The 53,415-nt window shown below is 41.9% G+C and overlaps 4 protein-coding genes across 8 annotated transcripts in view; 2 read left to right on the top strand and 2 right to left on the bottom strand.

Moving 5' to 3' along the window:
* Positions 1-14,909: 14,909 nt before the first annotated feature.
* cers3a (ceramide synthase 3a) lies at positions 14,910-25,616 on the bottom strand. 4 transcript variants are annotated; one of them, XM_028956751.1, is made up of 11 exons: positions 25,328-25,616; positions 23,655-23,837; positions 23,389-23,506; positions 22,577-22,695; positions 22,430-22,487; positions 20,540-20,590; positions 19,496-19,588; positions 19,292-19,420; positions 19,109-19,215; positions 18,751-18,904; positions 14,910-16,042 (listed from the first exon to the last, which is right to left on the bottom strand). In XM_028956751.1, the coding sequence occupies exons 2-11, from the start codon at positions 23,825-23,827 to the stop codon at positions 15,929-15,931; spliced, it is 1,116 nt and encodes a 371-aa protein (XP_028812584.1). In that variant the 5' UTR covers positions 23,828-23,837; positions 25,328-25,616; the 3' UTR covers positions 14,910-15,928. The 4 variants fall into 4 exon arrangements, with proteins under 4 accessions (XP_028812584.1, XP_028812585.1, XP_028812583.1 ...); XM_028956752.1 differs by lacking the exon at positions 25,328-25,616 and adding an exon at positions 25,097-25,231; XM_028956750.1 differs by lacking the exon at positions 25,328-25,616 and adding an exon at positions 25,212-25,228.
* A 1,432-nt stretch (positions 25,617-27,048) lies between these two features.
* Positions 27,049-30,290, bottom strand: lins1 (lines homolog 1). 2 transcript variants are annotated; one of them, XM_028956791.1, is made up of 6 exons: positions 29,988-30,290; positions 29,811-29,906; positions 28,966-29,107; positions 28,327-28,893; positions 28,056-28,233; positions 27,049-27,905 (listed from the first exon to the last, which is right to left on the bottom strand). In XM_028956791.1, exons 1-6 carry the CDS (start codon positions 30,261-30,263, stop codon positions 27,179-27,181), a joined length of 1,986 nt encoding a protein of 661 aa, XP_028812624.1. In that variant the 5' UTR covers positions 30,264-30,290; the 3' UTR covers positions 27,049-27,178. The 2 variants fall into 2 exon arrangements, with proteins under 2 accessions (XP_028812624.1, XP_028812623.1); XM_028956790.1 differs by having other exon boundaries at positions 28,327-29,107.
* A 799-nt stretch (positions 30,291-31,089) lies between these two features.
* Positions 31,090-37,311, top strand: asb7 (ankyrin repeat and SOCS box containing 7). The gene is made up of 5 exons (XM_028956585.1): positions 31,090-31,213; positions 31,936-32,000; positions 32,108-32,360; positions 33,668-34,273; positions 35,363-37,311. The coding sequence occupies exons 3-5, from the start codon at positions 32,150-32,152 to the stop codon at positions 35,500-35,502; spliced, it is 957 nt and encodes a 318-aa protein (XP_028812418.1). The 5' UTR covers positions 31,090-31,213; positions 31,936-32,000; positions 32,108-32,149; the 3' UTR covers positions 35,503-37,311.
* Positions 37,312-45,992: 8,681 nt separating this feature from the next.
* Positions 45,993-53,415, top strand: part of aldh1a3 (aldehyde dehydrogenase 1 family, member A3) — a 9,901-nt gene continuing 2,478 nt past the window's right edge. The window contains exons 1-8 of the mRNA XM_028955968.1: positions 45,993-46,189; positions 46,446-46,550; positions 46,633-46,773; positions 47,603-47,732; positions 50,831-50,892; positions 52,306-52,434; positions 52,836-52,949; positions 53,168-53,270. Of these exons, the coding sequence (XP_028811801.1) occupies positions 46,091-46,189; positions 46,446-46,550; positions 46,633-46,773; positions 47,603-47,732; positions 50,831-50,892; positions 52,306-52,434; positions 52,836-52,949; positions 53,168-53,270 (883 nt within the window). The 5' untranslated portion in view covers positions 45,993-46,090. The remainder of the gene's footprint in view (positions 46,190-46,445; positions 46,551-46,632; positions 46,774-47,602; positions 47,733-50,830; positions 50,893-52,305; positions 52,435-52,835; positions 52,950-53,167; positions 53,271-53,415) is intronic.

The following is a 53,415-nucleotide window of genomic DNA, read 5'->3' as shown; positions in this document are numbered from 1 at the left end:
ATAGGAGCTCAACCCTGAGCTTTTCTGCCTTAAGAAAGTTGTCCAACACATCGTGTAATGGGGAGAACCTTTACACAGGACGTAGTTGCGTAGGTCTGGAGGAGAAGAAGAGACGCCTCCCAGTTATTTGGAAGACGTAGGAGTAGGTATAGCCACCTACTGGCTTCTGTTCAATAAAAAGCCTTATTCCGAAAACCCTCGTGATTGAGCCGATTTCTCCTTTCCTGACCTCGCAGCGACGGCTCGTCACAATAGTATATAGTATGCGATTACGGACGCAGCATAAAATTCATTTATCGCAACTCTTTGCGATACAGATATCGTATATACTATTATCGCGATAACGATCATTTTTCAATATATCTTGCAGCCCTACTAACAACGCTAACAGAGCAGGGCTAAGATGTGTCAGGTCAAATTTAGTGATGTTTGGGACATGTTGAAAATGTATCATGTTAATGCTAGCATGCTAACTTTAACAATGTAAACGGGTGGGGGGTAAAATCAATGTGTCGTGAAATTTAGTAACGTTTGCATACTAATGGGTATGGTGTTAGGACAGGGTTGTCAAACTCGCTGCCCATGGACCACATCCCGCGAGACCACTTTATATAGATCTATTATTATGGCCCGATGATATGAATTGCTGGTAACACTGGAATTGCTACATATCCCATAATGCAGTGCTTTAATTGCCTTGCTGAACATGATCTTTACACTGGAGCTGAATCTGTATAGGAACAGTTTCCACGTCGACATCTAGCAGAACGGCAGTCAATTTTGACCAAGCCGATTCTTGCTTAAAAACATCACATTTTTAAAGGACTGTGAAGTTGTTAAAGTAGCATTTGTGGAGTCTGCAGGTGCATTGTTCACTGGGTATAAAATAAAGCAGAGACCATTCATGAACATGCTGTTATCTCAGAGCCCAGATACACGCCAACGTGAGGGAATGGCAGATGACATTGACACATGTGAGTGTTTCTCTCCAGTTTTTATGTGTTGACTGATCTGATGAATGTGGCACAGCTTTGTGTGTTTATCAGAATGGTATTTGGAGATATGAGTGCCAAAGAAGAGCTGCTAACCATTTTACAATTTAAAAACACACCAGCTGCCTAACTTAAAAGATTTTCTTGAAACTTTCCAACATGAATATGAACAGCTACAGAACAACCTTTTGGGATGCAAAGTCAGCAAATCGGTCATAGTGTTGCAGCCTCCAAACCAGGCAGTAATTGTAGTTGCTTTTAAATGCCTTCACAGAACAGACCATGTTGATTATATGCTTATCCTTCCCCTGCAGCTCCTAATTAAGCTCAGTGAGAAGTTTAGTCAGGTACCTAACCATTGGTGCCAGTATTGTTGTTCTACTTGGATAGCTCTGCTGTTGAGAATGAGATTATCACACTGCAAAATGACATTGAAATGTAATCAAGAGCAACAACTAGCATGAATGTAGATTTCTGGAACCTACTGCTGGAACAAAAGTATCCCAACCTCAGAAAGTGTGGCGTGAACTGATCCGCAATAAGAGATGAGCATCAGCCATTACAAAGTAAAGAAAAGTAAAGAAACACACTTCAAATAAATGTAAATTATTGGCATATAGAGATTCTGTGCACACTGTGGTTAAAGATAAAGAACTGGTTAAAGAACTGAGATGCATTACCGCACCAACGGTAGAAAAAAAGCATTGAATCGGCTCTGAACCAAAGATGGAAGAGGTTGATTTTAGCAGTGATTATACTTGATTAAACAAGTTGATTATAGAGATTAAATTAACCATATCATCTTAACACGACACCGTGAGCAAGGTGGTATGCTAGAGATACTACAGACAGGCCTGTATGTTACAGACCTGCCAGGTGTCTTTTGACAGTGAGCGGATGCTGGTTTACTGGAACAGAGAGGTGAGATGGCAGAGGAACCCCAACCAACCAAGTGTCACATTATTTTATGCTCTTGAATGTTAAATATTTGAATACGTTTTTGGTCTTTTGGCTTCTGAAATGTTTGCCTGAAAAATGTGCACATGCGCAAGTGCACTAAAATTGTAATCATGAATATTTTAATAAGTAACTGTAATTACACATTTTCCAACAGTATTTACAATTTTCATTTTATTTGTAACGTTGTTACATGTACCTCTTTACTCCCCAATCCTCATGTGTTTTGATAAACAGTAAGTATTTGTCTTGATTGGAAGGCTGAAAGTAAGTTTGTAAAAATGAATGGGCTTCAATGGAAGGATGGACAGACGAAAAAAAATTTAAGGTGGAGTCGGTTGAGATGGTGGAAGAGAAAATTAAGTTGACCTAAAATGAAAAGATGCACCATGTGTCATGTCAATATGTTGCCGTCCTGGTGGGAGAAGCTCTGGATGCAGTGAAAACAAAGTTGTTAAAGAAGCATTAAAATCTGGAAGAAACTATTTCAATTTTCTTTATTTTTAGCAATTCTTTATTTTTAACACTTCTTTATTTTTAGCATATAGCTATTTAAAGAACACATTTGAAAAATATTTGAGATAAAATGAGCTTTCAATATACAGAGTTTGATAGTGTTCGCCAGCCAAGAAAATTCTTTAGAAAAATGAAAAAAAAATGTAAGAGTGTGGCCAAGAGCACTTTCACAATAATGAAAAAGATTGCAAGTAACATTGGTGATTTGTGCAGTGACGAAATTTTGATGGATTTTTATGTCTATCCAACCAATTATCACTCATATATGGCTGATTATGGATTTGCACAATATGACCATTATTCTGTTCTGCCATTGGATGAGGATGTTGCAGATCCACAGAACACAGGAAAATCTGCACCAGGAGAGCAAATGAAAGCAATCACCCCTCTCAGCATGTCGAGGAAGTGCCTTGGGAACAGTTCAACTATACCAGACCTTAGCGAAGACAACAATCAGGAGAACAGAACACCAGACACCAACACCTGCTGAAACTGCTGAAATAAGTGAAACCTGTAAATAAATGCATAAATTTCACATTCAAATTGTCGTTTTAATATTGTTTAGATAACATTTTTTTCAATGTAGCAAAGTAACACACTTTGTAAAAATGCATTTGAGTAAAAGTAAAATTACCTATTTAAAAATTTACAAATTACTCACAAAAAACACTCAGTTACAGTAATGTGAGTAAATGTAATTTGATACTTTCCACAACTGGTTAAGTCAGTGTGCAAAGCTATCCAATCTGAGCTCCTTCTATCACTTGGCAAAATAGCTTTACGATCATATAGGAGCTCAACCCTGAGCTTTTCTGCCTTAAGAAAGTTGTCCAACACATCGCGTAATGGGGAGAAACTTTACACAGGGACGTAGTTGCGTAGGTCTGGAGGAGAAGAAGAGACGCCTCCCAGTTATTTGGAAGACGTAGGAGTAGGTATAGCCACCTACTGGCTTCTGTTCAATAAAAAGCCTTATTCCGAAAACCCTCGTGATTGAGCCGATTTCTCCTTTCCTGACCTCGCAGCGACGGCTCGTCACAATAGTATATAGTATGCGATTACGGACGCAGCATAAAATTCATTTATCGCAACTCTTTGCGATACAGATATCGTATATACTATTATCGCGATAACGATCATTTTTCAATATATCTTGCAGCCCTACTAACAACGCTAACAGAGCAGGGCTAAGATGTGTCAGGTCAAATTTAGTGATGTTTGGGACATGTTGAAAATGTATCATGTTAATGCTAGCATGCTAACTTTAACAATGTAAACGGGTGGGGGGTAAAATCAATGTGTCGTGAAATTTAGTAACGTTTGCATACTAATGGGTATGGTGTTAGGACAGGGTTGTCAAACTCGCTGCCCATGGACCACATCCCGCGAGACCACTTTATATAGATCTATTATTATGGCCCGATGATATGAATTGCTGGTAACACTGGAATTGCTACATATCCCATAATACAGTGCTTTAATTGCCTTGCTGAACATGATCTTTACACTGGAGCTGAATCTGTATAGGAACAGTTTCCACGTCGACATCTAGCAGAACGGCAGTCAATTTTGACCAAGCCGATTCTTGCTTAAAAACATCACATTTTTAAAGGACTGTGAAGTTGTTAAAGTAGCATTTGTGGAGTCTGCAGGTGCATTGTTCACTGGGTATAAAATAAAGCAGAGACCATTCATGAACATGCTGTTATCTCAGAGCCCAGATACACGCCAACGTGAGGGAATGGCAGATGACATTGACACATGTGAGTGTTTCTCTCCAGTTTTTATGTGTTGACTGATCTGATGAATGTGGCACAGCTTTGTGTGTTTATCAGAATGGTATTTGGAGATATGAGTGCCAAAGAAGAGCTGCTAACCATTTTACAATTTAAAAACACACCAGCTGCCTAACTTAAAAGATTTTCTTGAAACTTTCCAACATGAATATGAACAGCTACAGAACAACCTTTTGGGATGCAAAGTCAGCAAATCGGTCATAGTGTTGCAGCCTCCAAACCAGGCAGTAATTGTAGTTGCTTTTAAATGCCTTCACAGAACAGACCATGTTGATTATATGCTTATCCTTCCCCTGCAGCTCCTAATTAAGCTCAGTGAGAAGTTTAGTCAGGTACCTAACCATTGGTGCCAGTATTGTTGTTCTACTTGGATAGCTCTGCTGTTGAGAATGAGATTATCACACTGCAAAATGACATTGAAATGTAATCAAGAGCAACAACTAGCATGAATGTAGATTTCTGGAACCTACTGCTGGAACAAAAGTATCCCAACCTCAGAAAGTGTGGCGTGAACTGATCCGCAATAAGAGATGAGCATCAGCCATTACAAAGTAAAGAAAAGTAAAGAAACACACTTCAAATAAATGTAAATTATTGGCATATAGAGATTCTGTGCACACTGTGGTTAAAGATAAAGAACTGGTTAAAGAACTGAGATGCATTACCGCACCAACGGTAGAAAAAAAGCATTGAATCGGCTCTGAACCAAAGATGGAAGAGGTTGATTTTAGCAGTGATTATACTTGATTAAACAAGTTGATTATAGAGATTAAATTAACCATATCATCTTAACACGACACCGTGAGCAAGGTGGTATGCTAGAGATACTACAGACAGGCCTGTATGTTACAGACCTGCCAGGTGTCTTTTGACAGTGAGCGGATGCTGGTTTACTGGAACAGAGAGGTGAGATGGCAGAGGAACCCCAACCAACCAAGTGTCACATTATTTTATGCTCTTGAATGTTAAATATTTGAATACGTTTTTGGTCTTTTGGCTTCTGAAATGTTTGCCTGAAAAATGTGCACATGCGCAAGTGCACTAAAATTGTAATCATGAATATTTTAATAAGTAACTGTAATTACACATTTTCCAACAGTATTTACAATTACATTTTATTTGTAACATTGTTACATGTACCTCTTTACTCCCCAATCCTGATGTGTTGGGATATACAGTAAGTATTTGTCTTGGTTGGAAGGCTGAAAGTAAGTTTGTAAAAATGAATGGGCTTCAATGGAAGGATGGACAGACGAAAAAAAATTTAAGGTGGAGTCGGTTGAGATGGTGGAAGAGAAAATTAAGTTGACCTAAAATGAAAAGATGCACCATGTGTCATGTCAATATGTTGCCGTCCTGGTGGGAGAAGCTCTGGATGCAGTGAAAACAAAGTTGTTAAAGAAGCATTAAAATCTGGAAGAAACTATTTCAATTTTCTTTATTTTTAGCAATTCTTTATTTTTAACACTTCTTTATTTTTAGCATATAGCTATTTAAAGAACACATTTGAAAAATATTTTAGATAAAATGAGCTTTCAATACACAGAGTTTGATAGTGTTCTTTATTTGAACACTAAAAGACATCGCCAGCCAAGAAAGTTCTTTAGAAAAATGAAAAAAAAATTTAAGAGTGTGGCCAAGAGCACTTTCACAATAATGAAAAAGATTGCAAGAAACATTGGTGATTTGTGCAGTGACGAAATTTTGATGGATTTTTATGTCTATCCAACCAATTATCACTCATATATGTATATGGCTGATTATCGATTTGCACAATATGGCCATTATTCTGTTCTGCCATTGGATGAGGATGTTGCAGATCCACAGAACACAGGAAAATCTGCACCAGGAGAGCAAATGAAAGCAATCACCCCTCTCAGCATGTCGAGGAAGTGCCTTGGGAACAGTTCAACTATACCAGACCTTAGCGAAGACAACAATCAGGAGAACAGAACACCAGACACCAACACCTGCTGAAACTGCTGAAATAAGTGACACCTGTAAATAAATGCATAAATTACACATTCAAATTGTCGTTTTAATATTGTTTAGATAACATTTTTTTCAATGTAGCAAAGTAAAACACTTTGTAAAAATGCATTTGAGTAAAAGTAAAATTACCTATTTAAAAATTTACAAATTACTCACAAAAAACACTCAGTTACAGTAATGTGAGTAAATGTAATTTGATACTTTCCACAACTGGTTAAGTCCGTGTACAAAGCTATCCAATTTGAGCTCCTTCTATCACTTGGCAAAATAGCTTTACGATCATATAGGAGCTCAACCCTGAGCTTTTCTGCCTTAAGAAAGTTGTCCAACACATCGTGTAATGGGGAGAAACTTTACACAGGGACGTAGTTGCGTAGGTCTGGAGGAGAAGAAGAGACGCCTCCCAGTTATTTGGAAGACGTAGGAGTAGGTATAGCCACCTACTGGCTTCTGTTCAATAAAAAGCCTTATTCCGAAAACCCTCGTGATTGAGCCGATTTCTCCTTTCCTGACCTCGCAGCGACGGCTCGTCACAATAGTATATAGTATGCGATTACGGACGCAGCATAAAATTCATTTATCGCAACTCTTTGCGATACAGATATCGTATATACTTTTATCGCGATAACGATCATTTTTCAATATATCTTGCAGCCCTACTAACAACGCTAACAGAGCAGGGCTAAGATGTGTCAGGTCAAATTTAGTGATGTTTGGGACATGTTGAAAATGTATCATGTTAATGCTAGCATGCTAACTTTAACAATGTAAACGGGTGGGGGGTAAAATCAATGTGTCGTGAAATTTAGTAACGTTTGCATACTAATGGGTATGGTGTTAGGACAAGGTTGTCAAACTCGCTGCCCATGGACCACATCCCGCGAGACCACTTTATATAGATCTATTATTATGGCCCGATGATATGAATTGCTGGTAACACTGGAATTGCTACATATCCCATAATGCAGTGCTTTAATTGCCTTGCTGAACATGATCTTTACACTGGAGCTGAATCTGTATAGGAACAGTTTCCACGTCAACATCTAGCAGAACGGCAGTCAATTTTGACCAAGCCGATTCTTGCTTAAAAACATCACATTTTTAAAGGACTGTGAAGTTGTTAAAGTAGCATTTGTGGAGTCTGCAGGTGCATTGTTCACTGGGTATAAAATAAAGCAGAGACCATTCATGAACATGCTGTTATCTCAGAGCCCAGATACACGCCAACGTGAGGGAATGGCAGATGACATTGACACATGTGAGTGTTTCTCTCCAGTTTTTATGTGTTGACTGATCTGATGAATGTGGCACAGCTTTGTGTGTTTATCAGAATGGTATTTGGAGATATGAGTGCCAAAGAAGAGCTGCTAACCATTTTACAATTTAAAAACACACCAGCTGCCTAACTTAAAAGATTTTCTTGAAACTTTCCAACATGAATATGAACAGCTACAGAACAACCTTTTGGGATGCAAAGTCAGCAAATCGGTCATAGTGTTGCAGCCTCCAAACCAGGCAGTAATTGTAGTTGCTTTTAAATGCCTTCACAGAACAGACCATGTTGATTATATGCTTATCCTTCCCCTGCAGCTCCTAATTAAGCTCAGTGAGAAGTTTAGTCAGGTACCTAACCATTGGTGCCAGTATTGTTGTTCTACTTGGATAGCTCTGCTGTTGAGAATGAGATTATCACACTGCAAAATGACATTGAAATGTAATCAAGAGCAACAACTAGCATGAATGTAGATTTCTGGAACCTACTGCTGGAACAAAAGTATCCCAACCTCAGAAAGTGTGGCGTGAACTGATCCGCAATAAGAGATGAGCATCAGCCATTACAAAGTAAAGAAAAGTAAAGAAACACACTTCAAATAAATGTAAATTATTGGCATATAGAGATTCTGTGCACACTGTGGTTAAAGATAAAGAACTGGTTAAAGAACTGAGATGCATTACCGCACCAACGGTAGAAAAAAAGCATTGAATCGGCTCTGAACCAAAGATGGAAGAGGCTGATTTTAGCAGTGATTATACTTGATTAAACAAGTTGATTATAGAGATTAAATTAACCATATCATCTTAACACGACACCGTGAGCAAGGTGGTATGCTAGAGATACTACAGACAGGCCTGTATGTTACAGACCTGCCAGGTGTCTTTTGACAGTGAGCGGATGCTGGTTTACTGGAACAGAGAGGTGAGATGGCAGAGGAACCCCAACCAACCAAGTGTCACATTATTTTATGCTCTTGAATGTTAAATATTTGAATACGTTTTGGTCTTTTGGCTTCTGAAATGTTTGCCTGAAAAATGTGCACATGCGCAAGTGCACTAAAATTGTAATCATGAATATTTTAATAAGTAACTGTAATTACACATTTTCCAACAGTATTTACAATTACATTTTATTTGTAACGTTGTTACATGTACCTATTTACTCCCCAATCCTCATGTGTTTTGATAAACAGTAAGTATTTGTCTTGATTGGAAGGCTGAAAGTAAGTTTGTAAAAATGAATGGGCTTCAATGGAAGGATGGACAGACGAAAAAAAATTTAAGGTGGAGTCGGTTGAGATGGTGGAAGAGAAAATTAAGTTGACCTAAAATGAAAAGATGCACCATGTGTCATGTCAATATGTTGCCGTCCTGGTGGGAGAAGCTCTGGATGCAGTGAAAACAAAGTTGTTAAAGAAGCATTAAAATCTGGAAGAAACTATTTCAATTTTCTTTATTTTTAGCAATTCTTTATTTTTAACACTTCTTTATTTTTAGCATATAGCTATTTAAAGAACACATTTGAAAAATATTTGAGATAAAATGAGCTTTCAATATACAGAGTTTGATAGTGTTCGCCAGCCAAGAAAATTCTTTAGAAAAATGAAAAAAAAATGTAAGAGTGTGGCCAAGAGCACTTTCACAATAATGAAAAAGATTGCAAGTAACATTGGTGATTTGTGCAGTGACGAAATTTTGATGGATTTTTATGTCTATCCAACCAATTATCACTCATATATGGCTGATTATGGATTTGCACAATATGACCATTATTCTGTTCTGCCATTGGATGAGGATGTTGCAGATCCACAGAACACAGGAAAATCTGCACCAGGAGAGCAAATGAAAGCAATCACCCCTCTCAGCATGTCGAGGAAGTGCCTTGGGAACAGTTCAACTATACCAGACCTTAGCGAAGACAACAATCAGGAGGACAGAACACCAGACACCAACACCTGCTGAAACTGCTGAAATAAGTGAAACCTGTAAATAAATGCATAAATTTCACATTCAAATTGTCGTTTTAATATTGTTTAGATAACATTTTTTTCAATGTAGCAAAGTAAAACACTTTGTAAAAATGCATTTGAGTAAAAGTAAAATTACCTATTTAAAAATTTACAAATTACTCACAAAAAACACTCAGTTACAGTAATGTGAGTAAATGTAATTTGATACTTTCCACAACTGGTTAAGTCAGTGTGCAAAGCTATCCAATCTGAGCTCCTTCTATCACTTGGCAAAATAGCTTTACGATCATATAGGAGCTCAACCCTGAGCTTTTCTGCCTTAAGAAAGTTGTCCAACACATGTGCACAAATGTGCAGAATCTGGGAACATAGAGGTCCTAAACTTCTTGTCCAGCCAGGTTAATCTGGACATGTGATGGCACCAACGACCCAGTAGATAAGAACAGATAGGAGGATCATCACTAACCCAGGGTGAGAAATCTGTCTAAATGCTGCTTGAGAATGTAGTTGATTTTAATTTAGCCAAGAATGTCATCATATTGAGGTTGGTGGGAATGGCAAAGTGCTTGACATTCTGGAGTGAGTAGGTGGTTCTTCAATGCAGCATTAGCATTAGTCGGGATTCCCTGTGATGTGCCATTATATGCTTCTTTAATTTAGGGTTACGGTAACTTTTATTAACAAGCTAAAAATTCTTTAGTTGGATGATAAGTATTAATATTAAAGAATAACAATTTCCAATACACTAACAATAAACAATTTCCACAATACTTGTAACACAATAAAATAAAGTCTTATTGATCTTGTTCTGTTTCTTCAGTTCAGAGGAATTTAATATCAAAGTAAGAGAAAGGAAACTGTAGGATTCCGATGCTTGGAAACTGTAACACTCCTACCAGCCTGGTAGATATGAACTGATATAAACCTAGATATTATTAATCATGCTAGCGAGGATCGTTAGCATTTGGCTAACGTTATTAGCACTACTTGCTTTTACTTTGAAAAACACACTCACCAAAAACGAAAGTGAGATCTGGTGCATGTACGTTTAGCTCATTTGTGCGCTATCGGCAAGGGATGCAGATCTTTTTTTAAAAGAGCCATTTGCAGGCTTTTCACGGCTCTTGTTTGGGGGGTGTCACAGCTTGACAAAAATAAAGGCAGGGACTTTCATGCTAGACAAAAAACAAAAATGCCATGGACCTGGGGATTTCCCATCTTACAAGGGCATCTGCCAAATGCCATAAATGTGAATTTAATGTAAAGAAAACTTGCTTGACGTTCTGCAGTGAGTCTACGGTTCTTTAAGTTGGTATTCTCTCTGATGTGCCACTATATGCGTCTTTAATGTGGGGTTAGGGTAACTTCATTAAAAAGCTAAAAATTATTCAGTTGGATATTGAATATTAATATTAAAGAATATTCTTACCAGAGAAATGCGTAGAGAAATGTAAAATAAATCCGTGGATGGCCTGATCTACATAGAACAGTTGTTCGTGCAGGAGGTCTCAAAGTGTGAATTTGTGTTTACAAACAGTGACAACACTCATCTAAATCTCGGTGTAGACTGATCTTTGGCCACAGAAAAAAACTCCTGTTAACATTTGCTTGGTCTTTCAACTCATGCAGATTCCTGTTTGGAACTCACTCATAACCTACTTCAGTGGACTTCAAAAATGAACTTGGACCTGACGTGAACAACCCAGGGTAATAATGCAGTGCTGGCATTGCTCGGTTTGTCTCAAGGTTTCTTCTTCACTTTCCTTTATGAAGTTTAGAGAACACTTAGACTACCTTGTAATTTTCTTATAGTCTGACTTATGCAAGGAAAAACTACAACAGAGTGAATAAAATGATTGTATTCATGGTTTGAGTCATAGTGAACCAGAACTTATTACTTCATTGATAGTAACATGAAAGCACGTTTGTTGTAAGTCGCTCTGGATAAGGGCGTCTGCCAAATGCCGTAAATGTAATGTAAAAAAAAATGTAATATACATAAAGTTTATACATACATATACATTAATATTCATTAAAATTCTTGGCAAAAAGTTGTGCAGGTTGTGCCTGTCACTGTCAGATCTGTGTACAGTACTGAGTACAGAGTTTCACGCTGCGCAGCACACCACCTGGCAGCCTTGTTTCCAGATGTACTGTAGTAATTTGTTGAACACTGTGTGCCGTGATCTTTCTTTGAGTGTCCGGAGAAACACACGAAACCACGCATATTTTTTTGCGCTGACCCATGCTGAAAGCGGCTTTAGATTTTCTCCAACGAGCAGAAAGACGGTCTGTGTTTAGTTTGCTCTCACGGACGTCGGAACCAGGCGTATTTCTGGCGTTTGTGGCTTCAGGTTGTAACGGGTTTGGGCCGGTGTGTAGTGATGGTGAATTTTATCAGACATATTTTGAGCTGATGACAGTGCACATAGTAGGAGACCAACTGTGTACCCTTTTTATTGTTGTTCAAGTTAAAACTAAATTAATATACTGTATTGTACTATCCTAAAACAACATGCATGATGTGAATGTTACGTGTCAGATACTCAGATGTACTCCCAAAGCAGTCAGGTTTTGAATTTTCACTCCGACACCTCTTCCTTCACCACCCAGACCGGCCCCATACAATTCCATATTTATTTATAAAGCACTTTAACGCAACAAAGGAGATGGCTAAAGTGCTGTGCATTAAAATAAATAAATAAATAATGTGAAATTAAATTGCCAGGAACAGGACAGACAGAACAAAAAGATAACAGAATAAAATAAAATAAGAGAGAATGTGCAGCAATTTGAATTAAACAGAAAACATTTAAGACAACATAGTAAAAAAGTTAAGAAAGGACTGCATAAGAAACCACATAAAACACTGCATAAGAACACCATATAAGAACCACATCACACTGGGTCAAAAGCCAGGGTGTAAAAGTCAGTTTTTAAACGAGATTTAAACACAGTGATTGAACACTATTGTTAATAGTTCTCACTCTGTTGTTTATTGAATAACCCAGACTGCTGTTATTGTTCTATTGTGTATTCTAATTATATTGTTCATATAACTGAGTGATAGGTCATTCCATAGACATGGGGCGGCCACTGCAAAGGCCCTGTCGCCTCTGTGCTTGTAATGTGACCAAGGAACAGACAATAGTCTCTGGACTGAAGACCTGGGAGAACAGGGTGGAGTGTAAGAATGAAGTAGGTCGGCTAAAGCCGAGCCATTCAGTGATTTAAAAACAAATATAAAAAAAAACGACTCTACAACAGACAGGGAGCCAGAAAACCACTGAGAAAACATACAGTTGCATTTTGTACTAATCGACGGCTAGCTAGAGATGTCTGGCTGATCCCAAAAAGCAGTCAATTATAAAAGTCAAGGCGGGATGTAATGAAAGCGTGAATCACTATTTCCAGATTTCGTTTGGAAAGGACTGGCTTGAGTGGTAGCACAATTTTCCAACATTGTTAGCCTGTGCGTCCATTTTCAGAGCTGAGTCCATTTAACACCAAGGTTTGTAATCCATGATTTTTCACAAGGGGCTAAGGAAGCGAGGCCAATACTGGGGTCACCTAAGCATACATTCTGTCTTGCTCTCATTTAGTTCCAGAAAAGCGGCCCCATAATCAGAAGGTTGCCGGTTCAAATCCCGATCCGTCAGGGTGCAACTAAGGTGCCACTGAGCAAGGTCCACACAAACTGCTCCCCAGGCACCTATCATGGCTGCCCACTGCTCACCCAGGGTGAGGATTAAAAACAGAGGACACATTTCGTTGTGTCACCTTGTGCTGTGCTGCTGTGTATCACAATGACAATCACTTCACTTTAACACCTGGGTGGCCCTAAATCATCCACTTCAGGTGCACATAGGTTCAGGAGTGAGAGCAGTACAACAACAGCAGCATAAACAAAGCTTTTAAGTTGATGAATGATTTAATTAAACAGAGAGGAAAAAAGAACACAATTAAGAAATGTAGAAATAAAAATCATTTCCCTTATTTGCCACTGATATTGATTGTTGATATTTGGTGCTAATCACTTCTTTAATGTTTTGTCCTATTTATATAGTTCAATTGATTTATATTTTAGTTTGTCTAAATCTAACTTATTAAACCTCATTTAACTCAGTCCAAACGATATGTAGCCAATAAACATACAACTATATTTCCCCAGAATTTGGTGAGTTCATACATCCAGGTTGACTCGGATTGTGTTCTGGTTTCTTTTCTCTTTCTTTTTCGTTGCGTCTCTTCTCTATCACGCTACGCTACAGGCACTGTGGCTACACGATTTGGACCAGAAACCCGATGTGGACTGTGCATGCGTGGGGTTTAGGAGTAGGGTTAGATTTAGGCAGTACCACGGTGGCTTTCAGAGTACGCACATGCATGCATGCGCTGTCCAAATTGGGTTTCTGGTCCAAATCGGGGAACAACAGGCACGTTTTTTCTTTCTCTTTAACTATTTTTCTTTTTTTCTAGTAATTAAACGTCTCCCCATTTACCCACTAGGTGGCGGTAATTTGCTTGTTTTGGTCCCATTAAATGACTTTCCATTTATTATTGAATAATTATTATTAATACTTATTTAGTTTAAATTATTATACTTCAACCATGGGTTACACCTGCATTGACTACCGTGGCCTCGAAAAAATCACTGTCAAGAACCGGACACCACTACCCCTCACCAACACCGCCCTCAACACCCCCTCGGGTGCTGCATACTTCTCCAAGCTGGGTCTACGCTCGTTTGGAGTTTGCTGACAATCAGGTATTTCTACAAACTTAACACCATACACTCATGAACATTTTAATAATAATATTCAAAAATATATCTGATCTGTGTTTTAATCAGTCAGTGCCTTGATGTAGTGGAACTAATTATCTTTTTATTCCGATGTACCGCCCAGCCTCATACACACCTGATGTCTTTTCTGCATGAGGAGTTAATGTGGTGCGTTCTGCACTATATCATCCAAATGACAGAAGTCGGAAACAATCGCTTCATGTTACATTTAGATGCCTTTCACAAGCCTGTGCACATCATGTCTTGAAATAATTTTGGCAGTAGCCTTGAATAAGCATTTTACACCGAGTTAAATGAAATTATTTACCCAGCTGGCTGAGAACAAACACAGTGAATCCAGATGTATTTATGCATTTTGGCAACAACAACATGCTGTTCATCTCTTCATTGGAAAGCATCCCGGAGACTACAGAGAGATTCTGAGCCAGCTTTGCTTTGTCTAGTAGCGGATGGACACGCCTAGAACAAATTGGACAAGTGTGTGTCATGGTGAAGTCCGTCCATATATATATACAGAGAGAAGGGAAGGACTTTACCACGACATATAATATCCATACCAATCATTATTACACATAATACCAAAATAACAGAAATGACCAAAAGAGGGTTTTGCCAAACTTCTTTTTATTTCAACTCAGCACAGTCAGAGGGAAAGTAGTATTGTCATAAATTATGGGAAACAGCTGCCTTAAATATCTGATATCTGAACCTTCCTAGTTGGTCACAGTGTCGACGCTAACACAGATAGACCATTAAGAAATTGTTTTTTTTTTTTTAAACTATTCCATTCATTTGTCTACATTAAGAATGCCTTCAACACCTTCATTAGTAAAGTTAAAGTTCACACTGGGAATCAGACCTGAGGGCACGTGTGCCCATTCGAAAATATTTCACATGATCGTCAGGAGCGCATTGTTGCTACGTGCTCAGTGCTTCACTAGTAAATCAGCCGGTATTGCGAGGAGGAGATGGCCTTTGTTCGCTCCACTGGACTCCCTGCAAGTTCTCTAATCCTAATTTCACAACACATCGTCACACTATGCATGAAGCCATGCATAGATGCTATTCATCAAGGTGTTTCACAGTGTTTCACAGAAATGCAAGGGTTCAGCATCACAGCTCTCAATTTTCAAACAAAATATCATCTGGAAAAAAAGAAAAAAAAAATGTTTTCCTCCATTTTTATCTGTTCTCCTCTTACCTGCAGAGGAAAAATGTGGAATGTTCTTTAAGCATGAAGATCTCACCACGATGTACAGCACAGCAGTAATCTCAGTGCGACAGAGCGAGACAACAATGTTTATTGGTTGCCTGATCTCTCAGCCCCTTCATGCGATGCTGTGCTTTAACCAACACTTTTTATATTAACAAATAAGTGTTGCAGCTCAGACCATGCCAAGAACCACAAAGTCTCTGCTGACACAGTACAGCATTGTTTGCATTAATGAAAGATGTCGAATGGGCTCAGGTCCATTTTCTATAGTAATAAATCAAAGCCTTTGTTTTCTCGCCTGCAATGGTTGTTTGTGTTTTTCCTCCTCTGTAGCACAAACCCACGGCTGGTCCAAAGCTCCACGCTACTCCAGACAGGAACGTGGCACCCTGTGCTCAGAGTGGTGCCAGGCATCAGTGGTGGTTAACACCACTGCCATTAGTGACCTTCTGATGTCCTTCACATTCTTCTGTCATGCTGTTCTCGCTTTCCTCCTCTTCATTGTCACTTCTTTCATCTTTGGTCAACTGTGAGAAAAAGTCAAACAAGACGTTAAATAAGAAGGCTATGCACCTTCCTTCATGTCTAGTATTTACCAGACATACTGGGGTTTGTTGTATAACTGCATGTATTGTCTGTAGCCCCTGCAGTTTTGTTTTATATGTAGCATCTTGCTTTAGTGCAACGACAGTAAAGGCATAACTAATAACTAACATACATTAACAACTGCATTAATTAAGATGGAACATAATGTTGTGGGCAAAGGTGACAGGCATTTTACAGGTCAGTATTGAAGCATTGTACATAGTTGAGATTACTGCACATAGCTCTGAGATTGTGGGAAGAAACTGTCTCTGAGCCTGTTGGTCCTACTGCTGAGAGACCTATAGCTCTTCCCAGAGGGCAGGAGGTTGAACGGGCCGGGTCTCTGAAGATTCCCTCAGCTCTGTTGAGGGCAGCGGGATGAGTAAATGCAGTCTTGACTACCCTCTGGAGTGGTAGAAGGTCACCAGCAGCTTCTCACTTATGTTAATTCTTCTGAGCCCTCTCAGGACGTGCAGACGCTGCTGTGCCTTCTTAATGACCGCTCTGGTGTTAGCATTCTAGGAGAGGTCGGCAGAGATTGTGGTGCCCAGGAAGGTGAGGGTGTGCACCCTCCCCACACAGTCACTCTTGGTGTAGAGTAGGACTTGATCTACCCTGTATCTTCTTTAGTCCAGGATGATCTCTTTTGTTTTGTTAGTGTTCAGAGCCAGGTAATTTGCCAGCCACAACTCAGACAGCCTCAGGCCCTTATCCCTATAGACAGGATAATTCCCACCGAAGATCAGCCCCACCAGTGATGTAACATGATTATTGTGTTGCTGATGTGGGTAGGTCTCCAGTCCGCAGTGTACAGCAATGTACAACTTCCTGGTAGAGGATAGATGGGGTCCCAGTCTTACTGTCGGGGCAGGCGTTTTTGAGAAAGTCAAAAACGCCTCGATTCAGGAGCAGGTGAGTGGTTGTATTCCCAGATCAGACAGTTTTCTGATGTTGGGGATGATGGTATTAAAGCCGAGCTGAAGTCAATGAAGAGCATTCTGATGTAGCTTTCCTTATTCCTCCAGGTAGCTCAATGGCGACCTCTGTTGAGCTGTTCGCTTTGTAGCAAATTAGTGGCGGTCAAAGGGGAGGGAGACTTGCCCCTCAAAGCACTATGTAGTGTAACTCTCACATTCCCGGTTCATCAGCTACTGTCAGTCTGCAACTGAGTCCGGTTCCGACCACCTGCACCTGTCCAATGCTACAAAAAATCCATGATTGCAGCACACCTGAGAAAATGTTTGTAATGAAATGTATTATGGTACGACTTGACTGCTTGTCCAAGGACAGCAAAGATGATAACATAATCACTAATCAAAAACTGAGGGATAAGTGTGCATTGATTTGATTGTCGCTGAGGACAAAAACAGTGGTGGCCTAGCGGTTAATGAAGTGGCCACGTAATCAGAAGGTTGCTGGTTCAAATTCCAAGGTGCCCCTGAGGTGCCACTGAGCAAAGCACCGTCCCCACACACTGCTCTCCGGGCGCCCCAAGGGTGATGGTTAAAAGCAGAGGACACATTTTGTTGTGTCACTGTGTGCTGTGTTGCAGTGTTTCACTATATATCTGCTTTTTTGGTTTTACATTTCTAATTGACTGAGGTGATGTCACACCCCGATTCAATTAAGAATATGGATGTGACATTGCCAGCATATTAAAAAGTTTAATATTCTTTAAATATTGCAATTTCATGACCTATGGTTATAGTATAATATCACATATCATATGAACATAAAAATAATAATAAAAGTGTCACATTTCATGATAGGCCTGCTTAATGATATTTTAAAAACATTGAAACATATGAGCAGTGCTAATGTAAAATAATAAAAAAAAAGAATTCTATATACTATAGTCATTTGAACAGTCATTTTGAACACCCAATGTAAAATAATAAGTGATCTATTAATGGTACATTATTAGTACAAAAGTCCAAAGTTTGTATGACACAGTAAGATAGGTGTGTCTATCAATGTATAACTACTGCTAATGATGCTGGAATTCTGGCCTATGCTGCATAACAGTAACTGGCATGTCTGAAAAATGACATCTTTTAGCACAGATAGGCGTGTAATGTAGAGCGATTCATGAAAAAATATGAGGAATGTGGAAGGAACGCTTCCTCCTCAGGGCCCATCATGCACATTGTGCTCAAAGTTTACACCGTGTCAAGCCCCCAGGTAGAGCTTTCTTAACACAAGGATTTATCTCTTTTATCTGCGGAGAACAAAGAGTTCATTTAGCTAGTCTCAGAAAAGCTTAGTGGCTCTCTCTCTCATATCAAATGATAAAAGTATACCCTGGGGACGTCTCTATTTGGGTCTGAAGGCACACTTTCTCAGTGTCTTCAACTACTGCGGTCTACCTCACTGACCTACAAGCACATTTGCAGAATGAACATATTTGACTTGCAGTTTAATCAGCTTGCTGGGGTTTTCAAACACAAGTCTCTCACTATAACCTCTTTAACTTGAGATTAGCTCAAGTTCAATAAGCCCAACATTGGCATCTACACTTCTTCAGTCGTTTAATGATAAGACCTTGATGAACTTCCATCACCACATATCTTCTGATCATATAAACAAAAAGACAGAATTCAATTGATCTTAATTGTTTGTCTGGTTTGATGAGAACCGTGGATTTACTTACGCTGCCAAACAGAAACTTCTTCACCATCCGCAGAATGAGGTACGCCCAGAATATGTGCAAAAGTAACAGGATCACAAGCATGACGTTGAAGAAGTAATATCCAAAGAAAGGTGGATAGTAGTATGGAGGATATACCCAAGTGCAGTGAATAATCCTGAAAGAGATTCAGAGCCATTCAAGGGGCATACATAATAAAGAAAACATACATAAAAAGAAAAATAACTGAAAAGTGCAGCCAGAGTTAGAATATAAACAAATGTTTTTGAATTAATATCTGAGCAAACTAAACTAATAGCATTTTTGATATAACTTTAATCAGTTTCTTAATATGCACGTACCACCAACTCCAAATACTCACCAAAATGGGAATATCACAAGACGAGTCACCATGAACACAATGGCAAACACTACGAAGAGGGAATTGCACGTTCGCTCCCATTTAGCGTAATTGAACAACTTGGCAGACTGCAACAAGAGAGAAGAGGTTTGTGGTAAACTGACATAAATTGGAAGCAGGAAAAACAATGAAATGTGAACACACCTCAAGTAAAATGTCTGAAGCGTCGTGAGTGAGCAAAACTAAAGTTCCTATACGAATGTAGTTTGCACACCAGGAGAACGCCAGTAGAGTTAATGTTGCCAAATGGTGGATGATCTGCTCATTGAAATCCTGCAATTTGATTGCACAGAGGGAAAAACATGTAAAATGTAAATTGAAACATCTGGATGAATGAATGGAACTTACTTTTCTTTTGACATCAAATGTAATGCTGAACAGGAGAGACCAGTAGAAACTCATCTCCAGTACATAGTACCAGTACTGGGAATTAAGCATTGACTGGAGAAACAACAAAAAAATATGTGTATAAAATAAGGAGTGGCTTAACATTTAAGAACAAAAAAAATCATTGTCATTGACAGAACAGAACAGTCAAAGCAGATTTTTTGTGCCCTGATGGAATTACAAAATGCCCCATAACATGTACAGATGTAAAACCCTTTCAGTCACACAGGTTATTATTTGTAAGCAGAGAACTGAATGAGATTTTTAAAAAGCATTGTTTTCGTCAGCAGAGTGACTGCATTAGGCCCGGCACCCTGGGTGGGAAAAATTCATTTATTTCCTGGAACATTGCTTCATTCCAGTGAATTGCATATGGATCTGGACCAGCTTGAGACTTATCAGACATTTTTTTTTGGATGAAACCAATCAGAACCTGATTACAGCTCACACTCTAAAAATTATTCACAGGGTTAGTAAGTAAAACTTAGTCAAGCATAATATAAGTTTTATATTAATGAGTTGGTCAAACTTTAATTGAACTTAATGGAATGGATAAATGGATATCGAACATTTTCTTCTTTTGTGAAGTTCCAAACAGTATTGAGTTAGTTGAACTTGAACTTTTACCAAGCATTTTCAAAAGCAGAATTCAACACTGCCAGGTTATCGCCTATCTACGATATACATTAAATAATTTATCTTGAAATAAAACTGCCGTTGTTTTGTATTTCAATTTAATCTGACTGAGGTTAAGACATTTCTTAATGTTGTGTATGTAAAAAATAAATACATTCGAATATTTTAGAGAAGTAATTAACTTATTATTGCAAATACTTTTTCATGAAAATGAAGTTGGCTGACCTTTAATAGTACATAGTAAAATTTAATATTTAGCTAAATAAACTTGTTAATAACACTAATTTTAAGTAAGTCATATGTATTTTGCAACATAAAAGTTGCAAGTAAATGAATGTCCGTTAGCTGAATTTTAAGTTCAGTACTCACCTGCTTTGGGTAGCCGACCCACACCTCCCAAGTATCATAAAACCATTCTTTCTGCAAGAAAAACAATACAGCAGATTAAGCAGATAGCTAAATATGTTAATAATCATAAAACAATATGACCACAATGTATCAGTGCATGGATAAGTATTACATGCAATTAAATTTTATTTACGTGCAGTGGAATGTTTGGTTGTCTTTTATATCAATTATGGCAATCAGATTTTGCACTTGCTGAACAGTGTCTCCAGTGCCCATCCAGGTTCCCCCAGACTTGGGGGATTCCCACAGTTATCGGTAACCACTGTGCTCAGCTCAGATGCCCCTCCTCAGGCCCAGACTAATAGAGGAGATCAGTTTCATCCCTGCGAACACAAGACCTCCTGTCCAGTCCACTAGACTCAGACAAAACCGTACGCTAGCAACGGTGACAACAGCTCTGTGCCCCAAACTGATCAGCAAAGGTCTGCAGACACAGCTTTGATAAAAGAAGGAAACGAAGAAGGAAATTAGCAATTAGGCCTGTCACAATAAACAATAAATCAATTCATTGTACAATAATTGAAATGAGGTCAATAATTTTAACAGGCGCAATACTTTTCATTGGCATGCTTGTTCGATTTTCTACCAAATGATTGTCACAGCACTCTGTTTTTAATCCACCACCCTTGGTGAGCAGTGGGCAGCCGTGACAGGTGTCCGGGGAGCAGTGTGTGGGGACGGGGCTTTGCTCAGTGGCACCTCAGTGGCACCTTGGTGGATCGAGATTCGAACCGACAGCATTCTGATTACGGGGCCACTTCCTTAACCGCTAGGCCACTACTGCCCCAAATATCGGCTCTTTTTAGCAAACCGGCTCTTTCCAGTGCTTTTTATTTATTTATTTAACCAAGCTCTTCTCAAATAGTGGTGCACAAGCGATGCCAGAGGGGGAACATGCTTTTTGTGAACAAACCCTTAAGAGATACCATACAAAAATATTTAACATGAATTTAAAGAAAGACAGAGCAAGATAGAGATAAAGAGACAAGCGTAAGTCTCCCGAAAGCTAAAGTCGGTGTCAGACCGAACACGCTATGTGCTGCACTATGTTCTGGAACCCATAATTGAACCTACACCCAAATGTAAAGACCAGGAATGATGATTTAATATACATTAATATAGTGCCTTTCAGCTTGGGGTCATACTGCATTTGGAAATCCACCTACATTGTGCACTTTCACCCTTGTGAAAGTCGTACATTATAGGGTTTGGCTTGGGGTTATATTTTAGGGATTTTATTTTGAAACATTGCATACCATCACAAGTGCTGAAGAGCGGCTGTATTATTTAGCATTTTCACAATTTATCGGCTGCATCTGCTTTTATCCTGTTTCTGTTGCTCACTTTCTGTTTGGTCCTAACTGGCAGTTTTGACTGTTTTCCTTGTCTGAGCCTAATGTTTAATATTTTTATGCTGGTTTTGTTTAGAAACTTCACAATCCATTTTATTAATAGTTTTTGGTTATTTTGTTTTGGGTTTTTTTTTGGATATTAAAATGTCTTCTAGTCCCAGTGTTAAATGTTCTTTAGAAATTAAAATGTATTGATTGACATCAGTTGAAAATGGTCTCACAACAACAATATTATTGTTTATCACAATAACTCCTGGGACAATTTATCGTCCAGCAAAATTTGTTATCATTACAGGCCTATTAGCAATTAAAGCATGTGCAGTTTAACCCCTTAACACTCCAGGAATCTTTGCTATAGAAAACTGTTCCTGACATCCTTGCATGTTATTAGTGCACTAATTACATGGAATAACCACATGAAATGGGTTTTAAAACCATTTGGGGGAAAAGGCTTGGTATGTTTATGATGCAGGTTTTCCATGCTGACATCCATACTCACATCATGAAGAGCTACAAGTCCACCAATGAATGCGGACAGGTAGAAGAAAAATCTCCAACTGCAAGTGGCAGACAGAAGCAACAGTAAAAAAATGAATTTACTGGAAGTGAGCACTGAAAGATGACTGCATGCAGAGTTTCTCAGTACCTAGCTTCCCTGAACTTCTTGAGGACCCCGGGCCTCTCCTGGTTGCGCCTCTTCCTGAACCAGCGTTCCACCTGTCTGGCTGTCCAGCTGCATTTTTTGGAAAGTCCTTCAATATCTGCCTGAGAAACAATGGGCGGGTTGGATTTCTGTGTACTGTGTTTCTCGGTGCATCACGCATATGTGACCCACTGTTACGTCCTTTGGGCTGTATAGTGGTTTGGGGTGCTCTGTGTTTGTTTCCCTTTCAGGCTGTTTGCTGGGTGGAGTTTGGGATTGATTGTTCTGCCTACCTCATCATCAGTCTACCAATCAACTCATCTACCTCATCAACTCATCAGATAGAGAGGAGAGTTTGGGAGTGTTGGAGAAAAGCTGCAGAAAAGCCTGTGTTAAGTGGTGTGTCGTGTAAACTGTATATAGGCTCTCCGTTTGTGTGTGTTTTCTTCCTCCTGTCGGTTGTTGTTGTTGTTGTTGATGTACAGCACTCTAGGTTTTGGTTGGTTGTTCACTTCTCACTGTAAATAAATGCGAATAATTTCACTTTGGCCTGGTACGTGTGTATTCCCCCTCCTTCGTTGTCACACGCATGTTACATCCAAACACAGCTCCCCCAAATATAAGTACAATAATTTACTGTAAATTAGCATAATGTCCCCAGACGTCCCAGAGTTCCCACCAAATCGATATTAACAGCAATTGACACCTCTGCTCCATTGTAATGTATTCCGCACGGTGAAAAGTCAGTTTCAATCATAAGATTTAAACAGTCTAATCTGAATAAAAAATCGTGTAAGGTGGTGACTGTACTGTACCTGTCCAGGGTTTTTGGAGTGGGTAACAAAATAATGCTCAAGGACTGAGTTGCTTATTACTTTATATCGGTTCTCTTCTTTTATGCCAAGGCAGCCAGCCAATGGTGTGGCTACAAACCTAAAAACGTGCATGAAACAGTTAATAGTTTAGAACACAAATGACACCTATTTTGTCGATCTTCCAAAGTAGTTCACGCGGAGAGCACTACAAAAAAATCATTACTTTTCATAGAATTCCCCCAGGAAGTCAACACATTCAGGCTTACCTTTCAAACAGGTATCTGATTACAAGGAAAGCGAAGGACAGCGGGACAGTCACATAGAGGTGAGAAACCTTGGCGTAGGCACGCCCTTCCTTGTCCTCCAGGTCGGACCATGTGAGATTGTAAGGAAGCCATAAGCGGTCCCACCAGAACCACTCGCTGATGGTCTCAATCATCCCGCAGGCGCTGCAAGAAAAATAAATTGTGGATGTCCGCAGGGCGCGTGTAGATCTGCTGAACCCAGCCTCAGAACGATAGATCAGACAGATTATGATGTATTCCACAGTTTATTCCACAGTTAACGCACTCATAACCAAAAGAAAGAAGTGATCCTAGAATCCGCCACCCTAAACAGCCACCCTAACTGCATTTGCCAGTGGTATGGACTCCCTTACGTCCCATGTAAATATTTACAAGTGCCCTGTTTCTCTCTGTGTCACACCGAAAGCAAACGCCAGAGTTCCGTAAGAGTGGTGGCTGCAGCCTAGCAACCGCGACAATGACAGTCGCTTTTCAAATATGATGCCAGGTGAGCCTTTTAACCGAAACAGCACCAGAGACTTTGTTTTGTTGCCTTTTTGTGCTTCACTCTGGAAAACCAGCAGTGCCCAAATAGAACCGAGTATAAATAGGGGCAATGATGACCTGAGGCAAAATCATAGGACAGCACACAAACACACACACAACTGCCTCCATTAGTTATTAACAGAGTCAATGGAGTTAGAAAGTGTCTTTAATTTCTGCTCAACATTCCGGAACAGTTACTGAGAAGTAGGAAATATTTATATTCAATAGACGAAAACCAAGTTCCATTCTGAGCAATAGGCAGCATGAAATTACACAGGTAATTGTGGGTTATTGATAGAATTTCATATAATAGCTAAGCTCAAATGCAACGGCTCCACCAAGACAGGTATTACAGGACTTTCCACAGCAATAACATTTTAACACAACCAGATTTAACATGAAATATCAAACTAGATAACAGAACATTGCCTAATGAACAGGAATGTAAATCCTTACTTTTCCTGCACAGGTCCCACAACCCAGAAATATACTGACGCCCAATAGGATCCAAGCAACCCTTAAATAATACGTCCACACACAGAGTTCATACGGCATATTGTACTTTGACAACATCTAAAGGTCGAGTAATATAAAAATGATTAAAGGTCAGTGTCACAGTGCACTGCATGCCTCTCCCCTTCTAACTCATGGCAGGCCAGGCTGGTACACTTTGGGACTGGAATTAGTCTCCATGAGCACTTGGCTCACAAACACAAACATTCTTTTAAGGAAAGAGGAGAAGAAGTTGGAGATTAAAAACTATGGGGAGCATTCAAAAAAAAGGTTATGAGAAGGTTTAAGAAGCATGAGTGAGAGAGGCAGTGAAATTACCTTCACCAGCAGAAAAGCAACGGAGCTGTCCTCACAACGCAGCTTACCGTAAAGACCTTCAGCTGCATGCATGTGTCATGTTCAATGTCAAATTAGATCACCTCAGCCACGTAGGTAACAGTCCCACACAACAACAACAAAAAAAGCACCCAGGCTCCTCACCACATGCGTTTCACAGCAAGAACAACGGCCGTCTGAAACGTGAAGATAGAAGCTCGGATGGGGAGGAGGGGAGGGCAAAAAAAAAAAAAAAAAAAAGAGAGAGAAGACAGACATACCTTTCTTCCGCCACGTTCTCTGGAGAGAAAGACGGGGAGAGGGAGAGAACAGGAGCAGGTGAAGGGCCGGCCCCTCGGCGGCTCTGCACTGCTGCTCACGGTGGGAAAGTGAAAAGCATGACAACAGCGTTGGCCGCACCGGCTCGCCTTTTGTCTGAAGTTCTTTAAGGTCCCGCCCAGCCAATTTGCAACTCACTCAGCCATTGTTTCAAGCTCCTGGTGTTTGTAGCTAAGCAGGCCAGCGTGAAAGCACCCTGAGAGGTGGGGCGCCCTGGGCTGAGAAAAACACCACCCTGGGGGTTCGTCTAACGCTGTCGTTTGCATTGTGCAACCGAGGTCAGCTGATGTCGGGATAATGACTCAAACGACATGGGACTGTTTGTTGTTAGAGCATGGCAGGACTCTGGGACAGCTTTTCGGGAGTTCTCACGTGTCATGTTTGGTGTGTAAGTGTTTACTTTAGAGGTGGGGACATCTAGCAACTGTCCAAATACAGGAAAGCGGTTAGACCATCCTGGTTCCTCGGTTGACTTTACATTTACATTTACAGCATTTATCAGACGCCCTTATCCAGAGCGACTTACAATCAGTAGTTACAGGGACAGTCTCCCTGGAGCAACTTAGGGTTAAGTGTCTTGCTCAGGGACACAATGGTAGTAAGTGGAATTTGAACCTGGGTCTCCTGGTTCACAGGCGAGTGTCTTACCCACTACCACCTTTGACAATCGTATGTATGGATAACTGTTGATCCCGTCTGTGAATACACGGAACTTTTTAAATAAATACAAAGTTAAAAGTAAATCCAACACATCCAAAAGAATAGGGGCTCTGTTTTCACTGACAATTAATATTGCTCATTACCATTGTGTCCCTGAACAAGACACTTAACCCTGAGTTGCTCTAAGGGAACTCTCCCTGTAACTCTGATAAATGCCATAAGTGTAAATATTAAAGTAGAGACCATTACTAGAACCATGTTGACTTAGACTAAACTAACTCTCAGTTAAACAGGCTTCTCAACAGTGTTACATGAGGAAGCACCACTAGAGAGAGGCAGGGATTTAACAGAAATTATTTTGTCATGTTTTTCCGATGCAAATAAATAAATATTTGTTTGTTTATTATTTAAATATTTAGATGTCATCTGGTTTCCCAATTGCAAATAAATAAATAAAACCAATTTCATTCCTAATTGCTGGATATTGTATAAATTCTCAATAGCCAACATTCTCAATATACTGATGACAGTTATTGGTTTAAAGGACAACTCAACGTGATTAAGAATGTGCCTCATTTTTTTTTATACTTTATTAATCGCTTGTCTGCTTTTAAACCATCACCCTTGTTGAGAAAGGCAGCCATGAAAGGCACCTGGGGAGCAGTGGATTCTAACCGGGATTCGAATGCAGTGTGTTGGGACAGTGCTTTGCTCAGTGGCACCTTGGCAGACCAAGATTCGAACCGGCAGCCTTCTGATTACGATACCAGTATTGTAATTTACAGCTCAATAAGTCACATTTTATAAACCAGTTAGTTTATCAGTCACCCATTACCCCATTCATCAAAGATCCAGTTTTTGACCAGATGTGATTCAAGTGTTGAACCATACTCAACCGTGGTTGCTGGATGCTGTCATTGTATTAACAGATGTATATTTTAACATCATTGTCATTGCTGTGAGTATTCTGAGTGTACAGTATATATTTTCTGGATTTCACATGTATAAAAAAATGCATCATTCATTTATTACATTTTAGCAGTTTGCTGCTACAAATTGACAAGTTTCATGCAGAATTATTATTTATTACACACGGTCTCATCTGTTGATTTAAAAGTCACATGCTTACCAGTTTACACTGGTGTAAATTTGGTTAAAGGCATCAACCCAATATACTTTTCTTCAATTAAGGCCAAAAGCTTTAAAAGTGATGCAGGATTGTAGGGAAATAAATTCCTTTTCTGCAGGCGTGAAAGGACTTTTCTGAGTTCTTTAAGGCAGCTCACTATTTTCTCATACATAGAGCAGGCCTCAGCCGTCAGAGGGCCGCCACCACGAGCAAAGACCTGTTTGTACGCTACGTTGCACTCTTGCGCTATAGTTTCAGGCCTCCGGACAGCACAGGAACCTTCGCACGCATCCATCTCCTCTTCTCCAGAGTCCTCAGAGCTCCCATAATCCACCAGTTGCAGACGAGGAGGCAGATGAGCCACCGGCTGTGTGGGGAGACAACAGGCAGCATCACTCTGACTGGCAGCCGCATTGGGCCCTTCTGATTCATTCAATGTGGAGATGTCATTGCAGGGATCAATCAAAGTCTTTATTTGTGTGTCTCGGCTTTTCAGCTGCCTTTCACTGTCCGAGTTGTCAAAATGAAGACACGCGCAACAAAAGCCCCCCCAGTCGTCCCGCAGGTGCTTTAAATATCGGACAAAGTACTCCAGAAAGCAGGTTTCCGACGAGATCAGGAAGTCGAGCAGGACAGAGTGGTCAAAGACCACACTTCTGAGGAGGAATATGAAGTGGCAGTGAGGGTTCAAGCCAAGGTCACACGAGGTGGCATCCGTGCCAAATCCTAAGCTGTGGGAAGGGAACAGGTCTCCCGTCAGCAATTCATTGAGCAACCAAGCACCACATGGTTAATAATAAAAGTCCTGCTATCCATGTGTATCATAAAAATGTGCTGAATTTAATGGTTAATAATAATTATCGAATTGCATAAACAATTACCTGCTCTGGTGTGAATATAAAACAATTAAAGCCTTGGCAGCTTCAATCATGTCATCATCCTGGTCTGAGAAAACCAGTGAAACCCAAGAACAAGAGTGCTTCAGCTTAATGCCCTGCTGACCCAGGAACACAAGCAATTCATGGATAAAGGTCAGCATATCAACGGTCTGACTTCCTCCTAAAAATTAAAGAACATAATCATATTACATCATATTTCAAAAAAAATCTATGTAAAGAGATGAGATGATGATGATAGGCCTTGTGACCCTACCTACTGAAGGTACAGCCTGGACCCCGTACTCCAGCGATTTCAGGAGAACTAGGCTGATCGCCCTCAGCATCACATGGTCTGACCTTCTTCCATCAGGACACGTTTCAAAATTTCCACCAAAGAAACTGGTCCTGGGGTTCACAAACATTCGCTTCAGCCAACCATAGTTCACTATCTGCAAAACAGAGCCCGCCAAGGCCCATGTGTCCCTGCCCAACCACTCGTCTTGCTGAAGAATAGGAGAGCCTTCTCCCAATTGCCAGTCTTCCCCAGGCTTATAGAGAAGGCTTCTCTTCAGGAGCAGGACAACTTTCTTCTGCACAAAATAATCCGTGTTGCACTCCAGCAACTTTAGAAGCAGCGGCGTCTGTAAGAACAGCAGTCTCTGGCTCGGGAAACAAGTTTTCAGCCTGATTCTAGCTGCAGTCAGTGCTTCCAGAAGGTCCATGAACATCATTAGTGTTGTTCCCCAGTCATCTGCAGTACAGAAGTCTTCTTCTGAGAGGAGTTTCATATGCAAACCCATGAGATGAGGGTCCAGGATGGTCAAAAGTTTCTTGAAATCCTCTGAAAACAAAAGGTCACTGTGAGTTAATAAAACTGTAATACTTTGAGTAATAACTGCAGCAGAGTCATTACCGGGTCTGTGTTCAACATTTCTCTTCAGCACATCCTTAATTACAGATGTAAAGGACCAGAGACAAGCGTCAAGGCCGTTGCAAGGATAGGGCTGCTGGGACGCTGCATGACACACTCCTTCCCAGATGGAACAGCAGTCATTCTGGAGACAGATAAAGAAGCAACAGGTCACCACTCCAGATCTTCCTGACTCACATTACAGGTAATAAAACGATTCACGGTATAAAACCGTTGCATTTTGCATCTGAGGGTGGGATTGGTTCTTGCTTAATAACCTTGCAGTGTTTCAGATTCAGTCATGCTTTGCACATACATTTAAAGACACACCTTCTCATTCAATGTGTTTTCTTTATTTTCATGACCATTTACGTTGGTAGATTCTCACTGAAGGCATCAAAACTATGAATGAACACATGTGGAGTTATGCCCTGCTGACCCAGGAACACAAGCAAAAAGTGGAGACCTGGCCTCCACAGTCACCGGACCTGAACCAGATCGAGATGGTTTGGGGTGAACTGGACCACAGAGTGAAGTCAAAGGGGCCAACAAGTGCTAAACACCTCTGGGAACTCCTTCAAGACTGTTGGACAACCATTTCAGGTGACAACCTGAGAAAATGCCAAGAGTAAAAGGTAGCCTTTTGGAAGAATCTCGAATATAAAACATGTTTTCAGTTTTTTCACCTTTTTTTGTTAAGTACATAACTCCACATGTGTTCATTCATAGTTTTGATGCCTTCAGTGAGAATCTACCAACGTAAATGGTCATGAAAATAAAGAAAACACATTGAAGGGGAAGGTGTGTCCAAGCTTTTGGCCTGTGCTGAACATGGCAGTTACACTCACTTTTTTGGAAGTCTGGAGATCACATGTGACCAGGGATGACACACATTTAGCAGCTAAATGGGACAGTATCCTGTCTTGGCTGCCAAAGACCGATAACTGGAATAAGAGTTAACGAAACAAAGCGCGTTACAGAACACCGCAGGAACGTTCACAAGCTCCACGAGGGTCCAAACGTACAAGTCTCTCCGCCAGAGCATGCCGCTCCTTCAGAACCGCGACGAGCTCCTGGAAATATGCGGTGGCCTCCTCACTTAGGCTCCCCTTCGAGAGACCCGTGGCGATTTTCTCGACGAGCGAGAGAGACAGACACGTCGCTTTCAACCCCCCTCCTGCTGGGTCCGCCACGCAGGACGAGACGACAGAGGACAGGTCGCCGACGGCTCGGTTCAGCGGCGTCCCGCCGGCGCGGACGCGTCCGTACGCGTCGCTCAGCACCGAAAACGCCTCGTCCATGGAGTCTCATAGCACGGGATCCGGAATTCAAAGGTTCCCGGATGTTTATTCGGGCCCGTCGCAGCGCATGAAACGGCGCCGCCTGCCGGTGTGGAATGGCCAGCGCGCTAAATGCACTGGATGAGTTGGCTGCGAAAAGAGAAAAGACTCGTAAATCCCGACGAAACAGATCTTGTACGACATATAAATACATCTATTTACCTGACCCAATTTATTAAATGTATAATTGCTTTGCTGTAAAAACCTAAATATGCAGGATTAGAGGTTGAGATATTACCCACTAGGACAGAACTCAAGCACTTTCAATCACTTCTGGACTCAATCCCCCCCAGAATTTTGCATACATTTTCACTTTACTTTCACTTTATTTTACACATTTGCACACTTTCAATCTATCTGTTACACGTATTATGTCTAAAAACATATCAATATTTGGTTATGTTTGCAATATTTGCATATTGGTTCCGCTTGAATACTTGCAATATTTGCAGTATCGAGGTCTATAGCAGTCGCAAAAGCATTTCACTGCATATCATACCGTGTATGACTGTGTACGTAACAAATAAAAATTGGATTTGAATTATAGTATTCAGTATTTGCTTGTGATTAGTGCATAATGACACCTACAACGGAAGTTAAAGGAGACCATGGGAAGGAAGAATATCCCGTGGCGTTCATTGGAACACTTTACAGACGTTTTTAGAGAGTGCATGAGTAAAATAGGCTTCTTTGCTCATAGTCGCGTAGTACTCGGCGCAGGAAGCCCTTGCGCGTTTGTCTTTTTATATATATATATATATTTTTTTTTTTATTTAAGACATGCGCAGTGACGCTCGCCCGCGGGGTCCCGATTCGCGCCCTCTGATTGGTCGAGCGGAGCGTCGCCGTCCCGAGTCCGGGCTGCTGAGAGGACGGCTAGCCTAGCCGGCTACCTCCACACCGCTGAATAAGTATGGAAATCGCCGCTGCCGCGCGTCCGCTCTCGCTGCCGTTTCGCGTCGCTGGCCGTCACGTCGGGCGTGCTTTAACTAGTAGGTTCGGACCGCCAGAACCGTGGCGCTGTGTCTTAGGACTAGCGACATCGCCCTCCCACGGTCCTCGGTTGACAGGTACACCGCTAGTGTTTGCTAGCTAACTGCAATTGTCAAAAAGAGACCATTAGCGCAGTTGGAAGTCCGTGCCTGGTCGTCTCGGGGCGATCCTGGCGCAAGCCCGCCGTGAGCCGCGACACGTTCGCCCGCGGTTTCGTGTCGCGGCGAGGCGTTCGGCTGCTCTCGGACGCGCACAGTGTGGGGGGCTTCTGACAGAAGGGAGCACTTAGCATCGCCGGCTAGCAGTTTATTGTTCGCTGGTGGCCCCGGTTAGCCGGCGGTAGCTTTGCCGGATGCCTCCCTTGCTCTCCCCACCTACCGGCTCGGCACAGCGAGTGAATTGCTGACCTTAATTACCCCCAGTCGATTAAATAAATCCCTGCGTGTGGTTTGTAGCTGGCGAACAAAGATGCGCTATAGCTGCTTCAGCTGTGGACTGGCCGCCCAGTATTGTCTGCGTTGACATGACCAGGCTGCGCGGTTTCTGCAGTCAGATTAAATGAAGTTTGCGTGCACGATTTTGCCCTCGTATTCAGACGCTTCGCGATAAGCCCCGTCTTACGCTTTCTCTCTCAATACAGGTGCGTTGCTAAATATGGATGAAAATCCCGGGACTCATGTCAAGCACCAAAGACACTGACTGAAGGTAGACGTCTTCCTGGTTCTGTTTGCTGTGTGATGTTTCATTGAAGTGCTTTGGCTTAATTGACACCCAAAGGTGGGTTTATTTTGTGTGTGTGCGCTTCTCCGTAGAGGGCAGGCGTAAGTAACCATTACCTTACGAGATGTAACAGGATGCTGAACCATCACTGTAGAAGGAACCCTGAACTACAAGAGGAGCTGCAGATTCAGGCTGCAGTGGCAGCCGGGGATGTCTACACTGTGCGTAAGATGTTGGAGCAGGGTTACTCGCCCAAAATACGAGACGCCAACGGCTGGACCCTGCTGCACTTTTCTGCAGCGAAGGGGAAGGAGCGATGTGTCCGTGTCTTCCTGGAACACGGAGGTTAGTCGTGTATATTGGTGTATGTAAACCTTTTAGGTGTGACCTGAATTTATTTTGGCTCATTATTTGTCCTTTTTTATACGTCTATTATGTATAACTTAAGAAGAATTTTGATTGAATGACAAATTAGTAAAATGTGAAACTGTGAAAAAAAAAAAGTGAAATTAAGCTTTATTCTGCTTGTTTGAATCCAGCTTTTAAAAAAATGTAAGGACAGATTTCACACATTTTGTCTGTCCATGAAAACCATCTCCTTTAAACTCACACAATAATATGATATCTCATTAAACACATTTGTTTAGATGGAACTTGATATCTGGCTGACCTATGACCATAAATGATCAATATCAGGAATGTTTTTTTTTTTTTTTTTTTTTTACATTATGAAGTGAACTGAAAAAACATGACAGATACTTCACTTCCTCTAGTGTAGAAGATTGCAATTATGTTTCATACATTTGGAATTTGGAAAACCTCCGGTTCTTATTTACTTGGGAAATCTGCATTTATAAAGTATAACATGGTTTGCGCTGTAAAAAGAAAAAAAAGAAAAAGTTAAGTCATTGTCATTGTGATGCACAGCACACGGTGCACACAGTGAAATGTGTCCTCTGCATTTAACCCATCACCCTGAGCTCTGAGTGAGCAGTGGGCAGCCATGACAGGCGCCTGGGGAACAGTGTGTGGGGACGGTGCTTTGCTCAGTGGCACCTTGGCGGATCGGGATTGGAAACGGCAACCTTCTGATTACGGGGCCGCTCCCTTAACCGCCCTGTAGGATTGTCCAAAATGTATTTGGTAGCCTTTTTTTCATTATTTTGTATTCCTCTTTGTTAGGTGTAGGGATGCATTTCTTGAGCCAGATGGCGCTGTAAGTCTCAACGGGAATCACAAACCACCCCACACTATGTTAAAAAGTAATCTATGTAACAGTACTGTTCATTTAAGTAATATAGTACTTGAGCCATCTGAAATGTGTCATGCAAAAAGACATTTGATTTAAAGTATTAAGTTCAATTTCCATAAACTAACAACAAAAGTATTTTCTTTTTTGGTATGTATTGCCATTTAAATTTTAAAAACAAATAACAATGGTTGAGCTAATTGTGTTTTCTCATTAGGTGAGAGTAGTAATGAGGGTCTTTCTTGGGTAACTGAAGTGTCAGCATTTAACCTATGGCCTTTCCTTCACCCTCTGCTGTTCCCATGATCCTGCTTGTTCAAATGCATTACCAATACACCCATCATGGCCTTTGAGCTCTGTTATGGCTGTCAGTTATCACAGCTTCTTCTTTGGCTCTTTTCAGCTGACCCCACAGTGAAAGACTTCATAGGCGGCTTCACCGCCCTGCATTATGCTGCCATGCACGGGCGGGCGCGGATAGCACGCCTGATGCTGGAGTCAGAGTACCGGAGCGACATAATCAATACAAAAAGCAATGACGGTTGGACTCCGCTACATGTGGCAGCTCACTATGGCCGGGACTCATTTGTGCGCCTGCTGCTGGAGTTTAAGGCGGAGGTTGACCCACTTAGTGACAAGGGCACCACACCGCTGCAACTAGCCATCATTCGCGAGCGCTCCAGCTGCGTCAAGATCCTGCTGGACCACAACGCCAACATCGACATCCAGAACGGCTTCCTGCTGCGCTACGCCGTCATCAAGGGCAACCACTCTTACTGCCGCATGTTCCTCCAGAGGGGTGCCGACACCAACCTGGGCCGGCTGGAGGACGGACAGACACCCTTGCACCTCTCTGCGCTGCGGGATGACGTCCTTTGCGCACAGATGCTTTACACCTACGGGGCAGACACCAACACGCGCAACTATGAGGGCCAGACGCCCGTAGCCGTCTCCGTCAGCATGTCTGAGATCAGCCGTCCCTGCCTGAACTTCCTACAGGAAGTCACCAGTAGGTGTCGCCCAGCTTCTTAATGTTGCTTCTGCACCCAACTATTCTATATAGTACAATATATAATATTCAAATGGTCGGTAATTACGTTTTAATCAGGCCGTTGCTGAACCAAAAATTGCTGTTGTTTATTTACCGATTGAACACTACAAATGTAACCATGCCATTTTGCATCCCGGTTCCTTAATTTTCCGACAGATCCATAGTCGACGTCTCAGAAAGAGGAACGCGTTCGTATGTCTTTGGGTGCCACCGTCACAGCCTGAGACATAGCACATGCGAGAGGAGAGATTTAGGGTCGCGGCGCTCACCTGAGCTGTAAGCTGAGGAGAAACTGGAGAGAAATGTCATAATGATCAGTGTCCATTCACTCAGTGCTCAGGCGTGTGAAAAAAGAGCCGGTGTTACCTGAAGCGGTAATGATTTAGTAAGTACAATACCGACGGCACATTCCACTGCTCTCACCCAACTTTGATATCAAAATATCAAAGAGGCTGGTCTGAGAAAGACTGTGAAGTCAACCGCTATTCAGTCCCTCAGACGATCAGTGAGATCACCTTTCTGCCCAATTATTGATCATATGAAATACCTCGGCGGGTGGTGCGTTTGTCTTGACATGATTGACGCGCACGCCTCACAATGGGACATCCGTGGCCATTCATGTTGGCACGGCTCTCTGCTTAGATGTAATGAAGCATTTCGGGGTGACGTTAGACAGGACACACAGATGGCCTCGGCCGCGTCTTTGTTGTGGCTTTTTTTCCCCAGATGGGTTCGTTTGCGGTTACATCCTGCCGTATGTAGATGGCCTTATTAAATTGATAAACTTCAAATGGGGTCCTCGAACAGATTAAAAATCCTTTCTTTTTAAACATAGCAGATAGAGGGAGTGGAGTGGCCTTGAAGGCTGAGGAGGGGGCAGCCGTAGCGTCTGTTTCTCTTAATCAGCAGTGTGCAGTTTGGTTTAATAAGGGAAATTTTGGACCATTTGGGGCTATCAGATCCTGATGTAATCGTGTGTTTTATAATGCTTCATATTTCCCAGAACTTTAATGTGCAATCGCTCAACGTAAACTTTTTATCTTACAGGACAACCCCGGACGCTGCAGGATTTGTGCAGAATTAAAATTCGGCAATGCATAGGCCTTCAAAGCCTTAAGTTCCTGGAGGACCTACCCATAGCTAAGGTGATGAAGGACTACTTAAAACACAAGTTTGACAGTGTCTGATGGCGGCCGCTGCGCTCATGTGAACTCGGCGAGGGACTATGCAAAACTCTTCTCCTTTCTACGTGTGAATGCTGAGGACAGATGCACAGCCTTTTTTATACTGAATGAGAGCTGCATATTTCTGTTCTTTCGATGTTAAAGAACCAAGGTAAAGCTGAAGGACAGGTGTGAATAATTCATGAATATATTATTATTACTATTGTTATTTACCACATTTATAATCTTCGGCCTTATTTTTAAATAAATTAATTTACACCATTTTCCAGTTAAAATAAAGCGCAGGTTTTCAGTTGTTGGTTTAAAGATGCTTTCAGACAGGGCGGGGGAATAAATAGTAAAATGTGAAAAAAGAATGAGCTTAATCTCCAGTGTTAACGGGGGTCCCTGCTGCCGGCTGCTCAGCCGTGTGAACGAGCCCCCCGATGTAACTCTGAAGTGATCGCATTTCAGACGGAGTATTACCTTCACTTCTTATTCAGCCCTGGTGACTTCAGAGGAACACCTCCATGTCAGGTCGATCCATCTATCACGCACCAGACAAACAGTCACTTGGTTTCTTGCTAAAAAGTGGAGAACCTGGCCACTTGGTCGGAAAGCTTTCCAGACATCTTCACTGTTTGTGTTGCGACATTTTGTGAAAAATTGTTAACCAAGAACGTGTAAATAATTGTGATATATGTACAGCAAATATTTTTCTAGAATTATTTAAAACCTGAAGATCTTGTATTATCAGAGTGTTTTGGATTTGTGCTTTTGCTTTCTCGCAGATATGGCTCATATGGCTTTTTTATCCCCCCTTCTTGTGTGAATTTTGAAGTCTTTAATGTGTTAGCAACAAATCCAAGGATTGAGAAGGGTGTTAAAGAATTAGAATTAAATTCTATTCCCTGGGAGCAGGAGTGGGGAAAAAAATCTTTATTCTAAAAGGTCGAGATAATCTTCATAACATCATGTATGGTTGCGATTTCTGTATTTAAAAAAAACAAACACAACAAAAAAAAAAACCAATCTTGCTTATGTTAAAATTGTACTGTGAAGGAATAAAATGTAATGTTCTCAAGATATTTCTTCTAAATTCACATACAGCTTTGCATTGTTTTTTTTTTTTGTTTTTTTTTAATAAAATTACCTAATGGCTAATGTCCTGCAAGCACATTTTTAAGAGGGGAAAAAATAGGCCGTCAAAGTTGGAATTTGAGTATTAAAGGGTTATCAGATTGATGCGACTAAAAATTGATCATTCTGTCAGCTTTGGAAACTGATGCTCACAGCAGCTCTAAAGTGAATCGTTTGCCGAATGTTTTGTCTTTCTTTCTGAATGTCTAAGCGACTGCTGGCTTTGGTTATTCCCTCTCATACTTTTAATCACCAGCTGCCTTTACCATGGTTCCGGGAAGCGTAGGTCTACAGGAAAAAGAAGCACGGCGTTGACTGGCTCAACACATTTACAGAATGTCGCAAGTGGTGTCTTTCATTCACATTTAATTTATTTGATTTTTTACAGTTCCATAGCTGCCCGGTTCATCTTTTTTAATACTGCCGCTTTTTGTATGATGTCGTATGTGACTGTGTGCGTGTGTTTGCTTGAATAAGACAGGCCTTCTGTGTGGTTGCCATGTTGTATTGTATGTCCCTGTAGATTTGGAGAGTATTCAGATGGCTTAATTGTTGTCAGGGAATCCAGGAGCCAAGTTGGGGAAAAGTGGCTGAATGAATCCTAAGTCTTCCACGCCATCTACTACTGAATGTACATAATATTCTGTCTGCTGAGCTGTAAATGTAAAATGTGTGAATAAACAAATGCCATAAGATCCTTGCCTGGGGCATTTATATATATTTTTCATGGATAACACAAAACATTTTTACCTTTATTATAAGAATTCAATATCACGCACATATCAAGTACAACTTTTACCTGAATCGGTCCATCAGTGATGCTACTAGATATAGACCAAAGACCGGTTTCACACCAAGCGACCAACAGAAAGTCGGCTTATTTTAAATATCCTGTTGTACCTTACGTGCAGTTTGCAGCCGGTTGAGTCCATATATCCTTGTAGGTGGATGACTTGCTTCAACAAGAACTACATCATTAAGTTCTCTTAAATATATGTGACATTGAACCAGTTGGGGTTAATTTACCGATTTCCACTGTTACACTATGTACTGTATTTTTTCCTGTCATTTTTAAGAATGGAATGTTTTTTGAAGGCCCTTCTGAATGAGCTCAGTGTGTGTGTCTCTCTCTTCCTATTGTCGTGCAATAAAGCTCCGACAGTGCTCATGATGACGGTCGGCTCAGGCGCTGTTCCCCTGTGCGGCTGAATCGGAGCCAGGCTCTTCAGTTCCTGCGCTACACCACCCACTGCACGGTGCCCAGCCCTAATAACAGCTCTACTTTTACAACCGGAATTACGCTGAAGAAGAGAAAAGAGATTCCTACCCATGTGCCAAAGTGTACCTGAGATGACATTTTATCAGCATTTCTTGAGATCAATTACTTTAGGATGGATGTTCCTTATGTTTTCTTTCTGCTTTTTTTTTTTTTTAAGTCATTCTATCCTGTGTCCTGGAATGTGGAGATCTTGACTTGTTTCCCTGTCCACACACAGAGGGATGCTGCCAGAGTTGTGTATCGGTGACCCGAGAGCATCAGCGATATATTTTGTGTATTACTTTACAAAACATGGGCTGCTATCACCGATTGAATCACAGGTAACATTACATGATAAAACAATGCTTCCTCTCTGTCGACATGTACCCTCGCAGTTCTGCTAGCCAGAGAACAATGTGCCTACTGTTACCGGGCCTGCACAGGCTGCTGGAAACCTTGTGTCCTTGTTTCTAAAAATACAACGCGGCAGCCTCTGCTTTCAGGTGGGGTAACTCCCCGCCATTGTCACCGGCTCTCCTCGGAAGTGGAAAAGCGCCCGCCGATAACAAGCGGCGAATTATTTTACTGTGGAAGATCTCCCGGATGGAGTCCGTGGAATCCCGTGTCATGGATCGTTCTGTGTGGGTGAAAACTGAGAAATGGGGGCAGATATCAGCACCTTAAAGGTCACCAGCCTAAGCTGAGCCATTCATTTTAGTCACTGCAGTACGCTTGGTTCTCAAAAGGTTCACTAGGGGAAGATAAAACAATGTTTTTTTGGGTGCCTCATCACCCACAAGCCACCCATTTTCCTGGTGAAAGTATAGGATTTGATCCCATCTTGCATGAGAAACATATTGTGGGCAGAATTGTTTTCTGACCCACGTACCCTTTCTAGTGGCCTGAATAAATTGCACTTCCCTGTTCTCATCACAACTGGATTTTTGTTTTGTCTATTAAAATAACTTGATTATGACTTTGGATGTGATCTAATACTCCACAAAAGTACCCATGTGGTCCCCGTATGAGGTCTGTATGGGAGCTGAATAACATCTTGGCCTGAAAGTACTTCTGAAAAAATGGTCATATAACATTTTAGGTGGAAACAAAAATGCAATATTTGTAACAAGGATTTTAATTAGTCATGAAATAACTGGGAGAGTTGTCCCATGTGCAGCGTCGTTTTTTATAGAATAAAACAGAATGAGTGAGTGTAGAAACAATAGGAGTGACTGATTGTGGTTATGCAGTCTTATGGATTGGGATCAAATCCCTGCCCAGAGGCAAAGGTCAATTCAAATCCAAATTGAAGTGATCACCTTTATCTTGCAATGGAACGTTTCTGTCACGGTGACTGTTCTTTCTACCGGGATGATGCCCCATCCACAAGACTCAAGTGTCACTGACTGGGTTGATGAGTATGAATATAGCCATGTGATCTCCACCTATGGACGGTTTTGGGGTGACATCATCTCAGCATCTCCACCTCGATCAAAACACCAAATGAGAAATGTCTTCTGGAAGAATGAGGAGAGTGGAGAATCTAGGATGAAGAGCATTGAAGTTGCGGCTTGTGGTGATGTTTCGCTATTATGTAATGATCCAACATACCAGGAATGATGCTGGACCACATCAACATGAATAACCGAATGAAGCTTTCAACTTCTCCTCCCAGCCATGAGTGATGGGACCAGATGTATGAGACGTAGTTCTGTGCGTCTTAAGCACACCGCACTTTTTTTTCTTCATGCATTGCTGGGCACACCATTAACTCACCAGCTGTTCCGCTCCTAATTTTATCAGCTCCTCATTTTCGTGCAGCACCTCTCTCCAGATGCAGAGAGCTCAGGCAGGATGGGACGAAAGGCCAGCGCTGGAATGCCCACCCGCTGGGGTGGCAGGGCCTCAGCGCCCCTCTCCTGGACACTGTATGGCATTGTGTGCTTGGGATGGTGTAATGTAAAGCCCCAGTGTCCCAATGGCAGTGCAGAACAGGTGCATGGAGCGAAGCATCCGGCTGACCTGAGAAGAGCTGCGTGTGAAGGTAGATGAGCTGAGGCCATGGGAATAGCCGATTAGGAATCAATTCAGTCAATTAATTTTCAGATTGAACATTCATTTCTGTCTAGGCACTATTAAATAGCCTGTAGAAAATAATATACATATAAAATATACATATAGAAAAGTGTAGATCATATGATTGAATATGGATGCCAAGGTCAATGATCAACAGCTTTATCCCAATTTGCATGAAACGTTCAGTGCCTATTCAATCAAATGCATTTTTAAAATAACTTTTAACCTGTATTGGCCTTAAGAAGCAGGTGAAAACCCTCTTGTTCAAAAAATATTACAGACAAATCTAACACTTACACACGCACATGCGTACACATTGCACAAACAATACAAAAATGTATAAATACATTATAATTTTTCTTCGTCTAGCACCTAACAATCTCTGAGCATGCTCTTCACTGACAAGTCTGAGCCTTATCAGGGCTCTTCGTTTGTAAACTCAATATTCTATAGAAATCGAGAATTGCTGGTGTCTTCCTCTTGTAAGTCGCTTTGGATAAAAGCGTCTGCTAAATAAAGTAAAGTAAAGTAAAATGTATTTACCAGATAACGTGTTGCAGTTTCAACACAGACAAGGGGCTCTTTAATCCCAGCTTCTCATTTCCTACAAAAAAATATTATTATTCCTGTTATTTAATCTACATGACTGATAAAGATGAACACACATTATGGTACAAATACATGCAACATGGCTGGTTTTAATAAAAACAAAAAAAACTAAATTGATTTAAATAAGTTTACATTATCATCACAACTATCAATCCTTTTGTGACAACAGTCTTGCATTTGTCCCCATTAGAATAAACTAAAGCAGGTGAGACAGCGCTCTGTACTCTGAAAATAGCCGTATTTAAATGTAGTCTTGTAGAAATTATGGCATTTGTCATGGCGAAGATGACGCAAGAAGTTATAGGAGGAAACTGTTCCTTAAACCCCTGTAGCCTGAATAAAAATCAAAGCTCAGCTCTTGTCTCCAGCATAAAAACCAGTCGGTCTACCTCTCTGGACAAAACAGTTTTTTTTTTCCGGCGGGAGTAAACAGAAATATAACAGGCTGGTCTGTAATGGTATATGTTGGTACTTGCCCAGGCCTCCTTTTGAGTAAAATGAGTCCGTTCATGGGGGATACTGTACACTGTTGTGAAACAATGCGTTTTACATGCGCTTAAGATCGCGAGTTTCCGCTGGGAATTCTGAACTCCTCTTTCTTACCATTTATACGTTAAACTGGCCTGTGATGTCCTGTTGACAAGAAACACATTGTTTCTCAGTAGGGAGCCCTTTTCAGTCCTATTCTGATTTTATTAATTGTAAGACATAGGGACATCGCCGTTGTTCTATTCTTCTGTATGCCCGCATGCAGACAGGATATCCGGTAACATTATAATTTGATCGGCGCTAATAAAAGTACACCGTGGCCTTGAGGTTGGTGGAAAACATGGTCCCTTGGGACCGGAGCACAGGCCAGCCAGTGTCTGCGAGAGAGAAGCGGGCCCAGAGCTGGACAGCAGCGGGGCTGGATGGGTTTCAGCCGAGGCCTGGGACCTCTGCTGCCAGACAGACCACACTAGGCGCAATTATCCAGGACACTCACTCATGCAAGTAAAATAGTTCTAGCTGAACAGTAGAGGAGAACCAGCCTGCCATACTAGATGGCATGGTCTGCGCTGAGACGAATGGGTTAGGTTTCCAGACATAAGAGCGTATTGATTTAGAAGGCATCAAAATGGCTCCTTAATGAACATGCTTTTTGGGATCCTTTCGAAAGTCCTGTTTTTCTTTGAAACAAAAATGTGATTGGCCCCTGTTCCCATGGCAATGCCAGAAAAGTAATGTGTTTCTAAGCATGAGGCTTAGAAACAATTCTTGTGAGATGTTCATTTTGAATAGTAAATTGTTAAGTGCCTTACAAGTAGTAGATTAAGAAAAAAAGGAAAAATCTAATGAGTACTGCATCTTATTAAAGCAATTTTCGGGGAGGGGGGTATTGGAGGTTTGGGTTTCATCTCTGTGTTTATATTCAGCACTCTAATGTCACCCACCTATTCATTATGTCCTTGGGTATAATAATTTACACAGATTATAACCACATCCTTGACATGCCGGAGCAATAACAGGGACGGGCTGAGGGGCAGAATTCTACTGATGATGATGAAGATTATCATGATGAGTCTCAGTGCCCCCCACCCCCTGCCCCAAACATGCAATCTACCAGGGCCTAAAGGGACGTGTAAACATTCTGCCATTCAGACCTGTACATTAGAGAGCTGCCTTTGACAGGGGTCCCTGCGTTCTCAGACAATGCAGCTGCATACTGCGCCCCCTTCATGGGTGACACCCAATCCTGCAGGCAGCGTTTCACCTCGACAGTTGGCCACTGTGGGCACCGAGTGAGGGAAATACTCACTTCCGAGGGTGCTGTCTATACCCGCAAGACTTCAAACCAGGCAGAGGCGGACTCAGAAAAGCACTATTGTACTGTAGTGTTTATAGTGCACAAGTGACTTTGCTATTACCCGTTACATCACTCGTCATACATCACCAACTTGGCATCTGTAGGCAAACTCTTGTTCATATTTAATCTCTTTTTTGTGTTCTATATACATGCACCCTGTAGCCAAAACCGTTGAACCATAAACAAAACAGAAATAAAAAGTTATAAGGCCTGTCTGGACTGAAGGACACTGGCAGCCTCCTTCATATCTTCCAGGTCCTCCATGGTCCTGTGAGGTCAGAGGCTTTGCAAGTTTGTAAGTGAACATGAAGGCACGATAGTGAGAAAGATTGAATAAAACGACTGCAGAATAAACAGGGTTTACAGAAGAATCTGCGCAGGTACGTCTTCCCTCTGAATTAGCTGATAATCGGCTGGGAAATATGAAACAGCACCCGCAGGGCGTGCTTTTGAGACGCTGTGCTCCAGTAAAGACAGACACTATTACTTGTAAGGGACAGTTGGAAAACTCTTTGGAAAATGTAAATATCGAACTGTAAATATCACACATTTTCATAAAATGACTAGACATTACTTGAATGAAGCAGATGCCTGTTCAAATTATTTTACCATTATCGTTTTTCCTTTTAAAAAATCTATCAGATCCTATTCAGTCCTACTGTTTAGTCAAGATAATTAGCATCAGCTCAGAAGAACAACGATTAGTGCATATTTTGTCGTAACCAGTATACATTTACATTTAGCAATGAAAACTAAAGCATTATATTGCCATTTAGTTTTTCTGCCTTAGAACTGCCTATAATTATATATATGATCATTAGGGCAGCGTTTTAAGTTTTAAATAGGACGTAATTCATATTCTTTGAATGAACAATTGCCTAAACTTTGCACTTTTTCAGTACTGTCCACAACTGCACAATTTCATCAAGTACGAAACTCAATCTTCCATCGGCTAGAAATGGTGCTGACAGATTCTATATCTAAGGTCCTTTTGTTCAACAGTTTTCCTCAATAAGCTTGCAAATTGCTGTGATCCGATGCACAAAGCGCTCTCTCACTCCTTAAACAGTCTGAACGAGCCGCTCAATATTATCTGAATTGGTGAGAAATTCTCGGGATGAGAACCTCTCACTACATCAAAGGCCAAGGCCACAGGATCGAGTGAGGGGAGGGGGGGACTGTCACTGCAGCCAATGATACACACAGATAAAGAGAAAGTGAACACCTCTGTGCACCCAATTCGTGTCATTTACACCCCAGAAACATCCTGTCTGGGCTCTGTGCTTTAGCACAAAATTGGAAATATATATACACACATAAATATATATACATTACATTTTACTATATTGTATGACATAAATTATGTATTACTTGTATTACTGACAACTGAATTAGGTCAGATGTCAAATTGTACAATTTTATCATCATTTGAAAAAAACTTCAAGGTGCCATTCAGGCATTCAGGCAGATCTCTATCCTACATTCAGGCAACAAAAGTGGCCCACTGCTATTCACACCCAGTTTCCCCCAGAAAGGACACTCACCACCAGGCACCCGCGCCGATTCTTCTATTGCCGTTGTTGATGTTGCTTTGTGCTCCTCTAATTAATGAGGTTGCTGCTCCCTCTGAAGCGCCTGATTGGACGGATTTATCCATCACGTAGCTTTGGACGTGTAATAGAATATGACCATCATCTGAAGTTTTGTTCTCTCTCCCTCGCGCTCTCTCTTTTTTTTTTTTTTTTATCCTTTATATTTTGCAACAAGCAGGAGACCTCTTCATTCTCATAAGGGGCTGAAAAGGGTCTTTGTTCAGCCTCTGAACACCTGGAGGGAGTTATCTCAGACCAACTCTCCCTCCCCTTCCTAACCCAGCAGAGCCTGTCCCGCCGCAGGACGGCCGAGCCGCTGTGGAACCGCTCTCCTATGACTGATCATATTGGCCTTAAGAGGCCGCAATTGATCTCCCACTGAGGCGGTTCCTGTAGGACCCAGCAAGAGATTATTACACAGATGTCCAAGTTCTCCTGTTATATTCTTTTATACGCTAGTCTATTAATACATTAAATAAATACATTTTTTGGTGAAAATGAGAAGTCACTCATCAGGTGGCTTTAGGTTTTATACTTTCATTGTATAGGAGTAGATATATACATTATGTGATGGTGCATGTCAATATAATCTCTCTCGCTTTCTCCCTCTCTCACACTCACTCACTGTGCCTATGGATTTTACAATTAGCTTGGTAATAACCAGAAGAAGGTCTGAGGTATAACGAGGGGGAAAGACTTGACCTTCATTAAAAGGTGTGAGGTGCCAATTAACCAGATCAGCCAAGCTTGGAGGACGAGGGCACCTGCATCGACTTTCCCACGATGCAAAATTCCACAGGCCAACAATTCATCTTGCCAAAGCTTTCCGAACATTTCATCACTTTTTTTTTCGGCAGAAGAATTGAATTACATTTTTTGAAGTTTTTTTTTTTTTTTAACAACTATGTAGAATAATGCATTAGTGAGAGGTGGTGATGTTTTTCAAAATGCCAATATTCTACTTATTGCACTTTGTTGATTTTTTTTCACCATATTAACACACTTGGGCCCATTCCCCATATATTTTTTCCAGACTCCACCCTTCACTTTCCCTGTCCCTCTCCATTCCTTCCTGTCTTTCCTTTCGCTCAATCACTCTGGGTCTCAGCCTCATTAGGAAGTGTTAGAAAGTTGCTGAAGTGAGAAATGGGCCAGCGAAAGCTCGTTGTCCTAATTAAACTTTGACAAGAAGAGTGACAAGAAGCAATGGAGAGGAAACAATGACAACAGTGTTTGAGTATGAGCCCAGAGCTGGGAAAGGCTTTGTCCTCATGAACAAAAGCATTTGTTTGCATGTTTTCAACTCCATTCAACTTCACCAGGCCCAGGTGCAAAAACCAACTTCATGATGACCACCACAGCTCCTCCGCAACATCACACCTTTGCACGGCTGATGGCCGGCCAGCAGTCGTCCCCAATCTCCCCAAGCGCACGCAGATCAAAGCTGCTGTGTTACAATGTAAACACTGTGCTGGGAAATGAATTTACACTCATTACTTCCATTGCCGAGCTGCAGGAGGCCGCCAATAATTTTAGGATAGGGTAATCTGCCTGGGTGTGTGAAATTATGCTGGCTTCTATTCTGAGTCCAAGGGAACCATAAATGGAGCTCCAAGCTCCAAAGTGCCAGAAGGCTTTAAATAGAATTACTATTGGTGTTAAAGGGAAAAAAACAATCCATGTCTGTGATGTCACCGACATGATATAATTTTGTTTTTTTTAAATCCACGTTATCAATTACAACATAAGCATCTTTGCGCGCACATTTGAGGTCCAAAACCCCACCCAAACCCAGAAATCCCAGTCGAACCGTCCGGTGCGCGGTCACGTGTACAATCGAGCTTATTAGCGGAGCGCGCCGCCGCCGGCGCGCGTGAACGTCGAGCGTGGAGGGGCGGAGCCGCGCGCGTCCCCGCAGACGGAGGAACGCCCCCCCCTCAAAAAATCTCTTATAAAGCGCGCCGCCGCCGAGTAATACGCTATCCATTCAGTCGCCGGCAATCTGTATATAAAACTTTTTATCAAAAGGACGGAGGGCAAAAAAAAAATTACATTTTTTTATTATTAATATTTTTAAACAAGTCAAAGGTCATGGCGCTGAACGGGACGACAATAGAGAACGGGGTGTCTCCGGGGGACGCGCCGCCTTTCCCCCAACCGGTGAAGGTGCCGGAGATTAAATACACTCAGGTAAAGTCGTGCTTGCTGTTCTTTACACTTACTATTCATCTGGTTTTATTTCCTGACGTTCTTATCTGCACATGTTTATTTCACCCGAACATTATTATAACTGTTTTTTTTTTTTATTATTAAATATTTTTTGCTGAAGTGAAATTTGGCGCTGAGGAGAATTTCTGTCGCGACTTCTGGCGGACAGGGCGTTGCGACCTGTTTAAATGTTTTATCGATAGAGATGTCATTTTAATTTGGGAATTTGAATGAACAGATCTTCATCAACAACGAATGGCACAGCGCGGCGAAGGGGACGAAGTTCCAGACGTGCGACCCGGCGACAGGTGTCAAGATCTGCGACGTGGACGAGGCGGGCGAGGTAGGCTGTCCGGCCGGGGCCGGCGTTGGAAGCCTGGCGGCCGCGTGTTTGTGCTGACGTGCCGTGTCCGTGACCCCGCCAGGCAGACGTGGACCGGGCGGTGGAGGCGGCCCGCGCCGCGGGCCAGAGGGGCTCGCCGTGGCGCAGGATGGACGTGTCCAGCCGGGGACGGCTGCTGAGCAAGCTGGCGGAGCTGCTGGAGAGGGACCGCGTCCTGCTGGCTGTGAGTAGATAAAACCTGTCCTGTCATCATTTTTACAGTATTTAAGTTCTAGTTTTAGTTGGTATAGTTTAGTGTGCATTTAAATATATGTTGTTCTTTCTTTTGTGATTGCACTATGGGGGGGTCTGTGTGAAACATTATTTCAATACACGGTATACTGTTGCATGTGACAATGAACCTGCATTGTCACATGCAACATAAAACAAACGTGCATAATTGTGCATCTCTGATCCGCCCCCCCCCACCTTCCCTCAACCATGAATTATTATCCAAGACTGATTTGTATAACCTCATAAAACGTTTATAACAATCTTTTTTTTTTTTTTTTTGGGTACTTAAAACTGTACACAGACGATCAAAACCGTGGCCCGGTGTAATTACATGTAAATTAGCTTTAACTACGCCGGGGCAGTCACCGTTATTGCGTACACGGCGCAAATGAGCTTTCTCAGCTGTAATGGCCATCTCATGCCAACGCTGGCCCCTCAGCAGACGTGGCTCTGCCAAAGATTACGGCCAGGACCTCCTTCGTGGCGCTCTGCTCTGGTCTGTCTAAAAGGAAAGACATTTGTATATGTCATTTTTTACATTTCTGGACCCGTGAATTCCCACAGCATTTTCAATTCTCGGCTTTTGCCAGATATAAAACATTGTTTTCTAGCAACCGCTCGGTGTGTTGCATGAGCAGGCGTTTGTCTCTCTCTCTCTCTCACACACACACACACACACACACACACACACACACAGAAGCAGAGCATTAATGATCTCTGTTGCAATATAATAACAATTAAAGTTTTGCATTGGACAGAGCTTTTTTTTGTTGTTTCAGACCATGGAGACGATGGACACTGGAAAGCCTTTCTTGCAGTCCTTCTTCGTCGACCTTGAAGGCAGCATCAAAACTCTGAGATACTACGCCGGCTGGGCAGATAAAATTCATGGCAAAACCATGCCAGTAGGTGAGTGTGTTCGGTTGGTTGGCAGTGATGGACAGACACTACACACGCTGATGCGTCCTCTCCCCCACAGAAGTCTGAAGAGATGAGTTAATGATTTAGTGGCTGCAGTCAGCGGGGTCGAGAATCCCTTTTTTCGCGGCCCTGGGTGGCTTGTCATCCCCACTAATTTCTCCCCTCTGCCGCGAACACAGCGTTCCTGCCCCCGCAGGAGATCAAATAGACAAAACAAGCTTCCCTCTTTCCTCCTGATTAGATTCAAATAAAGTGTTAAAAGACGAAAGGGCCGGGCAGACAAAGGAAGAGGAAGAGTCTCTGATCATAATCGTTGAGGTGCATCGCGGAGCGCCAGGACGCTGCGCTGATAGGATCAGCGGTCAGGGAATATTCCAAACAGCCCTGCCGTCCTGAGAGTCAAAATGTAAAACGTCTTTCCCGCCCCACCCTGGAGAACGGCGTTCATATCAGAGCCGCGTAAGGGCTGGCATGTAAATTTAACCTTTGATAACCACGAGCGAGGAATGTCCCAGAAATGGGTGGATAATGAGTGTCAGAGGTGGCCATTGTTTGCGGGAGGGAGACTCTCGACCTGTAATCACAGATGAACAGGCGCGCTGGGCAACCTGAGAAGGTCAGTGGAGTGGGAGGCAGGATTATCATGTGTGGTTTTGACTTATCCTGCCCTAGATGATTTACAGGATGCTGGGCCACGAGGCCTTGAGGTTTATCATGTCACAGGGTAAAAAGAATACATTAGATGTGTATGTCATGAATGGGTCCATGAACACATACATGTATAACACTTATTGTTATACATATTATGTATACATGTTATTACAACCCCAAATCAGAAAAAGTTGGGACAGGGTGGAAAATGTGAATAATTCACTAATTTCCCTTAACTTTTATTTCATTGCAGACAGTATGAACACAGGATCTTTTTTTTTTTTTGGTCCACATCATTTGATTTGTACAAAAATAATTCCATTCTTGCCATTCAGGCTTGCAACACATTCCAAAAAAGGTTGGGATGGGGGCAATTCAGGGGTAGTAATGAGGTATAATAACTAAATAAGGATGTGATTTGAAACTGGTGATGTTAACAGGAGGTTGCAATCATGATTCGGTACAAAAGCAGCATCGAGGAAAGGTCTACCCCTTTAGCAGCAAAGATGGGCAGAGAATCGCCAGTTTGCCACCAAGTGCAGGCAAAAATATTTGAAGTGATGAAGAAAAATGTTTCTCAAAAAAAGATTCCTCCCTCTACAGTGCATAACGTGGTGACAAGAATCAGGGAATCCGGTGAAATTGCCGTGCGCCAAGGCCAAGGGCGCAAGCCAAAACTGAATGGCCGTGATCTCCGAGCCCTCAGACGGCATTCATCAATAAGTGATATAACCGCATGGGCTCAGGACAACTTCAGGAAGTCACTTTCAAGCACTACAGTACGTAGTTACTGTAGGAAATGGCAGCTAAAACTGTACTGTGCCAAAAGGTAGCCCTAAATAAGTAGTGTCCAGAAGCGCCGTCGACTTCTCTGGGCTCGGAGGCATCTGGGATGGTCCATTGTGCAGTGGAAACGTGCATTGTGGTCAGACGAATTGTTTTTTCCACATCTTTTTTGGAAGACATGGTCGCCGTGTGCTGCGGACCAAAGAGGAAAAGGACCACCCAGACGGTTACCAGAAACAAGTTCAGAAGCCAGGGTCTGTCGTGGTACGGGGTTGTGTCAGTGCCTTCGGCAAAGGTAACTTGCACTCCTGCGATGGCACCATCAATGCTGAGAAGTATGTCTCAGATTTGGGGGAACAAATGCTGCCTTCAAGACGACGTCCTTTCCAGGGACGCCCATGCTTATTTCAGCAAGACAATGCCGAACCACACTGCGCGCATAACAAAGGCATGGCTGCGTAAGAGGAGGGTGCGGATGCCTGACTGGCCTGCCTGCAGCCCTGGGTTGTCTCCTATAGAGAATCTTTGGCGCATTTTGGAAGAAGAAAATGCGTCAACGAAGACCCCGTACTGTTGCGCACCTAAAACGTTGTTTGCAGGGAGAATGGGACAAACTAACTCCTGCAACACTTATTCACTTGATTTATTCACTACCTAAATGTCTTTTAAGTGTTGTTAAAAGACAGGGGAACTGCACAAAGTGGTAAATGCTGTGCTGTCCCAAATTCTTTTGGGAATGTGTTGCGAGCCTGAATGGTAAGAATGGAGGTTTATTTACACGTCAAATGATGTTGACAAGAAAAAACATGAATTATTTTGTGTTCATACTTTCTGCAATGAAATAAAAGTTAAGGGATATTTGTGAGTTACCACTTCGCTTTTTTCATGCACATTTTCCACCCTGTCCCAACGTTTTCTGATTTGGGGTTGTATGTTTCATTTACTTAAACACAAAAATGTTGCATGTTGATGCAAGCAAAATTTGTATACCACTTAAGCCTGGTAATGAGCAAAAAATATGACTCCAACTGCACCACCTGCATCAAGGTGCACCAATGTTGGCCTTTAAAAGTGAACTGCCGCTGACTCCGCCCAAGCAGGCGCCCCCAGACGCAGGAGAGAGTCTATAGAAACCGACCCCGGCTCACCCCTGTCTGAGATTTAATGTTTACCTGGAGATGATAGCCAAACAAGGATGCGGTTTTATCATTCAAACTCACTGTTTACGAGCGAGAGGGCGCTCTAAGGCGAAAGCGCTACCTTAAATTACCTCTGGGTTGATATCCGATTCCGGCATGCAGGCGAACGAGAGAAGGAGACTACTGACGGGGAACAAAGGTGTGTGTCGAAGCCAAAGGTAGATCTGCTGAGGGTTTGAACCGCTGCCCAACGCTTTCACACCTCACCCCTCTCCCATTACAATATACCTCTGCTAGAAAAACATATACTCGCCCTCTTTGAGCTCAGTTTTGTGTGGTCTGCTTACACGAACAGATTTGTTTTCTTCTCCCCCCCCATCCTTCCTTGTTTGGTTTTGGTGCCCACATCCAAGCCCTCATTCACGGAATGAGGGTTGGGTATCAAAGGCGTGGGTGCAAAGACTTTTCTTCAAATTGGTCGTTAACACTAGTTTGTTTTGTTTTTTGCAGATGAAAATTTCATGTGTTTCACCAAACACGAGCCCATTGGTGTTTGTGGAGCAATCATTCCTGTAAGTATTAAAGAGGGTCTGGTTCCTCCTGCCATGTTTCACTTCCTTTGGCTGAGTGTTGACACCAATGATCGAATCAAAAGCACATTTAAATGCATCATAGAACGCAAACACAGCGGTGCCATTTTGACAAAGCTATTTAATTAAACGCATATACAATGTGATAATTACGTCCCATAAGAATTTATTTTATAGGCGCTATGTGACAGTAAAACCTTTAATGCCTTCCAGAAATTTAAACACAGGCTGGGTAGCTAGTTACTGCTCTCTGAGATTTAATTCACATCTTGTTTGAATATCAGCAAATTTGTCCAAATATTAGACTTTTGCCCTTACATTTGCCATCTACACAAAAACACAGTACCAGTAGATGGACCAAATTCTCCAATTTTGATATTTTGCTTTTAATTAACCATAAAGTCCACCAAGTCCTGGATCCTTTCTGGTGACGCTCCAGACGGCTGGCATGCTCGCCGGTCTTGTAAGCGAGGCCCCGTCTCATCCCTCCCCGGTTTAGTGCCTGATCGCTGCACTTCACCCTCATTGTGCGTGCTGTGTTCGGGCGGCGATGTTATCGGGGTGTGCACCATCATGAAGGCACACAGCGAGCACTTGGGGAAATCCAGCTCAGGTGTCTGCACGGAGCTGTACTGAAACTGAATCCAGACAGGCGTCAGCTACGCAGCACAATGCATGTCCAAAGCCCCATCCTACTCCCAGAAGGGCTCCACTGTACATTTCACAGCATGGACCTACTCATAAACACATGCAACCTTTAGCTTTAGACTTTTATTTGTATTGTAGAAACTGTACACCAGTTATTTTTCAGAGAAGCTTTATAGCAACTTGCATTGCATCCAGATAGCACTGAAGAAGGATAAGGATAACATGTTACAATAAACAAGAAGACAAGTGTGTTTTTTTTTTGTTTTTTTTTGTTGAAATTCTGCTGGTTTTTAAGGGGTTAGTTCATATCATCCTGAGTGGGGTGTCGCTCAATTCATATTACATTACCCACTTCTAGGAACAACATACTTATTACATTTTGGGTGGAAAAAAAAAATGCTCATTCAAGTCAAGTGAAAATATGTCTTGTGCCTTCTTGTGTTGCTTTGGCAACAAAAGAACAAAACTGTTGTTAGACATGGGAGATTATATCATAAAATGTAATTCATACTGAAGGACTGAATGTAATTACTGAAAGCACTGCTGGCACACAAAGACCATGACTCACGGCGAAAGAAAAACAGGAAGCCATTCTTTAGTGAGGGCCTCCAAAAAAAAAATCTATAATTACAGCCAGTCCGTCAAAAACACTGTAAAAATTAACAGTGCAGGGAGAGTCAACATGTTATGCTGAAGTGTAATTCTTGCTGATCATGGCTTTCCTGGGTCGTTTTTCTCTGATTGCAGTGGAACTTCCCCCTCCTGATGTTCACGTGGAAGATCGCACCTGCACTGTGCTGCGGGAACACGGTGGTCATCAAGCCGGCGGAGCAGACCCCGCTTACGGCGCTGCACGTAGGGGCGCTGGTTAAGGAGGTATGAGGGGGACTTGCGTGTGCAAGCCAACGACAATAATGAAAATAATCAAGATCTCTTTAGCAAGATGCGTGTCGAGTGTTACAATTTCCCTCGGCACTCGTTCCCTCGCTAGCCGTATTTCTCCAGCAAAGGAGAATGTTACTGAATATCAGCAGGCTAAACTAGCCAGGCAATGAATGAGAGCCAGTGGGGCGTTTTTCTTTGACCTGTTTATCCCCGTTTGTAGCCCATTAGTCAGCTTGATTCCTGTCCTTTCATGCCGGTGGAAAAGCCCTGGTCATAAATGATTAGGCCGTTTCCCTTTTATCGTTTGTAACGATTGTTTATAAATAAAATAAAAAATAAAAAAAAACTCTTTTCTCCCTAAAGACTTGCGTTCTTCTGCTTATGCCATGCAGGCAGGCTTTCCCCCTGGAGTTGTGAACATCCTTCCAGGGTTCGGACCCACAGCTGGCGCTGCCATTGCCAGACACATGGGCATTGACAAAGTGGCCTTCACTGGCTCTACCCAAGTAAGGATGCCCTGCGTACAACCGTTACAGCTTCGCCTTCTTCATTCTCCGCCCTGAGAGGAGTAGCGGCGACTCTGGGCACACACACAGGGAGAGATTTTTTCGTGTTTGCTTGAAGCACACACGGCGTGGGGGGAAGAGATGGTTTTTGCGCATGACTGTTGATGTGTTGACGGATTCGCTCTCTTGCTGGATTGTCCTCGCCCCTTTGTCTTCAGGTGGGACAGTTGATCAAAGAGGCCGCAGCTAAGAGCAATCTGAAAAGAGTGACTCTGGAACTGGGAGGGAAGAATCCCTGCATTGTCTTTGCCGATTCAGACCGTGAGTGATGTGGTTTCTCTCCCCGCGTTCGGCTCAAGTGGCAGAAAACCAGTCAGAGATCATGGACATTGTGATACACATGCACGTACATTGAAAACAGTGTATTCATATTTAAGAACGGCAATCAAAGGTTCTTTTGTTCATT

This window comes from Denticeps clupeoides, chromosome 16 (assembly GCF_900700375.1).
Source record: "Denticeps clupeoides chromosome 16, fDenClu1.1, whole genome shotgun sequence".
Lineage (NCBI taxonomy): Eukaryota > Metazoa > Chordata > Actinopteri > Clupeiformes > Denticipitidae > Denticeps > Denticeps clupeoides.
This window is presented reverse-complemented; position numbering and strand designations above follow the sequence as displayed.

Excerpts from the sequence above, each read along its gene's own strand:
- cers3a (XM_028956750.1), bottom strand. Across the intron at positions 19,216-19,291 it reads CTTCAGACATTTTACTTGAG|TCTGCCAAGTTGTTCAATTA; the intron begins GTGTGTTCACAT and ends CTCTTGTTGCAG. Across the intron at positions 18,905-19,108 it reads CTTGTGATATTCCCATTTTG|GATTATTCACTGCACTTGGG; the intron begins GTGAGTATTTGG and ends AATCTCTTTCAG.
- lins1 (XM_028956790.1), bottom strand. The coding sequence starts at position 30,263 with ATGGACGAGGCGTTTTCGGTGCTGAGCGACGCGTACGGACGCGTCCGC. Across the intron at positions 29,907-29,987 it reads ATGCTCTGGCGGAGAGACTT|TTATCGGTCTTTGGCAGCCA; the intron begins GTACGTTTGGAC and ends CTCTTATTCCAG. Across the intron at positions 28,234-28,326 it reads CCAGGCTGTACCTTCAGTAG|GAGGAAGTCAGACCGTTGAT; the intron begins GTAGGGTCACAA and ends TTTAATTTTTAG.
- asb7 (XM_028956585.1), top strand. The coding sequence starts at position 32,150 with ATGCTGAACCATCACTGTAGAAGGAACCCTGAACTACAAGAGGAGCTG. Across the intron at positions 32,361-33,667 it reads TGTCTTCCTGGAACACGGAG|CTGACCCCACAGTGAAAGAC; the intron begins GTTAGTCGTGTA and ends GGCTCTTTTCAG. Across the intron at positions 34,274-35,362 it reads CTTCCTACAGGAAGTCACCA|GACAACCCCGGACGCTGCAG; the intron begins GTAGGTGTCGCC and ends TTTATCTTACAG.